Source organism: Canis lupus, chromosome 22 (genome assembly GCF_048164855.1).
Source record: "Canis lupus baileyi chromosome 22, mCanLup2.hap1, whole genome shotgun sequence".
NCBI classification, from domain to species: Eukaryota; Metazoa; Chordata; class Mammalia; order Carnivora; family Canidae; genus Canis; species Canis lupus.
Window position 1 is genome coordinate 18,304,951 of NC_132859.1, and position 72,089 is coordinate 18,377,039.

The 72,089-nt window shown below is 40.9% G+C and overlaps 1 protein-coding gene across 2 annotated transcripts; it reads right to left on the minus strand.

Moving 5' to 3' along the window:
* Positions 1–2,150: 2,150 nt before the first annotated feature.
* CLDN18 (claudin 18) lies at positions 2,151–31,600 on the minus strand. Of its 2 annotated transcripts, none has more exons than XM_072792600.1 (5): positions 31,267–31,600; positions 11,154–11,318; positions 10,208–10,325; positions 5,588–5,698; positions 2,151–4,349 (listed from the first exon to the last, which is right to left on the minus strand). In XM_072792600.1, the coding sequence occupies exons 1-5, from the start codon at positions 31,484–31,486 to the stop codon at positions 4,178–4,180; spliced, it is 786 nt and encodes a 261-aa protein (XP_072648701.1). In that variant the 5' UTR covers positions 31,487–31,600; the 3' UTR covers positions 2,151–4,177. The 2 variants fall into 2 exon arrangements, with proteins under 2 accessions (XP_072648701.1, XP_072648700.1); XM_072792599.1 differs by lacking the exon at positions 31,267–31,600 and adding an exon at positions 21,255–21,612.
* Positions 31,601–72,089: the final 40,489 nt, after the last annotated feature.

A 72,089-nucleotide genomic window follows, 5' to 3' on the forward strand; every position in this document is an offset into this window, starting at 1 on the left:
CTTCATATTAATTTGAGCTATTATAAAGAGAATAATCTCTTTCTTTTTAACCTGTGGATTGGTAGGTATAAAAAATCAGCCTGGCTTCAGCTTGAGGAATGAAATAGTTCAAAAGCAGTTCTGAGGCACCTGCAATGCCTAAGATTTGAAAAATCCAAGAAATTATGGTTCCTGCTGAGGATCCTGAAATATAACTGGATATTTGAGTGTGTGTATCTGTGAGTGTGCATTTGTGTGTGTGTATGTGTGTGTGTGTGTGTGGTTGCTGACGCATGTCTGCAAGATTTGCGCTGCTCACTTTGAAAGGTCGTAGATTGGAGGTTAGTGGAGTGAGATCAAGATTGTTGGAGGATTAGGGATGAAATCAGTAACACCCTAAATGCAGTACTGATGATCACAAGAAGTTAATAAAAAAGTAATGTGAATTATTGTGATTGATCCTTCAAGTTCACATAAGCTGGTTGCCCGTGGAGTCAGGACAAGAATTTCAAGTTTCTGATTCTGAGTCCAGTGTTCTCACCAGTGGAAAGCGTCAGCGTGAGATGCCAGGTCTTTTGGAAAAAACTGTGCCTATTGCTGTGTTTGACCCTGTGTAATGTCCTGTGGAGGCAGGGCAGGGTTGCATATTACTCTAGAAAAATCTACAAGAATTGGCCACCCCATGGAGACATTGATTAAATTTCCTTTCTTTTGGACATCAAGGTGGTGACAGAGGAATACTCAGTAGTCATCAGCTTGAGATCCCCCAGGTGATTTTTATGGATAATGGCGGTGAGTCATAATTTGAGCACATATGCTATGATTTGATTCATTTATGTCTTTGCATGGGAGTCTTCAAAATGCCCCTAATCTTAAGAAATCTAATTTAAATGACTCAAAAGTCTATAACTGAGGATAGTTTTCTACTAGCCGTTTTTGTAATCCCATTTGTTTAAAATTGAATGTAAAGTTTTTGCCATTTTTAGGTTTAATTATCCATTTTCTGTGAGAACTAGAGTAATCTCTCAGATCCTTCCTCTCTGTACTATAAATACTATGCTATTAGAAAGGTTGAGGTTGTGCCTCTGAAGCTTGTTTCGACATCAGGCAACCAAAGGGGTAATAAATGAGGCAAAGCAATGAATTTGCCCAATTTCTAAGGATTCTGGGTCCATTGTGTGTACAACAAATTTCTATATTTTGGCTGTGGGACCCAGGCTTGGCTAAGCTAAATACCACTGCTCTGGTTGTATGAAGATGTTTAGGAGTGGTTATGTGACTCAAAGAACCCAATAAGTTTTATCAGGATTTTTTTTTCTCCTACAGTTATCAGGAAAGAGATACTTCCTTTTGGCAAGGTACCCTAGCTGAAAGATGGCATATGCCTAGAACTATGAGCAGCCATCATTATTATCCTGTGGGGACATCCTGCCTGGGAAGGAAACCAACCGAGAGGAAAGCAGAACTGAGGTGCGGACAGAAAAAAGTAGAATCTCAGTCATATCTCTTGATACAGCTATGCCTGAAGCCAATACCCCAATACATAGGGATGTCCCACTTCCCTAAGTCAATTCCCTGTTTGTCTTAAAGTTATGCAAGTTGAGTGTTTGTCACTTAAATAGGTCCTTTACTTGCATTATTTCATTATGCTTATTATCCCCACTCTGTAGAAACTGAGACTCAGAAAAATTAAATACTTTGCTCAAGCTAACACAGCTGGGAAGTGGTGGCCTGAATTTGAGATTGGGCTGTTCTGACTCTATAGCTCATGTTTTTCCTTAGCTTGATTCATCCTCGGTGAGTACAGCTAATGAAGCCGGTGAAGCCAGACCTTGACAGCCTTAAGAAGACAGGCGTTGGCTCATGGGCAGGCCAATGACATTAAACGCTTCAGGCTGGTACACTGAGGGTCAGACAGGCTAAACATGGTCCTTGGATCCCATGCCCCATGCCTGGCTGCTCTGGAAATCCCCTTTGATTCAGGCTTCCCACCTTGTAGGAACTAAGTGGGTGGGATCAGATCTCCTTGGCCTCCCGGCAAACAGGCTACTGCCGAGTAGACAGATGCTGCAAGCAGAAACATTCCAGATGATGCCCTCAGCTTTGAGGTGCTAAGACCCCCCCCCCCCTATGTCTTGAAGCTTAGGACAAAAGAGCAGGAGCTGTTCAAATGTGAGATAATAGTAATTTTAATATTTAGTTCACAAAACATGCAGGTCAATAGTCAATGCATATACAATAGGATAGAGAAACAACAACAAAAATTAACGAAGCACAATCTAACTACATGGAGGCTTGCAAACAATGAAGTGCTGGTTAGAGAGTGTGCTAATTAAAAACCCAGCTGAGCCATACCTCAGTGCCTCAGATCTGACCAGGGACTTTCTGGTGGTAGGAAAGAGAGCTCCTTGTGTCCATGGCCTTCAAGTCAGATTGTGAGAACTTTTACAGTCTCCATGTCCTGGATTGCTCTGTTTTTATCTTCCCCCATTCCTGCTTTTTCTTTTTTTTCCCTTTTTTTCTTCTTCTTGAATTATATATTCCTCCTTTGTCCCATCTGAGACAATGAGTTCCATGAATACCCTTATCTGATATAGCCTAGAACCATTGCTGTCTCAGTAAGAAGGGTCTCTCTGAATTTGTTTTGGCTGTTGCTGAATAAAATTCTTCTCAGTTTAATGGGCTGTGATCTGGTTTTTCCCAGACAAACTGTCCAAGCTGAAGACCCCTATGAATAGTCCCCCATCTTCCTGGAGGCCACTTTCATACGTGCTATTGGTGTAAGGACTTTTTTCCCCAAATAATAACCTGATGGTGAGATTCCCGCAGTGTCAATGCTGCTCTCTGATTAGATAGTTTTGAGAGACTGCCCTTATTTTAGTTCTCAGGAGACCTATTCTGGCTCTGGTACTGAGATGGAATTCTGGTGGCCTGGAAGGAGTTTAGCCTTTCTGCAGCGTGATGTGAACACGGGGAAGGTGTGTGGCTGCCAAGAGCTTTCAGTTCTTGAACATCCAATGGTCCAACCACGGTAGGTGAATTTAGTGAAGGGAAGAGCTCTCCAAGTAACAAAGCTGGCCACAGTGTCAGGTAAGTGCTACTGTCAACTGACAGTGACCTCTAGCCATGCAAGTGTGCACCGGGGGTCACGTGATATAACATTATATTTAGGCTTATCACTTTGTTGTTGCTGTTTTTTGAAAGAACTGGTTTCAACTCATTCTCTAGGTTTCATCATTTGGTTTTTGCTGTATTTATCATGTATAGTCACAGTCCTGGAGAGCTCAAAGGGAAACAATTAGGATCAGGGAACATTTCATGGAATTTGAACTGAAGTGTGTTTTTACAAAGTCAATATAGACAATATCAAAGCTATTATTTTTTCATTTTCTCCTATTCGTGTGCAGGGGTGAAGCTAATTCAGAGACAGTGTGTCATTTCACTAATCTATTATTTATTTTAACTACATTTAGGATATCAAATATATTCAGATTACCCACAAATATCCTCTTCTCATTCTTGTAGGGATACTTTCTGGCCCGTGACAGAAAGAGGACCTGCAATGGAGAGCCCAGGAGACCCCTGGGGCGTCTTGCTGGAATTAGCAGAGGCCAACAAAAGCAGAAAGCTTTCCTTAAAATGAAATCGCTTCAGTCCAGGTAATGTCAAGATCACAGTGTAAGAAAACTCAGATAATGAGCTGGAGACATTACAAATATCTTTCCCTATCAGCTCTACTTCAATCAGTGTTTATTAGTAGCCAAGTAGGCTGGGGAGGTTAAAATCAAATAGTAGGAAATGATGTCTTTTGATGGACTCTCCTTTTTTACTTTCAGAATTGTTCTGGGGGATGAGTTGGGAAATAGATCATCGATGAGCTATTGTCTGATAGGAATTCAAACCACATTTTATCATCAGATTAGAAAGGTTAAATTAAAAAAAAAAAAAACCAGAGGATTGGAAACTGTGAACTGTAGCATCTAATTCATATCTGATAACTCAGCTGTTTTTGTGATGGAACATTAGAAACACAGAGACAGTGGCCCAGACCATCTGGCCTCCTTCCGGATGAAATCAAGGTTTTTCTTACTTTCAACTGTGAGTCAAAAGCAATAAGGAGTCGAGGTAAAATTTCCTTGTTTTTCAAGTGAGCTCTAATTGGGGGGTTCTTCTGCCCATGCTGAGGTGCCTTGGAATGCTACACATAGTCGTACTTGGAGGGATGAGATTGCATCTCGTCCTCTGTGCGGGCACCCCCATCGTATATCTTCTTGTTTTTGCTGCTGGGCCCAAAGCCAGTGCTGGCCTTGAAGCCTCCTGGCTTGTAGGCGACATTGTGGCCTGAGGCATGATAAGACACGGCTTTGTAGCTGAGAGAAAAAGAAACATTCCATGACCACAGATGTATTTGGTAAGAAGGCAACCCCCTCCATTTACCCTGGGATGTCTCCTTTTTAGCACTGAAAGTCCAGCGTCCCAGTAAACCCTTAGTCCTGGGCAAACTGAGATGGTTGGTCACCTGAGGCTTTGAGACACTGGTTTTTCTGATCCTGCACTGGAGCAGAATTTCTTGCCTTGTATTACAACTGATGATTAGCAACTAGTGAGTTCCCTCTGTTAATCAATTAAAATGAAGCTGAACCCAAAACAATGTCCATTCATATCTGATAACTCAGCTGCTATCTAATTTATATCTGGTAACTCAGCTGTTTTTGTGATGGAACATTAGAAACACAGAGACAGTGGCCCAGACCATCTGGCCTCCTTACTGGTGAAATCAAGGTTTTTCTTACTTTCAACTGTGAGTCAAAAGCAATAAGGAGTCAAGGTAAAATTTCCTTGTTTTTCAAGTGAGCTCTAATGCGGGGGTGGGGGGGGTGGGTGTTCCTCTGCCCATGCTGAGGTACCTACGAGAGCACTATGAGGTACTATGAGAACATAGTTATGCCAAAAAAAAAAAAAAATTCACAGAATTTGTGAGCTGGAAGGTACATACACAGAGCCCATCTCCTCTAACCTGCTCAGTTTATGGATGAGCTAATAGAGGCCCAGAGAAGGGAAATGACTTGCTGGATCAGGATTGGGATTTAGGTCTCCCACCTGCAGGTCCATTTAGGGAGCTATAGTGGGGTTTCTCTGCAGTAGTACTTTGGCATTTTGGAACAGATTCTTTTTTGTTGTGAGGGTCTCTCCTGTGCATTGTGGAAGGTTTAGCAGCATCCCTGGCCCCCACCCACTAGATCCCAGTATCACTTCCCTCCCTGCCCCCACTGCCCCAACCACCCAAAGCTGCAGCAGTCAAGAGCCTTCAGTTGTCAAATATCTCCTGGTGGGCAGACCTGCTTGCAGGTGAGAACCACTGAGTTACAGAATCCTGAAGTCAGAGGGAACCTAGGGGAATATTTTTCTCCTCAAACATGATCATTTCTAAATCTGCTCAGCTAAGATGTTCCTATTCTGTTCTTTAGGTTCCCCCAAAAAGAGAAGGTCCAGGATCCTTTAGTTAATAAATTCTTCCATAAACCTAGACTGATCATTCTGGCTGCAAATTATACTTTAAAATGGACTCGGATGAAATGTCTGATTGCACTGGGATGGGGAGACTCACTTGCTTTCTTCAGGAACCAGGCCCCGGCAGGCGATGCACATCATCACACCCCCAATTAGTGTGAGGCCTCCGGCGACCCAGCCCACGAACAGAGCTGAACCAAAGGTGTACCTGAGAGGGGAAATGAGGCTGTGAATGTGGGCAACTCAACTCTCCAGGCTCCTCCCACGGCACTTAGCCACACCCATCCTCTCTGTCCACTCTTTTGGGTTCCACACCCATTCCCACCGGTACCGTTGAGCACACACTCCTTGGGGTCACAGGAAACTGAATGAGGTGCCCTAGAGAAGAGAATTGGGACTGAAACTAGTCAGCAAAACAGCAGAGGGATTCTCAGGCCCCTAGCATCACTCAGGCATGGAATTAATTATAAGTCTCTAATCTCAGAGAAACATCTCTGGAAATCCACCTTCCTCCCTACTGGCATTGGGGAGTGTCTTAAAGATTTGGCAAGAGGAATTTGAGAGATGTGGAATCAGTCTGGAGTTATTATTTCTGAAGGAATTTGGCCCTTTGAGTTCTTCCTGTGGGCCAATAAGCTTTCATCTTATGTAATTCAAGTACCCTGGTAGGCATCCATGCAGGTAGGAGCATTATCTTCAGAAAGAACTAATGTGAAGTGACCATTCATTCTTTCATTCATTGTTTACACATTTGTTCAACATGTATTTATTGAGCTCCTACTATGTGCCCAACACTGCCCTGACACTGGGACACAAGGGTGAACAAGACAGACACAGACCCTACTTTCCTGATGCTTCTGTTTCAGCCCACAGTGGAATCTGAACCTGTGATCATCGGACTCCAAAGCTGGTGCCCTTCCCCTAAGATGTATGCCTCCGTGGGACTCGTTACTTCTGAGCAAGACTGCCTGAGAACAAAGTGTCCAGAGAATAAAATAATTCTGATTCCAAATGGACTTTTGTGGATGGTGGAGACCATGACCAAAAACTGATAGAATATCAGTGGGTGTTTCCGTGTTAGCTGGTAACTTTCCCTTCATCTCCAAGAGCCCCGCAGAAAAGGAGAGCTCAGCACAGTGGATACCTGCCCTTAGAGGCTTTCCCCTTGTGCTCATCAAGGAGCGTGGGGCTGTTTGTGGAACACCATGAATCACTGGTATGTTAAAAGTCACAAACTAAGAACACTATACCAGTAATTGAAAGACAGAAACATGTGTGCAGACCTATGCAACCTAGGAAAATAAGATACTTTAGATGTGCTTAAAAAGTGCACACATTTTGGTAGGATCAAAGTCAGTGATATAAGCCTGATGACCAGTGTAATGTACAGGGCAAAGCTAGCACACTGAGCTCAGGGCTTGAAAAAGTTCTGGGAGGGCAGCCTGGGTGGCTCAGTGGTTTAGTGCTGCCTTCAGCCCAGGGTGTGATCCTGGAGACCCGGGATCGAGTCCCATGTCAAGCTACCTGCATGGAACCTGCTTCTCCCTCTGTCTGCGTCTCTGCCTCTCTCTCTCTCTTTCTCTCTCTGTGTGTGTCTCTCATGAATAAATAAATGAAATCTTTATTTTATTTTTAAGATTTATTTATTTATTTATTCATGATAGATATAGAGAAAGAGAGAGGCAGAGACGCAGGCAGAGGGGGAAGCAGGCTCCATGCCTGGAGCCCGACGTGGGATTCGATCCTGGAACTCCAGGATCGTGCCCTGGGCCAAAGGCAGGCACCATACCGCTGAGCCACCCAGCGATCCCCTAAATGAAATATTTTAAAAAAGAAAAAGTTCTGGGAGAAAATTTATCTATAGGCTATCTTTATTTCCTTGGACTAGGAAAAGATAAGACATTTGATTTGAGGGCTGTTGGCTTGGGGTGAAGAACCCCATCCCACTCTCTTGGTCCTCCCCAGTGTGGCTAGGGGTTTAACAGCTGACCTCATCCTGGGGCTCCTCCTGAGCGGTCCCTGGGTGAATCTTCTGGGGGGGGAGTCCTGGCCCTTCTGCCCTGGCACAGAACCCCTGTCCTTGATACTCCTCTACATGGTTGAGTGACTGCATAATGTTAATGACAACAATCACTACCATTTATTGAGCCCTTACTGACATTGTGATGGACACTTTTACCACAATTCTATTTAGCTCTTCCATCAGCTCCATTTGGTGGGATTTATCACTCCCATTTTATAGATGAGGAGAGTGAGGCTCAGAGAGGCTAAGGAGCTTTTTCAAAGACCCAGGAAGGAACTGCTGGAATTCAAATACAGATCCCTTTGCCTCCAGAGGCCTCATTGTTAGTCATTAAGCTAATACTATCTTCTGTGCATGGGGAATGAGGTCCCCTCCTTTTACTTAGATCCTTTTGGTCAAAGTTAGCAAACCTAAATACCTAACTGGGACAGTTATGAAATTTAAATGAGTGAAGTGGGCTGGGTATGAGAAAATATTTCACTCTCTTAATTCTATTATATGGGGAAAAAGCCCCACAAGCATAATGATAAATGACCTCAGATTTGGGACATTTGAGTGGTTGGGGCTGTGATGAACTAGAGAGGGTGAGTCCTTGTATCTGTGTCAGCTAGAGACTGTTGCCATAGAGGGCCCATTACTGTCAGATTGGATTTTTTTTTCTTTTTTTACAAGAAGCTGGAAAAACAGATTGTGTACATAGGTGTGCGCACATGCACATGTGTAGTGTGAAATATCCTTGTAGCAAACACTAATGATGTTCCTCCCAGGTTCCCTAGGTTCCTTTACCCATTTCTTCTTCAGCTCCTGAGGTCTTTGCTTTGCCTGCAGTCTCCACATCTCCCCTGGAACTTCTGCTTTGGTATAGCTACTGGAGCCATTTTGCCTGGTGCACAGAAGCTGACTGGTGCTAAAGTGTGAAAGTTTGGAGTCAAGTCATCTCTGAGGTGTGCTTCATGCCCCACAGCTCCCCAGGATTGGGCTGAGTCCCAGCCTTCATTGCACCCGCTTCTCTATCCTGGGTGCCCCACCCCCTTCCCAGTCTCCCCTTCCGTAATAAATCACTTGCACAAGGAGTCTTGGATCTGTTCCTGAGTAATCCAACCTATGACACTTCCTATTTTTAAAAGTTGATGATTAATTCAAGATATAAAATGAAATGTTTAGGCTAATATAAAACACTTCGCAAGCTGTGTATAACCTGAAGGCAGGCAGTTTGTAGCTCAGGTTCTCAGTATCGCAATAGCAGAGGAGGGGATACCAGAAAGTGCCTTCAATTGACTGCCAAGAAATATCTTTCTTGGCAGCTGTGCTGTTCTGTGTGATTTCTGGGTAGAGAGGATGAGAAGACAGAAAGAAAGGAAAAACTGCTGCCCATCCATGGAGGAAGACATTCAGGAGGTCTCTCAGAATCCTATAGTCTTGATCTAAGGACTGAAGTTAGCTGTTCAAGGGACAGGGTAGTTTCTAGGGAGATGATGTGGGATAATGATGCAGGGCATTAGTGCTGGGTGCCAATGGGATGGGTGACTCCTCTGGGCAGGGACAGTGATACTAAGCATCCAGATACTCCAGATAAGATAGCTCTTCTGAGTAGGCTGACCAACCATCCTGATTTGCCTATGAAGCAAGAGTTTCCCAGGATATGGGACTGTCAGTGCTAAAACTGGTAAAGTCCCAAGAGAAGCAAAATGAGTTGGCCAGCATACTTCTAAGTTACCCTAGTAACCAAGAGACCATGGGAACATCACAAAGGAGGATGAGGGGAGATGATGGGAATCACTTCCTTTCATTCTTGAAACAAAGCAAGAACATGGATGGGGACTGGAGTCCCAGGGAGCCAGAGAGTAACGGATTCATTGCATCCTCACCCCCTTTTGTATCCCTCGATGGTGTGGCTGGAGAAATACCAAGTGTATCCACTCCAGAGATGTTGGGTCACTTAGATATTATATTTAGATCATTCACAGAACAAGATTTTTCTTCTTCAAAAACTCACTGCTGTTTCTTACAAATATGTCCTTTTGAAATGGCTAAATGAATATGGATGTTAGAATTGCTCTTCAATCATTTAAAAGTTCTACTCTCCTTCAGATACCAAATTATAGTGTGGTTTCATCTCCCTCAGTTAGACCAAAACCTCCATGAGGATGGGGACTTAGTCTTATTCCAAGTACTCAGAACATTTCCAGACCCACCGCAGGTTCTCCATACATTTGTAGAATGAATGCATGTATGAATGAGAGGAAGAAGCAGTTATACAAGGAAGAAACATAACATCACTCTTCTCACATATATTGCACCTTGCTCAATTCCACTCAACCTTTCACCTATCCCTAGCCAGGGTCCCATCATGGCCTGGAGATGCAGGTTGATGCTCATTTACATGCCTGGCCTAATAGTGCCTGTTTCACTGCCTCCACAATGGGGCCTGTGTAAGCGTGTTAGATAAATACTGTGAACTGTCGCTGTATTTCAATGCAAATGTCAGCTCAGCCTCAAGTCATAGTACCAAGGATATTTCACTGAAATGAAGTTTATGAATTTACGGATCATTGTTGATTTATGATATGGCATGGTTGCCTCTGATAAATTTTTGCTATTTCAGGCACTGACAGTCACATTAGGCATATGTGTTTAATAGGATTTTTACAACAATATTCACTACAGAATACTAAGATTAGATTAGGAGGTTACCTGGTCTGAACGGTCTGCACCATCCCACCCAGGCCAGTGTACATGTTAGCTGTAGACATCCAGAAGTTAGTAACCAGCATGTTGGCAAATACAGATACTCCAACGATTGCACAGAGACCTGTTGGCCAAGAACAAGAAAGCTCCATAGTCAACTTTAAAGGGATCACGATGTTTGAGGCAATGTGTGCTTAAATGAGTTTAGATGAGCAAGCTGAAGAATATTCCCTTTCTTTTTTTTTTTTTTAAGATTTTATTTATTTATTCATGAGAAACACAGAGAGGAGAGAGAGAGAGGCAGAGACATAGGCAGAGGGAGAAGTAGGCTCCGTGCAGGGAGCCTGACGTGGGACTCGATCCCGGGTCCCCAGGATCACGCCCTGGGCCGAAGGCAGTGCTAAACTGCTGAGCCACCGGGGCTGCCTGAATATTCCTTTTCTATAACAGAATGGCTAATCCAAGCACTGATTATTGAATTCCCACTATGTGCTAGACATTATGTTAAGTGCTTAGACTCTCTTATCTTTCTAATTGTGGAAGGATTTGTATGTGTGCAGAAAGAGATTTTCCAGCATCTTGGGACAAGGGATTAATAATACAAATATTTTGGGCCTGGTCCTTTGATGGTGTCAAGTGCTCTTCCCTTAAAATCATTTTCTAGAGTCTTACCAAAATAATGCCTTTAGAGACTGAGTCACATGACTACCTTAGGATTGAGAATCTCTTCTAATAAAGTGGTGTGGCAGCTGAGGGGGACCTTAACACTCATGGTAATTTTGTAGAGCACAATTGGGCCCTAATCTCAGATCTTGAATCCTAGTGTATAAAGCTCTGATCCATGTTCAAACTATGCTCAGTAGGGAGAAGCCATATTTTCTTTGCCAGAATGATTTTGCTTTGACATTCCCACAAGCACATTTGAGAGAGGGAACCCGGGCTCCTTGTTTACCTGAGATGATGAACATGATCCCAGAGGTCAGTGTCATGTTGGCTTTGGCGGAGTCCTCCATGCTGCCAATGCGGATGCACTTCAGGGCAAAGATGGATACTAGGAGGCCGATGGCACCCAGAACAATGCCCACGATCATCAGGGCTCGCACTGCCTGCAGCATGGCTGTGGGACAATGGACAAGACACAGGCTGACAGATAAGACCATCTCCACATGACTGATTAAGTTTTGGTTTAATGAAATAAAGCAACCATAATCAACCAGAACCAAATTGCTGAGAAATAGCAAGTCCATAAACTATGAACCTTGTCACTGCTAGGGGATGTGGAATTGTGAGAAATGCAAAACCACCATGTATAATCCTCTGATTGTTGAAGGACCTGCACACAGTTGTCTGTAGAATAAGAAAATTGTGGTGCTGGGACAGCCAATGAAATTTAGCTATTTCATTTCCTCATATTAAAGCTTGATAATCTGAGGTCTAGGTAGAGGAAATGGCTTGACAAAGGAGACATGAAAAATTATTGATAGAACTTACAGTAAAACTGTGTGGCTTTGACTTCTAACCCAAACATCTTTCTCCTCCAGTCTTTTCATATAGGCTTAATGCTTCATATCATTGTGTCCACTTTAGGAAAACCCAGTATTCATTTATAGCATGTGATGGAGCAAGGTTACTAGGGGATATAAGAAGGACACCATATTTTTGCCTCTTTCCAAAGGGACTACTAGGGTCAGGGTGAGCTGTAGGTTTTGGGTGTGTATAAAAGGACTGCTAGATCAATCAGAGGCCTTTCAACACAATCAGTTTATCAGCTGTTCCTATTTCAGGAAGCAATGGAGACTGTAGGTCCAGCTAGGACTCTCCAGCCATGACCTCCCTTCCAGATATATCCAAAGTGGTTTTAGTGTATCCTTAATATGCAGTGACTCATTTCAACACTTTTTCTAAGCCCCTATGACTATTGCACAGGGATCACAGTAATTAATAGGTTAAACATGGTCTTTGCACTCATGGATCATGTGCCAAAGTAGGAAAAGACAGTCATTAAACATGCCCATAATGCATTTTTCAAAAGAAAGGCAAATGAATCCTTGGTGTTCTCCAGAGGGAAAGACCCCAAGCATGGGTATTTCTGGTAGAGAAGAACTGAAGAATTATGTGAAGTAAAGCAGAAAGCTCTGTCCTACCCTAGTTATCATGGCCAATTGCTACTTTTTGACTGAAAACTATTAGTGGCTTTTCAGGCGTGAGAAAATTTAATCCACAGAAAAAAACCCCTGCAATGTAGGTGATATGATTACCTCCATTTTATAGTTGAAGAAACTGAGAAAGTTAAGGATCTTGCCCAAGGACACATATCAAGTGACAAGTAAGAGCCAGGGGTCAAACCTAGAACTATCTCAAAATGGGGTTACTTTTTCCATTACAGTACATTGCTGAGGTACCTAATCCTGGAAAAAACAAGCTGCCATCAATGTAAGGGGATCTGTAAGCACCTAAGAGAATGTATCCTCCAAACTTGGAGACTCAGCCATGAAATACCATCCTTTAAAATGGATGCTAAAAATGTATAAAGACATATTCTCTAAATATCATCTCAGGAATAGCCTGTCCCAGGAGATTATTTCTAAATGTGACTCTCAAGACAAGGAATCTCCTGGGAGGAATTTCTCTCTAATCTCTTCAGGAAGATTTCCATCTCAAATATGGCCAATATCACTGGAGCTGCCAGCTTATTCACTCTAAGGTGTGTGTCACAAAGCAACTAGTCATGATGGAAGAATTGGCAATCAATGAAGCATATTGAAAAAGGAGCAGTAGATCATGCAGACCTCATTTAAGAGCCTTCTGTGTTGTCTGAGAAATGGAGGCCCTGGCAACTCTCTCCCTGTGTGGAGATGATGGTATCCAGCCACTCTAGTTCTATGCCACTTGATTCCAATTCTCTTCTCCCTGAAGAAACTTCTCTAGTGAAAAAAGAATTCTACATGCAGCCATCATCAGTCTTGGTCTTACTGCAACTATATTGGCAGGGTTAATATGTTGGCTTATGGTGTGGATCAATCTTCCATTCTTTCCTGGGATAATTGAACTGATTAACATTGATATGTTGGGTTGCAGTTAAGTTTTCACGCTAGAGCCATGGTGTCCCCATTAGAGTGAAGAGAACTCAGGAAGGCCTTGGAGTGGCCCTTGGATCCACTCCTAAAATAGGAGGGCTCTGGAGGGTCACCTACATTCCCTAAAGCTTTGCCCAGTGGCTTTGCTGGCCCTACAGGATACAGGGAGCAAACACTCTGTTCAGTCTCTTATTAACAAATGCAAGTGTACAACATCTAGTTGTATATTCATTTACATTTTTGTGTTTACATCCAGCACATTTTGGCATATGCTCATAATCATATGTTACATAACCATACAACTCATCCATGAAGTCAGTCATTCATTCGTCAATACTTTAAAGCTCAAATTCTCTGCAAAACCCTTTGTCAGATGCTGTAGGAGGTATAAAGTTTCATGAAAAATAATCACTGCCTTCAAGGAGTTTACAACCTGAGAAGATCATATTTCTACTGGAAATTCTGAACCTCAAATTTCTTTTCACTTTGGGAGTACTTGGCTAAGTAATAATAGAACCACTTTCTCATAGTTGCTCATGATGTGGCTTTAATTCTCTTTAACACATATAATTACACTACAAACCTGGTTCAGGACTGCTATGGAAAGGACATTTGTGGGGCAGTCCCAGACTTCAGGAAATATCCTCCAGGCTATACTAATATGTATGTTACTATCAGAAAACTGGACATATGGGAAAAGGAAGGAACTTGACTTTCTCTCTATCTTGTCCCCATGGGCCTCTTGCGAACTTCAAATCCACCCAGAAGCCCACTGGAGGTTTTAAACATTGCTCTCATTCTGACATTTTAAGCCTTAAGCTATTTAGAGAACAAAATCATTTATCCCTTTTGAGAAGCACCTGGCAAGGCATCTGGTTAAAACAACCAAAAACCAATCAACCAACCAGCCAACCAAACAAACAAAAACCAAATAAACAATATTAATTAAGCAGGATAAAGGATGTCCCTTCCTCATTATACAAAAACATTACATTTCTCCTGGACTCTTGGCGAGGATGGGGTTATTGACTTTTCTGACTGAGTAGTTTTAATGTTTATTCCTGAAAACATATCACCAGGTGGCTGTGGCTGAGGCACATGGTCTTGCCTGACATTGCTGGATTAGAAAGGCTGTGGGCAGTTGCTGCTGCTGTGCCACGGCAGCCCCTGGGTATGGGAGCCCCTGCCAGCCTATCTTAGTCAGCCTTCGCCTCAGGCTCTCAGAGGCCTTCTTGCCTCTGCTGGGTCAGGTTTGCATGACAAGGCCCATTTTTTCCTGCTCTTTCTTGATCTCTGGATTTCTGATAAACACTGGCACCTACTTGGAACCAGGGGTCCACCTTCACCCTGAGTAGCTTTTTATTTCTTAGAATCTGTTTCTAGCTTACTCCTGCCCCTTTCTTTTAGCCTGTGGTTGGAAAAGACACAATACTGTTTTATATCTTGTGGGACCACTGTCCAAGTCCCAACCCTGAGCCTGGATGGATGGATCAAAGTCTTCCTTGCTCTGGAGATTCCTTGAGGGGTTCTTTTGAGAGTGGGAGCTATGATGGGGGCAAGTTCCAGGAAGTGGGAGGAAATATTATCCACCACTCATTGCCAGAAACTCCCTATGTCTAGTAATGACCATGGAGATACATGGAGGTGATCTCAACTTCCTTTCCAGCTGGAAGATTCTATCATATGGATTTCTAATCCTTCATAGATGGGTATCCAGAGAAACTGCTCCCAAAGGAAGTAGGTTTCTCTTTTAGCCACTTTGTCCCTTATTTGCTATTCCAAGCAAGAGGCGTATAGGCTTATCAGCTGATAACAGGTGAGTCAACGGCTTTTTAGACTGATTCCCCCCACCAAAGGTGTGACTACCGCATTCTTTCCAATGAACAATGAGGCATTATCGGGCTTGGAAGGGTGGGCAGGATTCAGGGCTGGCAGAAGCAAACAGAAAAAAGGGGAACTCCGTGTTCCCTCCCTATTGCAAAATAGCGAATTCCCCCAAAGCAGCTATGCACTGACAGGCAAGGTGCCTTTGGATCTGGTTCCCACCCCTGGTTATACCTTAGCATCTCCTGGGGGAACTGTAAAGAAATGTTAGATTTTGCCTCCACCCTTAGAGATTTTCATTTAATTGTTTAATAACATAAAATTTCAAGGAATAATCTGGGAAAACTGCCCTCAAGAGGGCTCAGGAGGAGGTACTTAGAGTGACTCCACTCTTAGAGATTTTCATTTAATTGTTTAATAACATAAAATTTCAAGGAATAATCTGAGAAAACTGCCCTCAAGAGGGCTCAGGAGGAGGTACTTAGAGTGACGTGTTGAGAGGAAAGAGTTCCCAGTGGCTGACATCCCTGAGCTAGATGGGGTGCGGGGATGGGACTTACGAGACAAGGGCCTGGACTTGGGGCTTTGTTGGTGGGGTTAGAGAGGACCCATACCTCAAGGTACAGTGTGACTTCAGATTGGAGGCAGGGAGGGCTGATGGAAAAGCGTGATGGGGTCAGTTTCTTCCACCAGACATTGGGAAAAGACAAAAGCTGGTCTCACAAGATCATGAACATTGGATTTAATGTGATACACTTAGCCACTAGTAAGGGAAAATAAACCAGCTGGCTCCTTTAGAAAAGATGCTGAAAAGCAATTTCATATTTTTTCCTTTATGGTTTTTTGTTTTAGATTTTGTAGAATTGTTTTCTGGGTTAAATATCATTTTGTTAAAACTCCCCATTTCCATGTATGTAAATATGATCGACAGGTTGATGGGAAACTCCTAGCTCTCCAGGAGCTGTTGTTTTTTCACATTGCAATCAAAAGGGGCAATGTGGCCAGTTGTATTAAAAAAGAAAAAGCAAGACCCTCAGTGCCTGCAAAGAGGTTGGAAACCAATGATGTGTCCAGAACACAGGTGGAATGGCGGATTGAAAGGAGAAAAAAGAGGGCCCTAAATAATCCTTACCTTGGGTATTTGGATTCATAAAAGATGCTTGATTTTGGAGAGGAAAAAAACCCTGGAGGATCAAATTTCCTGTTTGGGAGCTTTGGATGGTGTAGACAGGGCAGTAATGATTTATTGACAAGAGTCAGATCTTGTAAATGGGTTGCCGAGAATTTTCATACAGATACCTTATTGAGGCGCATTTCACAGATGGGGAAAGCAAGGTCAAGAGGTATAGCTAGCCAAGCTATGCTTTTGGTCCCAACTCACTTGCCTCTAACCGTTAACAGGGCCTTGCCATGGCACCAAATTCAATCCAAATATTTGCAAACACGTTAGAAAAAAAATATTACTTGGGGTGCCTGCATGGCTCAGTCCGTTGGGTGTCTGACTTTTGATTTTGGCTCAGGTCATGATCTCGATCTGCTTGGGATGCTCTCTCCCTCTCCCTCTGCCCTTCCCTCTGCTCTTTCTTTATCTCAAATAGACAAATAAATAAATCTTAAAAAAATTACTTGACTATGATGTCATCATGGGACCAGGGACATGGGCTTTGCCAGATCTTTGCCTCTTCTCCACTCTGTTCATTAATTGCCCTTCCCCTCCCCCAACTCCACTGTCTCTAGGTTAGGGGAAAGGGAATGACATACAAGTCATCCACTTTTTAAACTTGGTACTCTGAATTGTTCATTGTGATCATATGGCTATAAATGGGTCAAGGTACTTGTACCTTCTACTTTTATTGTGCTCAAGTGCAGACAAATCTCTTCAATTCTAAAGGCGGCCCCTTCTAGCTGGAATGCAGAAGCAGGGACTGAGCACCAGGAGGAGAAGACACAGACCTGGAAGCTTTATGGCCTCATGTTCGTTTCTCTCTTTTGCCATCTTCTGTCCATGGGAGCTGGGGCACCTACTTTGTCTCCCTCTCTGAACCTCAGTTTCCACTTTTGTAAACAAAGCTAATACATATTTCCCCGTATTGCTGTGAAGATTAAACTGGAATGTCTATGTGCAGTTCAATAAATGGTAGCTGTTTTTATTTCTGGGCACTGTCCTTGGAGGACTGCATGCTGCATTAACTGTTTGGAAGACAATGAGAGGAAATCTTGGACTATTCATTGTACAGAGCTGGTCGTATACAGGTAAACAGTCCTGCTACTACCACCATTTACGTCATTAATCCATCTGTAGGTTACATAATACAGCTAGTTGAATGGAATTAAATTATTCTATGGCTGTAAGTTCCAACTAAATGTGATACATTTTTATCTGATGAATGAAAGGTTATGTGAGATTTTGCAAGAAAAGAGCTTATCCTTAGGAAGAATTGAATAATTGGTAGTGATATTATGATTGTTAACAGAAGTATTACAATGATATCTGCCTCATGCTTTTATAGTACTTTAAAGCTTATTTCTCTGCTGGCGGGTGGTACTCCCCTGAGTTCTAGGTCAAAATGAAACCCTCTGCAATCTTCCATTTCTGTTTTTAGGCATTTCACCCCGATCCTCTGCTTCAAGTCTCTCTTCCCTACGTCCCTTGACATGCTCAAGAAGATGCTCTCAGCAGTGGTTCTTTCCTTTTTTTTTTTTTTTTAAAAAGATTTTATTTATTTATTCATGAGAGACATAGAGAGAGAGGCAGAGACATAGACAGAGGGAGAAGCCGGCTCCAGGCAGGGAGCCTGATGTGGGACTCGATCCTGGGACTCCAGGATCATGCCCTGAGCTGAAGGCAGATGCTCAACCGCTGAGCCACCCACGCGTTCCTCAGCAGTTGTTCCTGATGGCCAAGTCTCTGCTAGGTGCTAGGTCCTGGGTGGTTAATGTGTGACCCCTTTCTGCTTCCTCAGGAGCCCCACAAATATCCACCAGCCACCCACTGGCCCCTTCTCTGGCTGCTCCATCTTCTCATATGTCTGCCTTTAGTTTTGGAGTGTATTTTTAGCCTTTTCTTTCTGGAAATCATCCCACCCATCCCTTACTTTAGTCAGTCAAATCTTTTATTTATTTTATTTTATTTTTGAGAGAAAGAGAGTATGCCTATGGGAGGCAGAGAGAGGCAGAGGGAGAGAGAGAATCTTAAGCAGGCTCCACCCCCAGTGGGGAGCCCAACACCAGGCTCCTGATCTCACCACCCCGAAATCATGACCTGAGCCAAAATTAAGAGTCAGATACTTAACTGACTGAGCTGCCCAGGTGCCCCAAGTCAGCCAAATCTTAAGTCACCAAACAAATATTTGCATTTTGGGATGCCAATTTACACTGTAGTCACTTTTGCTGCACAAGGCCTGGCTATTCTTAAATCCGCACTGTTCTCCATAGCCTTACATTATCAGTGATTTAAAGTATCTCCTTTTTGGCAATTCAAGTCCAAGAAATGTCTTTCCTGGATTTTGGTGGAATCCTATTCCCCTGACCCAGACAGGCAGGACTGGGATATGCCTCTGTGATGACTGCCTGAAACTTTTCAGCTTTTCAAACTTGTGAGCAGTGTAATGAGGGTGGGTATGTTCAATGCTATCAGAGCGCTCTGGGTTTGGCACAGAGATCCATGGGATCCTATTCAATTTAGGGATGTGAAGAGGCCTCACAGAGGAGGTCATATTTGAGCTGGACCTTGCACATGAGAAGATTTGTGGAGATGGCAGTGAGGTGGTGGAGGGGGCATTGGGCACTGGGGGCAATGGGTATCCAGGACCAAGCTCAGGGTATAGGAAATGGACAGGGAGAAGCATAGGCTGGGGACAGAGGAATACTGAAAGATAAACCAGGCAAGGTGAGGGATATAGGAGGGCGTGGGTATCAGGTGTCATGTCTCCACCTAATTAAGCTGTGAGTGGGGGAACCATGAGGGGGTTTGAGTTTTAAAATATCTAAGGAGGGGCAGTCTGGGTGGCTCAGTGGTTCAGCACCTGCCTTCAGCCCAGGGCCTGATCCTGGAGACCCGGGATCAAGTCCCACGTCGGGCTCCCTGCATGGAGCCTGCTTCTCCCTCTGCCTGTGTCTTTGCTTCTCTCTCTCTGTGTCTCTCATGAATAAATAAATAAAATATTAAAAAAAATATCTAAGGAGATGAGAGCTGAGAACTAGGAGTTGGTGACTGAAAGATTCTACTCGACCTTCTGCCACAGTCCAAGGAGTCAATACTCTAAAGAGATGAAGGATGAAAACCAGACCGAGAAAGCCTAAGAGTGAGAGGCGGTAGTAAAATTAGTTCTTTTAATTTGGTTGTCAGTGACCCACGGAGGGACAGAACTTGACAATGATCAGAATCAGGAGACCTTCTAAGAAAGGAGAATATAAGCCTAATTGAGGAAGGGAGATGAAAGAGGCAAGAAGGACAGGGGCTGATCAGCAGTTTTGACCAGAGAGGACGGCATGGGGGCCCATGTGTGGAAAGAGACAGGATGAGCCAGAGACTGGTAATGCATGGTGGGGCCCTGGGTATGACGTCATGGGCTGTTATCCCTTAATTTCGAATATGAGGTCAATCTTTTCCCTTCATTTAATAGTTAAAATGTAGTGCAGCAAGCAGCTCCACACTCCATGCTTGCACCTCCGGCCTTCTGACCACTCCCTCACCCCAGAACCCCTCCTCGCTGGCTGTCTTCCCTGAGGCCAGGTCCCAGCCGCCTTGTTTCTCTAAGCAGCGTCTCAGTCAGCGATCCTGCAGGGCCTGCAATACAAGTGGCTTCCAAAAAATACAGTAAATACCCCGATTCTACTCTGTCACCCATCTTCTACTTCTTCCCCAAAAATGAAGATATATTAGTTGAATTACTTTCCATAATTCAATTTCAAGTACAAGGCTCTTAACAGTGCTGTGCACATTTATTTCCATCTTCTATTCACAAGGTGCTTGTTTCAGAGTGGCAAACCCAACACTATTCCCTTCCTCACCAAACTCAATATCTTGGCCACTCCTTGGAGCCACTAATAAGACTGGCCTTTTGTTTTCTTTTTTGCCCACCCTTGTTCTTTAAATACAAGTAGCTCCCGTAATATCTAGAATGCAAAGTTTGTATATGTATGTTTGAAATAATCTGCGTTAAAAGCAGGAGCTTGGGCAGCCCGGGTGGCTCAGCGGCTTAGCGCTGCCTTCAGCCCAGGGTGTGACCCTGGAGACCCAGACCCAGGATCGAGTCCCACATGGGGCTCCCTGCTAGGAGCCTGCTTCTCCCTCTGCCTGTGTCTCTGCCTCTCTTTCTCTCTGTGTCTCTCATGAATAAATAAATAAAGTCTTAAAAAAAATAAAAAAAGCAGGGGCTTAACCTACTTCATCTTCAGGGGTGCAAAGATGTCAGAGTTATAATTATATTTATATTATGAGATTATTATAAATTATATTTATGAGTATGACTTTATAATATCCTGGCATACATTGTTTTTTAGGAGTGCATACTAGAACTTCTCAATGCAAAGCAAGAAAAGGAATAGTTCTAATTTAATGGCAATATATATCTTCTGGCGCTTACAGAGACTCCAACTTTTCAAAGAAAAATCTAATTGAATCGAAAATGCAATGAAACGAGCTCTCCTTAAACGTTTCTGGCTGGACGAAGACATTCACCATCCTGCTTCCTCACTCCCATGGATGCACAGGCAAGTCACACGCACATGCATGCACACGACTACTCCAAGTATCCCGAGCATGCAGGCTCTGACAATAGAGCCCTTCTTTTCATGACCCCGCGCTTCCTTTGACTGGAGTAGGAATTCTCCGATTTTCTCAGGTACGACTCTAGCCCTCTTTGTCACGGGGCCAACGTCTCTAATTCACACCTTTTCTTCAGAGCCAACACTGCAAGGGTCACACGCAGAGGTGGGGGGCGCGGCCGGCCCCTCCCGGGGCCTCACCTGCGCGGCTCCCGAGGCCTCACCTGCACGGCTCCCGGGGCCTCACCTGCGCGGCTCCCGCGGCCTCACCTGCGCAGCTGCCAGGGCCTCACCTGCGCAGCTCCCGCGGCCTCACCTGCGCGGCTCCCGCGGCCTCACCTGCGGGCTCCCGCGGCCTCACCTGCGCGGCTCCCGCGGCCTACCTGGAAGGCCCAGGATGGTGAAGTAGGGCCGGCACTCGGTGAACCCTGAGCTCTGCCTCACGCAGCTCCGCCAGAGCCCCTCGTACTGGAACACGGCGGTAACGGGGTTGTCGTACAGGTCCTGGGTGCTCCACATGTCCATCCCGGTGGCGGCGATGCAGCCCGCCAGGCCCAGGAGGGACAGGAGGAAGCCCACCACCTGGCACGTGGTGGTGGACATGGCCTTGGCCTGCGCGCCTCCGGCCGCGGGCCCAGGGAGCAGCGGCGCCTTCCTCCCGGCGGCGTGTGGGTGGCTGCCCCGATCAGATGGTTTCCCTCAGCCCCGGGTGTTTGCTCACACTGTTTTCCTTAGATAGTTCAGTTTCACTCTTGGTTCAAGGGCATTATTTTTTCATTTGTTAGGGTAGTGGCCCCAAGAGGCACTTGTCCTGCCCAGCTGCGCAGGCTGCGCCGGCTTGAGAGCACAGAGATCTGAAGGGACACCCTTCCCAAAGGCCACGACGACGAGTCCGGTACCTCTGACAACCCCCGCAAGCTTTTCTTTTAGGCTCTGCTCATCCCAGGAAACCCCTTGGGCTGACCTCACTTACAGACCCCAGGAGTCCGTGTCTTAACCCAGACCGTCCCATTTTTATCCTCACAACTCATACACTCACTATTTTTCATGTACATCTTTCCATTTTGCTCTTACAGAAATGGGTAGAGTAGGTATTAGTATCCCACACCCATATATTTTGAGGCAAATGAGGGGGGAATTGATTCAGGAACTTGTCCAAGTGCTATGAATCACAGATGCAATAGAGTCAGCGAAGGTGGAGCTCCAGTCCCTGCTTCTCTAAGGTCCGGTGCTCCTTCCCTATTTCCCTGTGGAGTGGGAGAGGCAGGCAATGTGTTCTCACTTTTGAGAACAGGAAGTCAAATCCTAGAGATTTGCTTTTGTTTTACAGTATTGGAGATAGGATGAGAAGAAGGGAGATATCCTGCTGACCTCCACCTCACCCTTTCACTCATGCCATGAGAACCACATGGAGACCACATGGCAGACGCAGAAGGTTCTGGAAAGGCCAGAGAAGGGATCAGGGCTGGCTGAGCCTAAGCCCCTAATCTGGTTGTTGAGCATCCTGGGATCTGCTCCTGACACCGTCACTAACACACTGGGTGCTGGGTGATTTTTAACAAACTGTTCGGCCCCTGTAGGTCACAGTTTCTTCATCTGTAACATTTGCAGACTAAAGTAGAATACTTCGGGGCCCTTTTAGATCTCACACACTGTCTTTCACATTTCGCAGAAAAGTTTTCACTATAATTGGTCAAAATATCAGGAATTATGTAATGACAAAAAAGAGAAACTTGGCCAGAAATTAACCATTGCATTTTGCCTAACCTGTTCAATTTTGTTAGAGAATTGGTTGACCTGCCACTTCCTGGGGGTCATGTGTATCTGGCCTTTGAATTCAGAACCATCTTTTTTTTTTTTTTTTTTTAAAGTAGGCTCCATGCCCAGTGTGGACCCCATAGTAGAGCTTGAACTCCCAACTCTGAGGTTGAGATTGAACTGAAATCAAGAGTTGGACACCTAACAGCCTGAGCCACTCAGGTGCCCCCAGAGCCATTTTAATTATAGTTTCCCCACCTCTAGATTTCCAGGCCTGGAAACACACCCAACATACAACTTTCTAACCCACACAGGTTCTCCAGGAAACAAGCTTTTGCATCGGACATTTCAATGTTATCTTGAGTGCACCCGGCCACTGCTCCTATTCCTTTTTTCCCAGCAAACACAGAAAGCAAATATGGAAGGTCTCCCCCTAGTTTGAATGGAGGCCACACTCCCCTCAAGTGCTTATCTTGCTTTGGGTTCTGTGATCACTGTAGAGAGTGAATCATGAGCCAGAAAACTAAAAAAAAAAAAAAAAAGTAAGCAAGAGTTCTATCACTTATGATGCAACAGCGTTGGTGTCTGTTTTCCCTGAACTGAGTTACAAGGCCAAGCCCAAAGGGTGAAGAAGAAGCAACTAGAAAAAGCACCTCTGGTCTCTGCTGCTGGATGGGGATTGATTTATGAGACTGGAAAATATTGGAATAGTTCAAGAGTGATTCATTGTTTCATTTTGCTTTTGCTTCAACTAAGACACAGGATTTTTATTTATAAAGAGTTTGGTTTCCAGTTGTTCATTTTATGACATTTGTCTAATACCCACCTTGTACCTTGACTATGATACTATGGATTGAAAATGGAAAAAAGAAAAGAAATAGGTTATTACAAGTTATCTATTCTCACTCATGGCAGTTTCCCTCTCCTTTCCCTATGCAAATGTTCTTATGCAAAATTTCAAGATCAGGGAAAAATAGTTATTCAGGCAATAATGAATTAGCTTCCTTTTTTGTTGGAAATGGTGCCAGTGACTTTATTTTTTGGAAGAAGGTAACGTTAATTTTAAAGGATAAACTAAAGCTACTTCTCCCTAGCAGAATGCTAAATGAATAAAGGGAAAATGTGAGTCCACATATTTTTTAAAAAAATGTAAGTCTATGTACTTTTTTTTGATTTTTAAGTTTGTTTTAGATTTTATTTATTTTTTTATGAGAGACACAGAAAGAGAGGCAGAGACACAGGCAGAGGGAGAAGCAGGCTCCATGCAGGGAGCCTGATGTGGGACTCCCTGCAATCCTGGGGCTCTGGGATCATGCTGTGAGCTGAAGGCAGATGCTCAACTACTGAGCCACCCAGGCGTTCCTATGTATTTTTTAAATGTGAAATACATATTGATAGGTTTTAAAACATCTGGAAGATGGAATTTGTCACTTCTTGGGTGGGTTTTCTGTGTCATAAAATGAATGACCACTGCTTTAAGTTTACTGCCAAAGAGTGAATGGGTGTTCACAGAGGAAAATCCAACTTCCTTGTTCATGCAAGAGGCTTTGTTAAAATACATTACATGTATCTCTAATAATAACAATTCATGGCCTGATTTTCATAATATATAATAATAATTCATGGTTAGATTCTATTTAACAATAATGGGGTTGGTATAACTTTGCTTAAAAATCTTTAAAATGGGGGATCCCTGGGTGGCGCAGCGGTTTGGCGCCTGCCTTTGGCCCAGGGCGCGATCCTGGAGACCCGGGATCGAGTCCCACATCAGGCTCCCTGCATGGAGCCTGCTTCTCCCTCTGCCTGTGTCTCTGCCTCTCTCTCTCTCTGTGACTATCATAAATAAATAAAAATTAAAAAAAAATCTTTAAAATGAAGCAAAATCTCTTGCTGATTTCTTCAGGGAAATCATACCCTTATTCAGGTTTAAATATGGTATGGTAGTGCCATTCAAGTTATAAATGTTCAGTGGTTTATATTATTTTATGATATTGGAGAAAAATTTCTCCCATCTTTTCCTTATGTCTTCTTAGGAATATTAATATGCATAATGTCTTCTATGGTAATTAGACAAAAATGGTGGTCAAATAGCAATATAAAATATCATAGCTAGAAATACGAGGAGTAAAATGAGTATTCTAGCAAGACAAATCATTGATACATCTGTTAATTTTTTTCTTTTAAAAAATTACCACACTGTATATCTCTAATTTCTGATTTCACTTTTGGGTGCTCATAATAGGAAATTTGAAGTAGAGAAAATTTTAACAAATCACTTATAATTTTAAATCCTGAACAAAATATTTGACATATTTCCTTTTCATCTTTTCTCCATATCTATATTTTCACATGATTAAGAAATTATATAACTTGATCTTTTGCTCTTTTTACCTAATTGCATATATAGACAATTAAAGCTTCTTGTAAACATCATTTAATATGTTTACTATTAAAAATTTAATTTGATATGAGCAAATTAGTATTTTAATACTAACAGATTAATATTCCATTAGATAGAGATGCTGTTATTCAGCTAAACAGCACCTATTCTTATACAGTTGGATTACACCTTCCCCCAGTTTTTTTTTTTTCTGTGTGTGTGTGTGTATGTGTGTGTAAAAAACAATGTTATGATGAACATTTTTGCATAACTATTTGCTGGAACTTCTGATTAGTTAAAATAGATTCCGAAGAATCTAGAATTAAGATGTCAAAGGGTGTGAAGTTTAAAAAAAATCTTTTTGGGATCCCTGGGTGGCACAGCGGTTTGGCGCCTGCCTTTGGCCCAGGGCGCGATCCTGGAGACCCGGGATGGAATCCCACGTCGGGCTCCCGGTGCATGGAGCCTGCTTCTCCCTCTGCCTGTGTCTCTGCCCGCCCCCCGCCTCTCTCTGTGACTATCATAAAAAAAAAAAACTTTTTTACATGGAATCAGATTTTTTTTCTATGAATTTTATTCCAACGGCAGTATTTGAGAGATCTTGTCTCACTGCATGCTCATCTCATTTGTGAATTTGGTAAGTTATACATGATCATTTGTTTTAATTTGCATCATTTTGATTACTGAGTTTGAAGCTTTGTTTTAAAAACAAATATTTATGATGATCTATTTTTTCCCTTTTCCTACATTGTCAGTTTGTGCTTCTTTCTATTTACTGTAATTTTAGCACTTTGCCTATTGATTTATTGAATAGATTATTTGTTTAAGATCTTAATATACTGTTATAATTACTAAAAAGATCTTCTCTCATCGATTATTTGTTTTTTAAATTTTTCATGGTTTTACATATTCCATTTATTGCTTCATAGTACCTGGTGCATAATACATACTTAATAAATACTTGAATGATGTAGTCATTCAAAAAGCAAATGAGTTTGCTTTTGAGTTTCTTTCATCATTTCTGTGCTTAGGAATTTATTTTCTATTTAAGGGAAGAAAACATTATTAGAATCATTTTAGAATTTTAGAAGATTTAAAAGTATTTTGTGTATTTTTACATTACCTAATCTGGAACCTATTTTGGTATACATGTTGATTGCTACTATAATCCTTTTTTCTCTTGAAAAATCTAATCAATAATTTCTGCAGTTTCTGCAATTTCTTATTGAATAACCTTTCCTTTCCCCATTGCTTTGTAAATCCTCCTCTATCTACATGAAATTCACAATATGTACTTCTAATTTTAGATTTTGTTCCATTGACCAGTCTGTCCATCTTTGGGCCAAAGTGCACTTTTAATTACTACACCTTTAGAATGTGGTTAAGTATCTGGTGGAGTTAGCTCACTATTTATATTTTATTCTGAAAAAAACTATGAAAGGTTAATTTCATCTGCTTCTTCTTACAGATTAATGACTTTGTCAAGTTCCCAAAGGAAAACTCTTGCTGATATTTTGATTAGAATTCTTGGTATGCAGCTTAGGCTCTGGAGAAAGTCTGCCTGAGTTTGAATCTTCCCCTTGCCACTTACTATTAAAATGTCATCAGGCAAATTCTTTAATCTTTCTGTGCTTCAGTTTCTTCATCTATAAAATGGAGATACTATTACTACTTACTTCATAGGGTTGTTGTGACAATTACAGTATGCATAGGTAATTTATGTAAACGTATATAATTATGTAATTTATGCAATTAATATATGCTAATTTATTAAACAAATACCTAGCACACAGTAAGGTCTCAATAAATTTTATTAATAATAATAAAATAATATTTATTATTATACATTAATTAGGGACAAATCCACATCTTCATAAATTCATATCTTTATAATATTATTATCTAGGAACCTTAATTAAGACTTAACTTTTCCTTAGTAGAGCTTGTTTTTCATTTTGATTCTTGCAAAATATTTAAAATTATCATTCCTAAGTGTTTAACGCATGTCGTTGTACTATATCACCCCCTCCTCCAGCTCATATCACATAAAACTAAGTTATTTTATTTCTATTAATACACTATGCTCTCTCATGCTTTTCCAGATGATATTCTCTCTTTCTGGAAAACCCTTTACCTTTTTACTTCCTTGAGTAACTCATATGCTTCCCTAGTAATTTGGCCTCACTGGCATTTCCTTTAGAAAGCCTTCTTTTCCTCATGTCTGTACCCCATACCATACAAGACACTTACTATACTTTCTTGCACTGATTCTTAACGGGGTCTGATTTTGCCCTCCAGGGACAGGGCACAATGTTTGGAGATGTTTGGTTATCACAACTGGGTAGAGGGTGCTGCTACTCCTGTCTAGTGGGTAGAGACTAGGGATGCTGCTAACTATCCTATAAGGCACAGAACAGAAAAAAGAATTATATGGTCCAGAATGTAAATAATGCTGAGGCTGAGAACACTTGCATTACAATGGTCTGTTTACTCTTTGTCTCCTTCTAGATTTGTGATACCTATGTTCCTTAGGTGTAGACAGCCTGGGACATAATAGGTGTTCAACAAATATTTGTTGAATAATTAAGGATTCCTTCTAATGCCACAATTTCTGTGTTATTTATTTTCCTATTATTTCTGTGTGTGGGAGAGGCCCTTGCTTTTTCTTCCTTATCCCTGCCAAGACGGGCACTTGTCCAAATCTGGCCAGCCCAGACAAGTTGGCTGCTAGTTATGGGCCTAGTGAAATGATTTTACCTAGGAAGGTGACTGCCAGTCCTATGCCTAGAGTTCCTCTGGAAGGTTTGGTTGTGCCTGACTTCTTCCCTCTGAGCCTGAGAGTCTTCTGGGAAGTGTATAGCTTCTCAATAGAAATTTTAGAATTCTGTACTTTCATTTCAATGACAATGGAAGGGAAATTAAGACAAGTACATTCCAGATCCTCAGGCTGGCCTCTTATGGTTCAGGTTTTTTTTTTTTTAATTTTTATTTATTTATGATAGTCACACACAGAGAGAGAGAGGCAGAGACATAGGCAGAGGGAGAAGCAAGCTCCATGCACCGGGAGCCTGACGTGGGATTCGATTCCGGGTCTCCAGGATCGCGCCCTGGGCCAAAGGCAGGCGCCAAACCGCTGTGCCACCCAGGGATCCCCCCCTTTTTTTTTTTAAATGTGTTTTTGTTAATGATCATGTTTATACCAGAGGACAGTGAAGTAATCTCAACTCCTACATGAAGACAAGGTTCATTCTTCCTCAAACCGAAGTTGCAATCAGGGCAATTTCTCTCTACTTTGTGGTGCTGACACTCTAAGCTAGGGCACCAATGCCTTGTGGTCAACACCACACTAGCTTCACCAGCAGCATTGCACTGTCCTGTCTTTCCACATACTTGATTGCAACAATCAGTGGTGGTAAATGTATGGCAGAGAACTTTCCCTTCCAAGTTCCAGAAATAATTGGGTTGATAACCTTAGAGCCACATTTCAATACAACTTAAACCTAAATGAACAAGACCACTGCAAAGAGCTATCAAGTCACAGACACCTTATTACCACAAGAAAGATGAGGCTGGTGTGAGATGTAAGTACCTTGAACTTATTAACACCATTTTGTAAAACAAACCTATGCAAATAAAGAATCTGCATTAATAATATTGAAGTCAAAACACTGAAACAGGGAAAATGCAAAATTGGATTTGAGGTTATATCTTTGTCTGTTAAACTCCCAATGCACATGAACACTATCCCCAACACCAACCTAATTTTGAAATTTAGATTAATTAGTTTTTCAGCGTTACTTACATTACATTTGCAAATGTGCTTTTTGTACTTGTATAAAACTTATATGCATTAAGAATTTTTTTTTTTGCATTAAGAATTTAAATCTACTGTTATACTTGAATAAATTCAAGTAACATTAAAATAAGTATAAGTTAAGTGAACATTGAGGGTCTGTAAGATTTTTTTTTCCTTTAAAAGGGATTCCTACAAAACTCTTTAAAAAAATAGTTCTCTAAACTAGTGACAGGATTTACACATGCGTGTGCACACACACACACACACATAACACTTGAAGGTTCTGAGAGAAGTCCTAAGGGGCAGTTTCAATCTGGCCCAATGTTAACTCTGTAAGCTTGGGCAAGTTGCTGGGCCCCTCTCAGGCTCCATCTGTAAGATAAATATGGGGTGTGTTGACAGATGTTGTTAATCCAGGATAGCTGCCCAAGGAGAAGTCTGTGTGGGGTTGGGGCACCAGGCTTAGCCAGGAGGTGAGGCTAGGAAGGTCCCTCCACCTTGGCGATTTTTGCTTTGGGTCGGTAGAGATTTCTGTTTGGAGCCGGAGAGTCTCAGGGCTCCATGTTAGGACAACCAGCTGGGTATCCATGAAGGCAGAACAGGGTCTGAGCCCTGACTCCATCTGTATATGACTTTGGGGAAGTTACTCCTTGTTTCTAAAAGGGTGTTAATAATAACCCCAAGCCTACAGGGCGGTTTGCAGAGGTTACATAAAGTGTTGCAAGCCAAGTGTTTACTCAAGTCCTAGTCCATGATCCGCCATTGTTATCCTCCCTTTGTGGAGCAGCACAAACTCCTCAGCAGTCACATGGGTGCTCTGTGCAGCAAGAGGTCAGCTCCAGGCTGATTTCCTCCACTAACGCCTCTAGCTCTGCATTGACCCAGGTCCTAGTCTCTGGAGAGATCTTGAGTTTTTGTATTTGAGGTGGAGGAGAATCCCAAGGACAACTGGTTAGATCAGAGCCAAGGCTGGGTCAGCAAGATACCCGGATGTGGGAGTGGCTCATCTTTGCTCCAGTAGCGGAGGGAGGCCCCACTGAATCCGCAGCTGGTCACTCACTGATCTGATTCATGTCCTATTGTTTATACCCAGTCCTGACCTCTTTAACAATGGCAATCAATGCCCTCCATTATCGTGCCTACACAAACCCTCTCCTTCAGCAAAGGTCATTCTTTGATTTTGCCCCAAGTAAGACCCAAGTGGTAGCACCCTTCTGCCCTTGCTTGTGCTGCTGCCCTTTTCAAACTCTACCTGCCTTTTGAGGGTTACTTGTGGTTTTTCCTCCTCATTGGAACCTTTCCTGAGCAGTTCCATCCTCATCTCATCTCTATAGCACTGGCCCTCTGGCCTCACTTGGTACCTTGTCATACCCAGACTGGGGTGCACTTTCATATTTTTGAGGGTACTAGCCCCAGTAATCCTGAGAGTGCAGTGAGCTCTCCATCAGTAGGTGTGGAGTGTATTAAAGAATGATTCACTCTGTGACTTAAATCTTTACTTGTCACCTTCTGTGTGTGTCTGAATCTTAACCCTACAGTCAGATGGCAAAGTTCCTGGAGGGGAGAGCCCCACTTTTTTATTTCCTGTGCTCCCTACAATGCCCATCTTGTATCAGTGTCCTTCTCAAGATTTTGATGTATATTTATGGAAGGAATGAAGAACTAAAAAATAAAAAATGACAAGTTTATTCATTGTCTTACTCTGTTACATGGGTGAAAGACACTTTTAACATCTACTCCTTTAAAAAAAAAAAAAACACTTTTAATACCTACTCTTGAAACCTGATTTTTTTTTCAAGTTAAAATGACAATCACACAATCCTTGTGTGGTTAATACCAGTCTGGGGCAGTGGGCATCACAGCCCACACACCTTGCCTGTGGGGCAGATATCACTTGCCACAAAAGGCCTCTGTGCGAGAGCACCCTGAATCTGATTCCACATGGCCAATATTATCTGGAGTTCAGGAGCGTAGAGCCACAGAGAAGGGGCCCATCTGGCGCACCCCAAAGAAACACAGCAGTCAGTTGTTTTTCTGCATGCCTTTCCTCTGCCCCTTCCTGTTGCAGCTGCCACATGCTTAGGCTTCCCTGGAAGTCCGGCCCAGGCACAAGAGGTCCTGGGATGAAACTGTTTATGAGATTCACAGACTCCATTTCAGGGAGGGGGAATCTGGGGGCTAAAGTTGGTCCCTTGAGTCCTGTTCCTGTGTGTGACTGGATCTCAATGACATTGCTCACATAGGAGTTGTTTAAACGATGTGCCCCTTGGGAGAAATTGGGCACCATCACTAGGGGAACGGGAGCCCTGACAGCTCAGAAAGCTCCTCTCCCTAAGGCTCCTGCATTCCTGTTCTGACTCTGGTGGTGGGAGCTGGGGCTTCTCATTCCCCAGCAGCCCCTCTCCGGTGCCCCAAGCAGCGGCCTCCATCTCCCTGCCAGCCCGCTGCACCCGGCCCTTACCTGGCAGCCCCAGCAGGGTGAAGTAGCCCCGGCACTCGGTGAAGCCAGAGCTCTCGCGGACACAGGAGCGCCACAGGCCTTGGTAGTTGAACACAGCTGTCACCGGGTTGTTGTACAAGTCCTGGGTGCTCCACTGGTCCATGCAGGTGGCGGCAATGATGCCTGCAATCCCGATCAGTGAAACTATGAACCCCAAGCCCTGGCAGGCAGTGACAGCCATGGTGGGGTGCAGTGTTGACACAGAGCACCACACAACAGAGGGATAGCCCAGTTTTGAGCGTGCAGAGTGTAGCGATAGAGTTTTCTCCGAGAGGTTGGTGCACACGTCACAAATGGGCCGTGTATTGGAGGAGGGGACTCAACGGTGCCACCTGAGCGTGTCCTCCTCCTTTATCTGCCCAAGTGAGATAATTTCCACAACATGGTACCAAGAGCCATTTGTTTTCTACCATATGTACACTCTACTCACTGTTTACCTTTGGAGGGAGTTTCTTCCCTGATTAGCCAGGTTCCCCTCTAAAGGGTAAAGCAGGTGCAGAGGGCACTGCCTGGAAGGGCCCACAGGTTGGTCATACCTCAAAAATACTTGGAGATGAAAGGGCTGCATCTGTGAGACCCTGCCGAAGTATCGCTGCTGCTTTAGTTCAATAAATTAAATAGAACGAAAGCATAGAACTATGAAAATTATGCAAAATGTAGACCGAAATAAAGAGATAGAAAACATGACACTGCCAATAAGAAGCATGGAGGATAGAATGAGAAGCTCCCACATATATCTACTAGGAGTTCCAGAACAAGAGAATAAAGAGACTGAGAGAAAGACACTATTTGGTAAGTGATTGCCTAAGAATTCTCTAGGATTGATGAAAAGCATTATCCCTTATTAAAGATGTCCAATAGTTCCACCAAAATAATAAATCAACATGTGGGTACATTATAGTATTGTAAGGTACAAAAGATAAAGGGGAAAAACCTTGAGAAAACCCAAAAGAAGGGAATTATAGTCAGTAATCGATTATAGTAGTAGAAACAAAAAGAGGACAGGATTCTATCTTCAAAAATTATGAATAAAAATAACTATCAACCTCAAAACAATGAGAAAACAAGCCACAGATAGAAAATGTTTGCAAAAGGAAAATATTTTCAAAGAAATATTTTGTATCCAAAAAACATGCTTGGATAAAGGACTCCTATCCAAAATCTACAAAGACCTTAAAACTCAGCAATAGGAAAATGAAGAGCCTGATTAAAAAATAAGCAAAATACCTGAACAGTACCTCCTCAAAGAAGATATACAGATGACAGATAAGCGTAGGAAAAGATGCTAAACATCATATGTCATTAGGGAATTACAAATTAAAACAATAAGATACTACTACATACCTATTAGAATGGCCAATTCTGAACACCAAATTCTGATGAGGATGTGGAACAACAGGAACTCTCACTCACTACTGGTGGAAATGCAAAGGTACAGCCACTTTGGAAGACAGTTGGGCAGTTTCTAACAAAAATACATTCTCTTAGCATATGATCCAACAGTTGTGCTCCTTAGTGTTTACTCAGATGAATTGAAAACTTACATCCTTACAAAAACCTGCAACAGATGTTTATAAAGACTTTATTCATAATTGCCCAAACTCTAAAATAACAAGATATTTTTCAGTAGGTGAATGGTTAAATAAATTGGTATATCCAGACAATGGAATATTATCCAAAGCTCAAAGAAAGGATCTATCAAGCCATGAAAAGACATGGAGGAACCTTTTTTTTTTTCTGTTTAAAGATTTTATTTATTTACTTATGAGAGACACAGAGAGAGAGGCAGAGGGAGAAGCAGGCTCCATGCAGGGAGCCCAATGTGGGACCCGATCCTGGGTCTCCAGGATCATACCGTGGGCCAAAGGGGGTGCTAAAGCGCTGAGCCACCCAGGCTACCCAACATGGAAGAAACTTAAATGCGTATTACTAAGTGAAAGAAGCCAATCTGAAAAGGTTTCTGTATGATTCCAACTATATGATATTCTGGAAATGGCAAAACTATGGAGGCAATAAAGAAAGATCAGTGATTATAAGGGGCTCAGAGCTCTGGGAGGATTAATCAAAGGAGCATAGAAGATTCTTAAGGCAGTGAAGCTATTTTGTATGATACTACAATGGGTGGACATATGTCATTATATACTTATCAAAATCCATGAATATGCAACACCAAGAGCATATGCTAATGTAAACTATGGACTTTGGGTGATGATGAGGTAGTGTCAGTTCACCGACTGTGACAGATGTAGAACTCCAGTGCTGGACATTGATAGTCGGGGGGAGACTATGCGTGTGTGGGGGCTGGAGTATGTGGAACTCTCTGTGCTTTCCATTCAATATTGCTGTGAACTTGAAACCACTCTAACAAATAACATCTGAAGGCTGAGTTCCATATTTGGGTTGATACTGAAGTGGAGAGGGAAGAAGAGCTCTGGAAGGGCACACCAGAGAACAAGCCTTCAGTGTGGGCCGGGAGTTGGAATCAGCAGTGGGAATGAAATGTAAAATTCTGAGAAATCACGGAGTGGGCAGTAGACTTTCCCAAAGTGGAATGAGGGCTCAAAGCAATCTCATTTAGATCTTCAGGAGGAGGGGAACCACCTAGGAGAAATTTCAGGCCTAGTAGAAAAAGTGGAGACTGTATCTCGGTGATGTACTCAGTAATTGGGCAATTGTGAGGCCTTCACTGGGGAGAGAGAATTCTGACGGAATATGCCCTTCAGTGATTGTGAGGCTTGTTCCTTATAGCTGCCTTCCTGGATGCTGGATGTTCACATTAGTCCTGCAGCCAAGAGAACATTTCTTATATCTAACCTTCTTTCCAGATGATCAGAGGTCAAGGATTCTTGGAAACTTGTAGGATTGTTTTAAAATGTTCTTTTTTTTTTTTTTTTTTTTTATCAAATCTGGGACTCAGAAGCAAAGCTATCTTGGTATGAATGATAATGTGTGAAGAAGTTCATGTCTTAACTCCAACATTGTTTTACCATTTCACCAAAACTGGGCCTCTGTTTCTCAGAGAAATAAGGAATATTTTTTACCTACTGTATAGGAATATTTTGAAAATAACTGGCTGAATGCCACTATGTCCAGAGGTCCCTAGCATTGAGTGTGGGCTCTGAAAAAACAAATTAAAATTTCCAGAAGTGAGAGAGTCAACCTACTATTTCCAGGTGAAATGTCCATTCCAGAATCTGGCAGGAGAAACTCAGCATGTTCTTGCCATGAGCTCATGCTGCCAAGTCAGATATGACTCAGAAAAATGACCCCTAAGCGCTGAGTTTCAGCCTAATGTGAGTGTTCCGAGGACAGGATTCAGTCACTTAGTGACTCATTTACATTTGGTTTGGCTTGTGGGAGTAGCAAGATAATAATTCCCAGATTGTGGATAGGGGGTATAAATGACCTAAGTGCCCCATGCCATTTCAGTTTTGAGACTTAATTCTAAAGCCTATAAGCATGGCTATCTAATACTGCTCAGTGTTCATTGGTTCTCTAGATCTGGCCATATTTTTGAGTCTCAGTTTGAGTGACTAATAGTACCTGAATTTTTAGTAAAAATATACCTAGCATATTTGGAAAAGAATTTGAATATTCTGCATCTTTTCAGGCTAGACAAGAATTAGGTCCCTATTTGTTTGCTGGAGTTTCAGTTGGGAAACCCAAACACTGCCCCCTTTGGTGATAAAGCAAGATGCAGCAGGAATGCACAGGATTGGACAGGATCCACAATATTTGGGTTTTTACTGTTGCCAGTACCTGTAAATATCAAGGAATACCTGAAATATAGGAGGCCCCTTTAGGGCAAAAGTTTTAAGACAGAATCAGCCCTTGGCACTAGTGCAATGATATCACAGATGAGCCTGACTGCCCTCACCAGTTTATCTTTCTTTGAGAGCATCCCTTCCTCACTGCTGCTCAGTGTTCCAGGTGCCTCATGTTCCCCAATCCCCCAGCTCTAAACTCTGCTATTAGGAAAGAGATGTGCTAAGACCTGATGAACTCCGAATAGCCCGGGGAATATTAAAAAAGAAAACCATAGTTGGGGGCATCACAATGCCAGATTTCAAGTTGTACTACAAAGCTGTGGTCATCAAGACAGTGTGGTACTGGCACAAAAACAGACACATAGATCAATGGAACAGAATAGAGAACCCAGAAGTGGACCCTGAACTTTATGGTCAACTAATATTCGACAAAGCAGGAAATACTATCCACTGGAAAAAGGACAGTCTCTTTAATAAATGGTGTGGGGAAAATTGGGCATCCACATGCAGAAGAATGAAACTAGACCATTCTCTTATGCCATACACAAAGATAAACTCAAAATGGATGAAATATCTAAATGTGAGACAAGAATCCATCAGAATCCTAGAGGAGAACACAGGCATCACTCTTTTTGAACTTGACCACAGCAACTTCTTACAAGATACATCCATAAAGGCAAGGGAAACAAAAGCAAAAATGAATTATTGGGACTTGATCAAGATAGAAAGCTTCTGCACAGCAAAAGAAACAGTCAACAAAACTAAAAGACAACCTACAGAATGGGAGAAGTTATTTGCAAATGACGTATCAGATAAAGGGCTAGTATCCAAGATCTATAAAGAACTTATTAAATTCAACAGCCAAGAAACAAACAATCCAATCATGAAATGGGCAAAAGACATGAACAGCAATTTCACAGAGGAAGACATAAACATGGCCAACAAGCACATGAGAAAATGCTCTGCATCTCTGGCCATCAGGGAAATACAAATCAAAACACAGTGAGATACCACCTCCCACCAGTGAGAATGGTGAAAATTAATAAGACAGGAAACAACAAGTGTTGGAGAGGATGTGGAGAAAGGGGAACCCTCTTGCACTGTTGCTGGGAATGTGAACTGTGGCAGCCACTCTGGAAAACTGTGTGGAGGTTCCTCAAAGAGTTAAAAATAGACCTGCCCTACGACCCAGCAACTGCACTGCTGGGGATTTACCCGAAAGATACAGATGCAGTGAAAGACCGAGACACCTGCACCCCAATGTTTATAGCAGCAATGTCCACAATAGCCAAACTGTGGAAGGAGCTTCAGTGTCCATTGAAGGATGAAAAGATAAAGAAGATGTGGTCTATGTATACAATGGAATATGACTCAGCCATTAGAAATGATAAATACCCACCATTTGCTTCAACATGGATGGAACTGGAGGGTATTATGCTGAGTGAAATAAGTCAATCAGAGAAGGACAAACATTATATGGTCTCATTCATTTGGAGAATATAAGAATTAGTGAAAGGGAATAAAGGGGAAAGGGGAGAAAATTAGTGAAAATATCAGTGAGGGTGACAAAACATGAGAGACACCCAACTCTGGGAAACGAACAAGGGGTAGTGGAAAGGGAGGTGGGTGGGAGGTTGGGGTGACTGGGTGATGGGCACTGAGGGCGGCACTTGGTGGGATGAGCACTGGGTGTTATGCTATATGTTGGCAAATTGAACTCCAATAAAAATAAATAAACAAAACAAAACAAAAATAAAAAAATAATAAAATAAGACCTGATGATTGAATGTCATTGCTTAGTTTGTAACCTCTTCTGAACTATTTGGATTTCACCCTATGAATCAACTTCTTTTCTCTCTATCTTAAAAACAAATCAAACAAAACCTTTTCTGTTTACTGATGGTGTGGTAATCTCCAGACTTTTGAATTGTATGAATAAGAAAATTTTTGTATAAAAGATTCCAGAACCCAAGATGACACCAAATTTTGATTTTGCCCAGCAAGGTGATAATTAATTATAACAATCACTCTCATTTACAAGAAAAAGAATATTTTAATAGAAAAATGTAGAAAAACCACAATCTGAGAATAAAGCATAGTCATGGATAGCTAGGACATATATATTTGTATTTATGTTCCATAGTATCCTCATCTTTTCCCTCATTTATTTTCAGATGGGAAAACCATTACCAGAGCTGGAGTCTTATAGCCAGTCAGATGCTCACCACTAAGATTGTTGAAGGGGAACAATGCCAAGATACAGGGGTAGAGACATGGCTCTTGAGCTGAAGGTGACTGGAAATTTTGGTGATCCTGAGGGTGGGGGGTGGTGCTCATTTTGGGAGGAGATTAGATGGACAAAGATAGGAGATCTTGAAGCCTCAGGATGATCTGGTTGAGAGGCAGAGGCTGAGGTGGGTGGAAGAGGGTTGGTGTGTTTGGTGAAAAACATGGAAGATATGCAAGACAGGGTGAGCAATGAAAAGTCCCTATGGACAGAGACTATGACTTTATAAGGGACTCATCTAGAATGTTTTAGGGACAGAGACTAAGAAACATCACTGATTGATTGTACTCATTAATGAATGCATTTGTCTAAAAAAGCTGTTATTGAGGCAGGCAGTACATGGAAATGAAAGGAAGATAATACAAAAGTGATTGTAAATAGAAGTTCTGAAATTATCTTTCTGTACCCTAGTGGGTTGTTTGGCCCATCCCTGAGCTGCGTACATTCCCTGTTTGAAAATTATTGGCCAAGGCAGTTGTAAGTAAGTTGAGAGAGACTGGCAAATATGAGTGAGGTGAGAGAACCATTACTATAAGCCTGAGGAATAGACATGGGCTCAAAGGGACAGTGACCTTCATTCTTTAGGGTCAAGGAGAAAAGAGGGAAAAAGTGAAGAGGGAATGCCTGGGTGGCTCAGCCGTTGAGCTCCTGCCTTCGGCCCAGGGCATGATCCCGGAGTCCCAGGATGGAGTCCCACATCGGGCTTCCTGCATGGAGCCTGATTCTCTCTCTGCCTATGTCTCTGCCTCTCTCTCTGTGTCTCTCATAAATAAATAAATAAAATCTTAAACAAATGAAGAGAAGTGAAATGAATCAGGAGAAGAGAGAGGAATTTAGACATGGGCCTGGGGGAAGTACAGTAATCAAGAAACTAGTGAGTGACCCTCAAGGCAGAGCTTACCAACAGAAAGGGCACTGGAAACTCTGGTTGGAGTGGTTCAGGCTCATTTGGATCTAGCTAAGTGAGCAGCTTGAGACTGAGTCTGCAATTCACCTATCTATCCCACACTGTAGTACACTGATGACTGACAGTGAGTGCCCAACCACAGAGGACAGGGCAGGAAGGACTTACATAAGACCTGAAAGAGGGAAAAACCATAGATTTCTAGGGAGAATCTTGTACTGCTTCAGCTATTAGGTCACAGGGCATTGGGTCTCAGTGTTAGCTTTTTGAATCATTTGATACCAGCACTAGGTGACCAGTCATCCTGGTTTGCTCAGGATCATCCCTGTTATATCACCGAAAGTCATAAGACCTGGGAAACCCCTCAGTTTCAGGCAGACTGGGTTAGTTATCGCCTAAGTTATAGCACTTTGCCTGCTCTTTTGAGTTATCACCTAAGTTATAGCACTTTTGCCTGCTCTTGTATCCTTCTCAATCTACTAGGTTCCAGTGGACTGGTTTCCTCTCTAGAGGCAGACATGTGACTGAGTGCTGGCCAACCAGCAACTTTCACCTCCTTGGTCATAGTGGTTGGATCACAGATGGGCACATGAGGCAAACCAGGTCATTGAGACTCAAGTCTGGACATTTTGACAGGACTGTTGGGAAAGAAGAGGGGATTGATTGTTTGCTAGGACTTCTGGCATCGAGTCTGATGAATGCTTATAGATTCTGGAGCCTCCTATTGGAATCTGGAATAAAGCCAATTTTAGAGAAAAAGAGAAAGGAGAGATAAAAAGATACTAATTCTTGATGGTGTCTGAGTCCCTCTACTAGACCTTGCCTAAAGAGAGCTTTACTCTTAAATGTTTTCAGTTATGTGAGCCAACAAATCTCTTTCTAGCTCCACTGTCCCACTTCACCCTTTGCTTGAGCCATTTTGGATTTTTTTTTTCTAACTTTAACTGATAGAGTCCCGACAAATGTAGCTGTGCTGATCACATAGAGGCAAGGAAATACGTGTTATCCTACCCAGAAGCCATCTTTCATCGATGCATCTTTCTGCTTCTTGATGCCTGGGTATAGTGTTCCTAAGATAAAGGAAATAATCAGTAGTTGCATGGAGTTTAATGGTCAAGAATAAAAGTAAAGAACTGATATCTAATGGCACTTGGTTATTATTTCAGAAAGTAGTAAGGAGTGGTAATGTAGGACTAATGGTATAAGAGGGTTGGAAAATTTCAGAGTTTTTACTTCTATTCCTTTATTTTTATAAAGGAACTCTAGTTCCTTTGCCTAGAGTGATTAGCAGCAAAATTTTGAAAAACTACATTAAAAGCGAATTTGTGAGTATCTTTTGGGGATCACCTAAGCTAGGGGAAGACAAAATCAAGAAACATTTAGGTGAACTGACAATTTAGAGCTCTCTGTCCAATGTAAAATCTTTACATATTTGTTCAACATTTATTTAGAAGTGGCAAGAACAACTTATTTTTATGAATAATTCACTTCCATTGATTAAAGCTGCCCTAAAAATATTCCATAAAATGTTCTCACTTTTTTGGGGATCCCTGGGTGGCGCAGCGGTTTGGCGCCTGCCTTTGGCCCAGGGCGCGATCCTGGAGACCCGGGATCGAGTCCCACGTCGGGCTCCCGGTGCATGGAGCCTGCTTCTTCCTCTGCCTGTGTCTCTGCCTCTCTCTCTCTCTCTCTCTGTGACTATCATAAATAAATAAAAATTAAAAAAAATGTTCTCACTTTTTTGTAGTTCTCATTCTCCCCTATAATTTTATTATTTTCTGAAGTAGACATTTCCTTGGTAGCCTTATTAAAAAGTTTAAAAATTTAAAAATAAATATCAGAAAATGGCCTATGCCATGCATGATTCATTTTTGTAATTTCAATTCTCTGTAACAGAGTTTCAGCAACCATTAGCAGGCTGACTCTGAGTTGGAGAAGTTCAGAGAAAAGTATAGCTACTGAAGAGATGTTTTAAAATTTTTACCACAGGGCATATTCTACTTTGGAGGGAGTGGGTCTATTTAACGTTCCACAAACGGGGTAAGGCATTGTATAAGGAAACCTCAGTTAATTGACATATTTCCAATGTATTCAGTGATGGTTTAATATCCTATATGGACTGTCACACAGTCTGTTGCCTAGTTAGCCTGGCCCTAACCCAGTTCTGGAAAGAAAAAGTGGTAGCACTGACAACCACTGTACAGGAGAAGAAGCTGGATCTCTGAATCTTCAGGAATGGATGCTTTGAAAAGTATAGGGAACACCAATCTATTATCTTTAGGATGAGCAGTAGAAATGGTAGAAATGTCAGCCAGGTGGAGAGGTTTCCTATTTTTAGGAATGGTGGGCTAGGTAATTTGATCAAACCTTCTAGTAGGAACTATTTAAAAAGCTGGAAAAAATTAAGAAAAAGCTTCTTGAAAACATAATTAAATAACAAGATAATAAAGAATTACCAGGCCAAAGTGAAGGAAAAATAGAACCCTGAGATATAGTGAGCATGGAAATCACTTTTAATTGAGGACATTTGCTGACACTTCAAAATTAGGACCTTTGTTTTGACAGCTTGGTAGGATATGTGCGGAAGATAAAAATCAAAGTTCCAAAAAAAAAAAAAAAAAAAAACCCAAACAAAAAAACAAAGTTCCATGAGAACTAAATGTGGACAGATAAGACAGTATCTCACATTAAACTGGTACCCAAAAGTGTAAATGCTCAAGATAAGGATTATTCAGAAGTTTAGAATTAGAACTTCTAAAAAATCCCTAGTATTATGGATAATTTGATTTATACAAAGCAACAACACTGAGCACTTGACATAAAGGAAATTAAAATTCTCCTTTGAACACTGTCTCTTTATTGTGGACCTCAAATTATTCCTTCAAATAATTAAAAAAAACCATAATATATAACATAGGCAAAGATAACCAGGCATACACATAAATAAGACTCTATGAGGGATGCTTGGGTGGCTCAGTGGTTGAGTGTCTGCCTTCAGCTCAGGGAGTGATCCTAGGGTCCAGAATCGAGTCCCACAACCGGCTTCCTGCAGGGAGCCTACTTCTCCTTCTGCCTATGTCTCTGCCTCTCTCTGTGTCTCTCAAGAATAAATAAATAAAATTGAAAAAAAAAAAAGACTCCTTGAAGAAAAGCCAGCAAAAGTAAAACCTAACACAATAGCAGCTTAGACAAACTCAAAGAAGGAATTAATGAACTGATAGATCCTTCAGAAGAAATTATCTAGAATATGGTATGGGGTTAAATGAGAGAGGAGGTGAGAGGAAGAAAAGAAGGAAGGGACTAGGGGAGGGAGGGAGAAAGGGAGGAAGGGAGAAAGGTAGGAAAGAAAGAAGGAAGGAAGAAAGGAGATAAGAGTCATAGAAGACACAGTGATAAGATACAAACACATATTTAACACAATCCACAAAGAAGGAGTGGGAAAGAAAGCAGCAGATGCTGTATTTGAAGACATAATCACTGAAAAATTTTCAGAACTGATGAAAGACACCAATGTACATATTTAAGAAGCCCCAATTTCCCAAGCAATATAAATCAAAAGAACTATACTCCTAGACATATCATGACATTGCTGAAAATCAAAGATAAGGAGAATTTTTAATAGCAGCCAGTGAAAAAGAGATTACTTTCATGTTTTTTTTTTTAAGATTTTATTGATTTATTCATAGAGACACAGCTAAAGAGAGAGGCAGAGACACAGGCAGAGGGAGAAGCAGGCTCCATGCACCGGGAGCCCGACGTGGGATTCGATCCCAGGTCTCCAGGACCGCGCCCTGGGCCAAAGGCAGGCGAAGAGATTACTTTCAAAGGAGCAGCAGCTGAATTGTCAGCAACAATGGAAAGCAGGAGAAAGTGGGATGATATCTTCAAGGTGTAGCAAGGAAATAGCTCTGGGCCTATAATTTTACATATTTGGCAAATGTGTCTTCCAAGAAAGAAGTTAAAAAAAAAGAAACATTAAAAAAGATGAGTGAGTTCTCCATCAGCAGATGTATAAAAAAGAAAATTCTAAAGGAATTTTTTGGGGGAAGTAAAAATATGACTCTGAAAGTCCTAGGTCTGATATGGGCATTCACGAAAACCCTACAAATAACATTCTATGTAATGGTGAATGACTGAATAGTTTCACCCTAAGATCAGGAACTCGACAAGGATTTCTACCTACTTTCATCATTCCTTCAACATTTTACTGGAGGTCTAGGCAGAACAGTTAGTCAAGAACATGAAATAAAAGTCATCCAGATTGAAAAGGAAGAAGTAAAACTATTGCTATTTGCAGATGGCACAATCATTTATAGAAAATATTAATAATACTAAATCCATGAAAAAACGAATAGAGTTAATAATGAGTTGGGCAGGTTGCAGAATACAAGATCAATATACAAAAATTAATTGCATTTCTATATTCTTGCAATGAAAAATCTGAAAATGACGTTAAGAAAATAATTCCATCTAAAGTAGCATCCAGGGCAGCCCAGGTGTCTCAGTGGTTTAGCGCTGCCTTCAGCCCAGGGCTGATCCTGGAGACCGGGGATGGAGTCCCATGCCGGGCTCCCTGCATGGAGCCTGCTTCTCCCTCTGCCTGTGTCTCTGCCTCTCTCTCTCTGTGTATCTCTCATGAATAAATAAATAAAATCTTTAAAAAAAAAGGCATCCAAAAGAACAAAACACTTAGGAATAAATTTAATGAAAGAATTAGAAAAATTATTTCCTAAAAACGATAAGACATTATTGAAATAAATTAAAGGGACTGAAATAAATGGAAAAATATCTCCTGCTTATAGATTGGAAGACTTAATATTGTTAAGATGGCAATATTCCTCAAATTGACCTTCAGAATCAGTGCAATATCCATAAAAGTTCCAGCAAACTGCTTTGTAGAAATGATAAGCTTATCCTAAAATTCATATGGAAATTCAAAAGACCCAAACTAGCCAAAACAATCCTGAAAAAGAACAAAAGGGACAGCTCATTTTCCAATTTCAAGACTTATTAGAATCTTCATACAATGTGAGACAGGCAGAAGAATAGACATATAGATCAATAGAATGGAACTGAGTCCAGAAATAAATGCGCACATTATGGTCAACGGATTTTTGACAGAGGTATCGGAACAATTCAACAGGAGAAAGAATAGTGGTGCTGGACAACTGTATATCCATACCCAAGAGCATGAGATTGGAATTCTAACTTCCACCACTTACAGAAACTAACTCAGAGTCAACCCAAGATCTAAATGTAAGAGCTGAAAGTATGAAATTCTTAGAATAAAACACGGAAATACATCTTTATGATCTTGAAGTCAGGTAACAGTTTCTTAGATAAGATACCAAAAGCACAAGCAACAAAAAGAAAATGAGGAAATTAGATTTTATCAGAATTAAAATTTTTATGTGTCAAAACATATCTTGAAGGAAGTGAAAAGACATCGGAGAGAATGTGGTGTTGTGAGAAATCATCTTTTTAAAAAAAGATTTTACTTATTTATTTGAGAGAGAGAGATAGAACATGCACAACTGGGGGGAGGGATAGAGGGAGGGGGAAAAGCAGGCTCCCCTCTGAGCAGGGAGCCAGACATGGGGCTGGATCCCAGGATGCCTGAGAGCAGGACCTGAGCTGAAAGCAGACACTTGACTGAGTCACCCAGGCACCCCAAGAAATCATTTTATTTAAGGATTTGAAATCAAAATATCACTTTGGTCAAAACCACAATGAGACACCACCTCACACCAGTGAGAATGGCGAAAATTAACAAGGCAGGAAACCACAAATGTTGGAGAGGATGCGGAGAAAAGGGAACCCTCTTACACTGTTGGTGGGAATGTGAACTGGTGCAGCCACTCTGGAAAACTGTGTGGAGGTTCCTCAAAGAGTTAAAAATAGACCTGCCCTACGACCCAGCAACTGCACTGCTGGGGATTTACCCCAAAGATACAGATGCAGTGAAAAACCGAGACACCTGCACCCCGATGTTTCTAGCAGCAATGTCCACAATAGCCAGCCTGTGGAAGGAGCCTCGGTGTCCATCGAAAGATGAATGGATAAAGAAGATGTGGTTTATGTATACAATGGAATATTCCTCAGCCATTAGAAATGACAAATACCCACCATTTGCTTCGACGTGGATGGAACTGGAGGGTATTATGCTGAGTGAAGTAAGTCAATCGGAGAAGGACAAATCATCATAACACTCATATGAGGAATATAAGAAATAGTGAAAGTGATTATAAGAGAAAAGAGGGGAACTGAGTGGGGAAAAATTAGAGAGGGAGACAAACCATGAGAGACTCCTAACTCTGGGAAACAAAGAGTTATGGAAGGGGAGGTGGGCCGGGGGATGGGTAACTGGGTGATGGGTGCTGAGGAGGGCACTTGATGGGATGAGCACAGGGTGTTATATGTTGGCAAATGGACTTCAATACAAACAAATAAAAAAACAAAACAAAACAAAAATCGCACTTTGGAGAGTGGAGGTATGCTGAAAGAAAATACGCTGCCAGTCCTCCTGGGCTGATTAAAGGGAGTTCAGTGCTTCACAACATTCCTGAAAGGTCCTTTGTAGTGATAGTTTTCCTAAAGAGTTTGTGTGCATAAACCAGGGAGGATTGTTTTCTTCCAGACTTTTGGTTAATGGAAATAAAAAATACTAAAATATAAAATTAAATCATCTTTAGTTAATGTACGCAACAATCCCCTATTTGGGAAGTGGTTGGGGTAAGGATCACTGAAGTTTGCATTTACCCACCAGCACGTTCCTTATCTGACCCGCCACTCAGAATCAGAAAGCAGTAGTACTTTATGTCTCCTGGTCTCAGGAGAGAATGAGGCAAGAGAGTAAACAAGGTGTGGACTGGCTGGTTTCTGTTTGCCTAATTCTAAGTCCTCAAGCCTCCCTGCCTCCTCCTGATACTCAACACACAAACTGCAGGTTCACCTTTGGGTGCTTTTGTTCAGGGTAGCTGAACAGACACCCAGAGCTTCTGAGTCACGGGGAAACAGAGCTTCAATTTGTATTTACCTTCACAAAAGGATTTCTTTCAATGTCTGTTCGTGTTTTTTTTTTTTCTTATCATAACAGTAATATAAAATGGTAAAAAATGTTAAAGGATAAAAAAAGTTTAAAGGTCCTAAAGATGGGGCAGCCCGGGTGGCTCAGCGGTTTAGCGCCGCCTTCAGCCCAGGGCGTGATCCTGGAGACCCGGGATAGAGTCCCACATCAGGCTCCTTGCATGGAGCCTGCTTCTCCCTCTGCCTGTGTCTCTGCCTCTCTCTCTCTCTCTCTCTCTCTCTGTGTGTGTGTGTCTTATGAATAAATAAATAAAATCCTTAAAAAAAGTCCTAAAGATGGTTAAATAGGTAGAGCATAGGATTTTTAGGGCAGTGAAACTACTCTGTATGGTACTATAATGGTGGGTACATATTATTATATCTTTTCTAAACCCATAGAGTATACAACACCATGTGTCAATGTAGGTTCGTCATCTGTAACAAATGCACCACTCTGGTGGGAATGTTGATAGCTCGAGGGGCGGGGAAGAGGCTGTGCACCTGTGGGGGCAGGAGATACACGGGGAAATCTCTGTATTTTCCCCTCAGTTTTGCTGCGAACCTATAATTTCTTTTTAAAAAGTCCAATAAAAATCTTTTAAAATAATAAAAGTTTTTTATTATTTTTTTATTTTTTTAAGTTTTTTTTTTTTTAATCTGAGGAACAAAAGCATAGAGAATAAAATGATAAACTGTGATTCTACCTCTAAGAAGTAGCATGACTAATATTTTGGCTTTATTTCTTTCTCGTCTTCTTTCTTTAAATACATATCCTTTTTTACATAGTTGCGATCATACTACAAACACAGTTTTCATCATGCTTTTTCATTTAATTTAATATTTATCAAAAATACTTATTTCATCAAAAATTCACCACAAGCATAAATTTTAACATTTGACTATATGTAGACGTATCATGTCTGTTTAATCTTTCCTTCACTGTTGAATATTTAGGCTATTTGCAAGATCTACTTTTATGTGTAGTATGACTTTTGAGAAACCAGAACTTCTGAATTTTGGAAACTTGAGAAGTTGAAAAAATTGGCATCTAGGCTATAAGCGGTTTTCTATTTCATTAGAGATAAGGGCTATACTACTTCTTCAAGACACGCTGTGCCTGGAATGAACACTAAGTTACATCCATGTAGATTACTTACCTACTTACTATTCTTGGGGAAAGTGTGGTGTCACCACCAACCATAATAGAGATGTTTGTAGATTGAGAATCCAAGTATCCTGATGGCTAAGGTACATTGTTTGGTGTTTGCTTGAGTAGGAATTGGGTCTGCAGATTTTTTTTTTTTTTTTGTAAGGAGAAGTGAATAGAATAAAAAATAAAGAAAAAGAAAAAGTTTTTTTTTTTCTCAGTTTGAAATGAAACCTTTTGCCCAAAGGCTTGTTCTCCTGGTTATGGATATACATGTCCCCTGGGTATGGATATACATGATTACCCAGGACACGCAGCCTCTTGAGATCTAAATAAGACTAGTTTTATTACTCATTCTGTAGCTCATGGGTCTCCAAAGCCCGGCTCAAGAGTTCTGCGATTTTCTAAGGGTCTTATGATCTCATTGCTTTTGCCTCTGGGATCCTGTGTCCCTGTAGCTGTTTCTGTTCTGTACCCTCTACATCCAGTGTCAAACAGAGCTGCTTCCTCAATTTCCATAATACTAACTCACAGAGAGTATCCCTATATGGAGAAAACCACTGACATTTATTGAGCATGTACAGTGTACCAGGCATTATTATAATAACTTTAGAAATACTGCCCAATTTATCTTTGTAACAACTCTATGAGATAGGAACTTAAATATCCTAACTTTACAGAAGCAAGAACTGAAGCACTGAGAGATTAGGTACAATATATGTTCAAGTATGTTCATTAAAGCATTTAATTATTTAAAAAATTATTAAGCATCCTAATAATTCTGTGAAATGCTGGGGATTCATTCAATGGTGAATGACACAGAAATAATCTTGGTCCTCAGGGACCTCATAGTCTAGAGGCAGGAAACAGACAGTTAAGAAGTTACCAAAAACACAAAGTAAATGAACTACAGAGTGATACTCTAGAGAATTTTTTTTACCTCTGTAGTTATGGAAATTCCCAGAAAAAAGTGACAACTAATAAACACCTGCAGGATGATTGGAAGTGAGCCACAAAAAGGTGGGAAGAATCATGTAAAGAATATTCCAGGTAGAGAGCAGTTTGTGCAAAGCCTGGGAATAAAGAGTAAGCATGGTGGGGTACTAAGGGGGGTTTGGAATGGCTGCAGGACAGAGTGAGGAAGGGTGGACGATGAGAGAGGGCTGGGGACTTGGGCAGAAGCCAGGACATGGAGGCTTGTAGGCCATAGAGGGTCTTGAAGGCTCATTAGGAATTTTAGACTCCAACCCAATGGTAAATAAAGGCAAGCCAGTGAAAGGTTTAAGCAGAAGAGGAACATGATCATATCTACATCTTAGAGGGTTACTTTGGTTCATTATGGAGAATGTAATTGACTGGTGCATGATGACTAAGAGCAGGAAATCCAGCAGGCTTTGGAGTGGGCCATTCAAGAACTCATGATGGCCTGGACCCAAGGAGTGGCAATACCAGTGGAGAGAAGCAAATGGATTTGAGATTTACTTATAAGATTGTATTAGTCTGGGCTCTTAGTTGCAGAAAATAGGATATAATCCAGATGATATAAACACAAAGGGATTTATTATTGGATATTTAGGATATTGTAATATGTTTATAATGGTAAGGAAAAAATCAAGAAAGAAATTTTCATTTTGGAAAAAGAAATAATTAATTAAAATCTGACCCGCTTTACAAAATTAAAGGAAATCTAAAACATTTCCTGTGATTTTTGGCTGTGCTCTTAGGGGACACCAGTTTGGTCAGTTAGATCAGAGAGGTCCCCCTGGGTGAGCAAGGGGTTATGTGTTTAGGTCCCACAAAAGTTCCAAGTGGCTAGCTTGGAGAGAAAAGGAAATGCTTCCCACCCTTCTTAGGCTGCAGATGGTGGGTCTTGAGCCAGGAAGATTGCACTTCCTTTCATGGAGTCATCTTGGGTCAGGGAAGGGATAGCCCTTTGGGTAGGTTTTCTTTCTAAGCCAATCTACCTCCATTTGCCTCAAAAGTCCAGAGTCCACAGTTTACTATGTATTTTGCCATTCAACCATCCTAGTTGCTCTGGAATTTATTCATTATCTCAAACATACACTCACTATTTACCCACTCAGCCACTCATTCATTCATTCATTCATTCATTCATGTGAATATGTGTTCATTTTGAATATGTATTCACACTTACCATGTTTACTCAACAGACCTTTTTTTAAAAAAATATTTTATTTATTTATTTATTTGAGAGAGCGTGAGAGAGAGAGAGAGAGAGAGAGAGTGCACAGAGGGAGAGGTAGAAGCAGAGCAGGGAGCCTGATGCAGGGCTCAGTTCTAGGACCCTGAGATCATGACCTGAGCCAAAGGCAGATGCTTAACTGACTAAGCCACCCAGGTGCCCCAATTCAACAGAACTTTTATATGTTAGATATTGTGGGGATAGAGGAGAGAGATGGGTCGGTTCAGAGTTTGAAATCCAGGACTGTCCTGCCTTGGCTGAGGGCTGGGCAGACCCACCTTCCTTTTCCTGTACCCCTCCACTTCACTGGTGGCTCTTAAGCTCAGTGCTTTTAAAACACTGATGTCCTCATGAATCACTTGTGATCTTGTTAAATTGGAGATTCTGGTTCAGTAGCTATGGGTGACACCCAGGATGCTGCATTTCTGACAGGTAAGACCAATGCTGCTGGTCCTCAGACCACATTCTGAGTAGCAGGAGTCTAGACTGGTGCTGTCCAATAGACATACTAGGGAGCCACATATATATAAGACACCCAGTTAAATCTGAAGTTCAGATGAACAATGAATTTGATTTATTGCATGTTCCAATATTTGTCCCAAATATTGCATGGAACATATTTTTTTTTTAATTTTTATTTATTTATGATAGTCATACAGAGAGAGAGAGAGAGAGGCAGAGACATAGGCAGAGGGAGAAGCAGGCTCCATGCACCGGGAGCCCGACGTGGGATTCGATCCCGGGTATCCAGGATCGCGCCCTGGGCCAAAGGCAGGCGCTAAACCGCTGCGCCACCCAGGGATCCCGCATGGAACATATTTAAACTAAAAATTTACTAAATATATACAAAAAAACTTTATTTGTGTTTATATGAAATTCAAACTTAACTGGGCATCCAGTATTTTTATTTGTTAAATTTGGCGATCTTACATATGCTCTGAGCCACAAATGTGAGCCACATATGTAATTTTACATTTTCTTGTAGCTACATTTTAAAGTAAAAAGCAGGTGAATTAAGTAACATACTTTATTTAGCCCAGTATATCCAAAATACCATTTTAGTTTACAATTAATGTAAAATTATTAATGAGATATTTCACATTGTCTTTTTTGTTCTAAGTGTGTGAAATCCAGTGTGTATTTTACACTCAAATCTCAATTCGAACTAGCTGCATTTCAGGTGCTCAGTAGCTGCACATGGGTAGTGGCTACTATGTTGGACAGGGTAGGTCTAGATCTCCCCCAATATTCTCACTTCATTGGCCTGGGCCATAGGTATATTTTAATAGCTTCCTGGTGATTCGAATGTGTAGTCAGGTCACCACCGGTGCTACCAGGTTGTCTGGTCCCAGATCATTCAGTGATGAGCGACAGCTGCCACAAGAGGGAGCCAGCTTCTTGGAATAAAGACTTCTCAAAGCCACCTGGTCCTCACTAGGCAGGGGCTGGGGAGATGCTGGGCGAATCCACAGGCACAGCACCTGGACCTGTTCTTGTTTCCTTCCCACTTGCTTTCCCGGCCAAGGTCTCTCTCAGTCTGGCTCTCTACAGCAGATCCCTCTGTTAAGTTGCTCTGTAATTATCCCTTTCATCTGCAGTGTCTCTCCTCCCTCCTTCCCCACCACAGCAGAGTGGAAAGGCACCAAGACTGGGAAGCAGGGGTCCACAGATTGAGGTCTGAGCCCCAGCTCTGCAACTTATGGGTTAAGGGCTCTTTCAACCTTAACATAAGGTCACATAACCTCTACTGGCCTCCTCACTGTTGTGAGATCGTACCAATCTCATCACCACATCAAGGAAAGACAATGTGTGATCATATACTTAAAGCAGTACCCAGGAAATGCTCATAAGTAGGTAAAGAAGCAGGTGCTCAGGAAATCATGGATCATTCCCCCTGCTCCCTGCCTTACAGATATATATTGGAGGTAATGCGGTACACCTAATATATTAGTTCCCCAACTCGGCAGCACCGCTGGGTCTCCCAAGGAGCTTATGAATATATCCTATTTCTTGATCCTCTCTCCAAGAGATTCTGATTCTGTAGGTCTGGGATGAGGCCAGGGTTATGGATTGTGAATTTTAAAGAAGTTCTCCAGGTGATTCTGAGCAGCCAGCCTGATACTGGTTTTGTGGGTTGTTTGGGAACCATTGACATATAGAAGGAACAGAGGATTTGGAATCAGGAGTCCTGGGCATAACTTCTTGCTTTGCTGTTGGCTCAACTTCTCTGAGCCTCAATGATACCATTTGTTATAGGACAAATAAGACAGCCTACCCAGGAGGTGGTCATACATATAAGACAGAGTAAGGGCTGGGTGGTTATGGTCTTTTTCTTCCTCACTCTCTCTCTATGTTCCCTCTTTCCTAATTCCCTGAGCTACCTACTGTTTCTAGCACAGGCCATTCATTCTCACCTCCTGACGGTTGTTCGTTCTTTGCTTGCCCACTTGGGCTCTCCTCTGCTTGGTCTGTTCCTCTATCAGAGCTGGGCCAGCTATACCAATAGCCCCACACTTCCCTTGGACTTCAGATTAGATTCTCTTTGGTGTTGCATTGCTCTGTTGTTTCTGATTCAATGTCTTTGAGCAATGAGTTTACCATTGGACCAGTTCAAATAAGGCTTTCTCTATCCCCTTACCACTCCTCCCATCTTACCCTAAGGAGCCAGACTTAGCTGACAGTTCTTCCTGGGAGCGGATAGGTGCTGGAGGGGCAGGCAGAGGAGAAGTTCTGTGGGGGGTAGGGGGAACAAAGAAGACTACCCCATCTGCCTTTGCAATCATAGGCTTCTGACCTGAAACAAACTTACTTTATAGCAAAACAAGAGCGAAGCTAAAAGACAAATGGCTAATAGGTATTATACATGAATGATATTAAATCAAATTTGGAGTTTTGATTGATATCATGGATGCCTATTTAAAGTACTGTTCACATCCAGTATTCTGTAACCTATTTTTAATTTAATATATCATGGAATAGTTTTTTATGCCATGACATAAAAATTTTCCTCAATGTTTTAAAAGACTGCATAGGATTCCAGCATGTGACTATATTATAATTTATTTCATCAATTCCATGTCAATATATGTTCAGTTTCCAATGCTTTTTATTATAAAGAACAATGATATCTTAGAACATCAATCTTTTACCACTTTGCATTATTTCCTTAGGACAAACTCTCTGAAGTGAAATATGTAGTATAAATATAAAAAATGTACATCTAAAATTTTGATATATTGTTCTCTCAAAAAGTTAAATCGGCTTATACATTTGTTAAAAAACATTATGTTTGCATGACAATTTTCCATATCCTTGAAAACTGAGGATTATCAATATTCTTATTACTTTCAAGAAAGAATAGATGGATGTGATGTACCATTTTAACCTGTAGTGCTTTGATTATCTCCCAATGAGTAACTTTTCCCGTGTTTGTGAATATTTTTTTCTTCTCCTTTGATTTGCTTATTCATGGTGGTGAGTAAGATTTTTATCAGATTAATAATTCCATTACAAGGTTGTGTTTTAATATCTTCTTTTCATGAAATTAGTGTCAGTTTGGTGAGCAGAGGTCTTTACCCTCCAATTATATATAAGATTAACGCCTCCAATTAGAGTACTCAGATTAGAGTACCCTTCAGATTCTTATCTTCTGTGTAACTCAAGGTTTTATGGTGTTTCTGTTTTTTAAGAAGAGTTTGAGTATAACATGAGAGTATCTCACTCAGATAGAAATAAGTTTATTAACACAGCCTTTAACCTAGGGGCAGGTACTGCTTACCTAGTTTACCTCTCGGCAGGACCCACTCATTAATTCTGGAAGTCAGGCAGTTCGGATCTACTTGAAACAATCTTGAAAATGTTTAGAAAGACTAAAAGGGGGTTTGTGAGACTGAACACAATTTTTTATTGGACTGTTAAATTTAAATACAGATGGGTTCAATGATCAATTTCAATGTTCTCTTCACTAAGGGGCTCTTTGAAAGTCTTCACCTGGGATAATGACAGCTATTTCTGGCCTGTTGGGAGTGACCAGGTTTCTGGGGACCAGCTCTCTGTGTCTCAATAGCTCTTGTTATGTCCAGGCACATCCCTACAGGAGGTGCAATAGTGCTAGAACGGCAGGTAGGCCAGTGACTGCCAAAGTCTTCTTTCTGAAAAAGCACTGATCTGAGTATCTGTGACAGAGAGGGAGGGCCTGCAACTGTAGAGAAGGAACATTTTCTCTCTCTCTCTTTTTTTAAGATTTTATTTATTTATTTATTTATTTATTTATTTATTTATTTATTTATTTATTTATGAGAGACACACAGAGACATAGGCAGAGGGAGAAGCAGGCCCCCCACGGGGAGCCGGATGTGGGACTGGATCTCAGGACCCCGGGATCAGAACCTGAGCCAAAGGCAGACTCTCAACCACTGAGCCACCCAGGTGCCCCAAGAAGGGGCTCTCTTGTAGAGCACAGAAATGTCTCTGAATAGCGAGACCCAATGTGGCTTTACTAATGACCACTGACTGGTGAGTGAGTCTTCAATCAGGATGCTTCTTCCATGGTGTTTCAACTAGCAATTATCTCCAGAGTCCTCAGGGGGAAGCGCAATTAGTGTGGTCCCTCATCAGGCCTGATAACTCTCCAAAGCCTCCCTGGGGGTGTGATGCCCATGCCAAGAAGGCGCTGCAGCAATTAAAGAAGGCTTTCTCCCTGAGCTCTGAGGTATATTTATCTTCAAGCTAATGGTACAGTTGGTGCTTTCTTTTGCCAAGCTTCATAGCAACTGGGCCTCCTACCCTTTCACAGCCTCAGTGTGAGAGGAGGGTTCAAAACAGCAAACCATCTTCCTTCTAGAGAGTGAGGCAGAGCGCTAGTTGAATATCCATTAGCTTCAGTGAGTCAGCTTCATTTCAAAGGCATCTTGCTGACCCATCTCTGGTCCTGCTGAAAGCTGTGACCTAGAAGAGGCGTTGGGCCTTTTGTCCCCAAGGGCTGCTGGGAGGGAGGCTGGGCAGCCCAGGACGATGCCCTGCCGGACAATGGGGAGCATTGACGAAGTGCTCGCATTTATTGGTTGAGCGGCCATATCAGTCATTCATTCACAGGCACAAGGTCTAAATTGCAGAACCAATTAACAGCACTAATAGCCCTTGCCTGAATTAATCTTTGAGACAAAAGGGAGGAGAAGTGGAAGTGCTATTAGCAAATCAAGCTGTACCATCCCTGCTTTATTGCGGAAATCTCAATGTCTGTATGTGGCTATTGTGCGCTGACTGCAATTACAGCCCTCATTTAAAAATGATTAAGTGGTTATAATTATTTTTCAATTAAAACTTGTATCTTCCATTTATGCAACATTTCAGACTTCAATTAAACTTCTTTTTAAAAGTGCCACCAAACCAAAAGATTCCTGTTTCCTCTTTTACCAGGAAGCCCTAAACTCAACCCAGACAAGATTTTGATTTCCAGCCTTCAGAAATGGTTTCGTGAAATTTAGACATCGTGTTGAGGATTACCAAGCAACACAATAATGTGTGGTGCCTGCTGGCAGTGACCAGCATGACCATGGGTATAGGGGAGAGAGTAAGCTCCTGGATATTTGGGACTGCTGGGAAGAGAAGTGTTCTTGCCAGGGGAAGGTGATGCTACTAGAAGAGCTGACTCCGAGGCTATATATTTAGATCAGCCCTCAGCTTTGCTCTTATGACTGTAATGATTACCATAAGAAAAGTGTGAAGTCTTTAACAATTTAATTCATTTAAAAATTAGAGTGGTTTCAGGGTTTTCCCTTCAAAATCTACCTTGTTTGCCTATAATGTGCTTTTTTTGAGGGCGGAGGAAGGAATTGCTAGAGGTTACACATAAACCATAGCCTGTTTCATCTTGCTGCTGCTTCTGATTATAGAAACAGAGCATATTCTTGGAGTATGACCCTCATGTGTGTGGTGGTGGAAAAAAGCGTTCAGGACCTCTGGGGTCTAGAGGTTCCAACCTGGATGGTTTTGTAGAGCCCTGCTTACCACCGTTGGTGAGACCCAGAGCTAGAAAAAGCAATCTTGGCCTCAGAGAGGCAGTGGAAAATGTTAGTTGTTGCCCAAATACTGGCCGATATTGGCCTCCAATTTTAACTGATATTCTGAATTAATAACCTCAGTTTTATTCTGTGCTTTTGAAGGCATGCATGCCCCATGTAATAAGTTTTCTACTCACACAATTTTAAAAAATCCTTTATAATTCTTGTTCCTTAGTAATAAAGTCTTGGGTTCTCTGAAGTAATTCTAACTCTGGTGAGGAAAATTATGTCTCAAGAACTGAAAGGCAATGGCAGTAATGAAATCTGGAGCCTGGGCTGTGGACCAGACCCTGCCCACAAAACTCAGACAAAACTGATGGCCTCTTCCTGCAAGGAAGACATGTACTACTGCATTATATTTTTCCCTTAAAATATATATATATACATATATAAATATGTACAAATATGTATATGTCTATAAATAGGTATATGTATATAATCTGATATTGTTGATACCTCCAAAGTATCTTAGGTTTTTATGCTTTTGAAATAAGATGTTAACTGTAACAAATAGGAGATTTGGGAAACACATGTAGGCCCCCCCCAAAAAAAATGAAATCAAATAACCTCTTATCACTGTTGAGTTTTATGCAATATCTTGTAATGTTACAAAAGTTATTTCTATTTAAAGTTAAATAGCAATATCCATATTAACCTGAGCATTTTATTGACCCATAGCTGGGGAAAGATGGGTTTTGTGATTCCCCCTCTGTGACAGCTTTATCTCCAGGGTCCTGGGAAAGGAGCAAGGATTTTACTGAGCCCTCTGTTTTTGTGCCCAGGGCAAAGAAACCTCTGAGAATTTCTTGATTCAGAGGAGAATGAAGAGTTGTGCTTGGTGCAGACCAGCATCAGAAATAAAATGGTGGTTAAGACCTTGTAGCAAGTGAGTAGCTGGCTCAGGAATGTTTAATTTTTTTTTTTTTTAATATAGGACACCCAGGGCTTAACAGTAGAGCAAAGAGGGACCATGAAGACTAGATGAAGCTAAAACATGTGGAAGTATAATTTTCCTAATTAATGTTTTGTTAAGCTGAATTACTATTTTTGGGTTTTGGATGTTTTTCTAATTACCCTTTAGTATGTCCTACTGAACTGACCATTTCACATCAGTTCCTTATAGTTTATATAACCAACCTATGATGCAGATGTTCTAAAACTAAATTTCCAGATGGGATTAAATAATTTATTCAAAGATGGTAAGAATTTTGCACCTGAAAGACACTTATCATATGGTTTCACTCATATGTGGAATATAAGAAAAGGTGCAGAGGATCATAGGGTAAGGGAGGGAAAATTGAATGCGAAGTTATCTTATCAGAGAGGATGAAAATCCATGAGAGATTTGGTTTTTTTTTTGAGTGATTCTTAACTACAGGAAACAAGCTGAGGGTTGAAGGTGGGGGTTGGGGTGATTTGGTGATGGGCATTAAGGAGGGAATGTGATGTGATGAGTACTGGGTGTTATATGCAACTGATAAATCATTGAACACTACATCTTAAACTATGTTCTGTATGTTGACTAATTGAAAATTAAAAAAAAGAATTTTGCTCCTGGTCACATAGCTAATAAGTGGCAGAGTTGGATTTACTTGTCCATCTTGGCACAGTACCACTCTTTCTTAATTACAATGGCATTATGGAAAATCTGATATCTGGCAGGGCAAGAGCCTGCCTCCTTTGCCCCTCTGTTATCCTATAGTCCTACCTTCTCCCTTCCTACCCACCTTGTTCCTCTTCTTCAAAAGAGACATTGATTTTCTTGGCCCTTTACTCTTCCAAGTGAATTTAAGGATGAGCTTGTCACATTCCATAAATAAGGCCCCTGTTGGGATATTGATTGGAATTACATTAAATTTATAGGTTACTTTGGGGGAAGACTTGACATCTTTATGAGATTAAGTCGTCCTATCTATGAACGTGGAGTATCTCTGTTTATTCAGGTCTCCTTTCACCTACTTCAATAATATTTTATAATTGTTTTTTCCATAAAGCACATCTACTTATTTCAAGATTCCTTACAGAGTTTAATACTTTGGTATCATGAATGGAATCTTTTCCTATTATCTTTTCTATTTGATTATTACTATTGTATGGGATTTCAATTGATTTTTTATATATAAATCTTGTCTCTAGCAAGCTTACTGAATTCTTTTATTTGCAAATAAAGACAGTTTTGTTTCTTCTTAATTCTTATGTTTGTGTTAGAACTGAATTGCTTATATTCAATACAATGTGGATAGATGAGGTAACTGTTCGTGCCTTGATCTTGATTTTAAAGGGACAACCTCTAATGTTTCACTATGTTTTAGGTTTTGATAAGTGGTCTGTCTCAGGTTAAAGGAATTATTTTCTGTTTCAATTTTATCAGAAGTTATTTTTAACCTGACTACCACCCAATCTTTTTTGCATGTATTGAGATTATCACATAGTTTTTCATTTAATCTGTATTGTGGTATGTATATCATATTAACAGACTTCCTTGCATTCCTGGGGTATACCCTATCTTATTGTAATATACTGTTGTATTCAATTTAGTGCTATTTTGCATAAGAATTTTCCATCTGGTTTTATAAGTGAGATTGATCTATAATCTCCTTCCTTCCTTCATACCGAGAGTATTCTTACCCTGCTCCATAAGTTAACTTATATCATTCTATGTTTTTTCCATTCTTTGAGACAGTTTATGTTTGAGGAAGGTTGTTTACATAGCACATAGTGCCAGACCCTCTTCTAGTCCTAGGGACTATAGGCAACTTAAAGTCTTGTTTCACACATTCCTTAACGTTTGGGCCAAATGCCCCTGGCTCTGGGTCCTTGGGAGTAAGTAGGGGGTTTTTCAACTTCCAATTCAATTTCTTTCATGGGTTTTGGTTTATTCAGGTTCCCTATTCTTCATTTTTTTTTTTTTTTTTTAGATTTTTCCTAGGAACTTTTCTAATATATCTGTTTACCAATACATTGAGTTGAATTATTTATAATACTAAATTATAATTTTTAGCTGATTGTCGATGCAGCTTTGTCTTTTTCTTTCCTCCACAATATTGCTTATTTCTGCCCTTTCATTCTTGCTCAGTCTGGTTAAGGTTCTGGTTAAAAGTGTGTTTATTTTATTATTATTATTACACTAATTTGATTAGATTTTGCAAGTAGCCATCTTTTAGTTCCTAATTTCTGCCCTTAACTTTACTATTTTCTCCCATTTCTTTCTAAAGCAATTTTTACTTCTAGCTTCTTGAAATAACCACATAACTAATTTATTTCCAATCTGTCCATTAAAAAATGCATTTCTCTAAATATCATTCCCTCTGAAAGGAATCAGGGCTTCTTGAAGAATGGCTGAATCCAGATCTGGGGCAGAAAATGTACAAAATTAGCCTGGAACATCTGTCACAATAGATAACAAAGAAGCTATCAAAGACTACCAGGGTCATAACAATAGGACCCTGAAGCCTAATTAAAGGGGTTCATTCCTACTGGCCAAAGATGGGACAATATGACCATCAAAAAGAATAATATCTGCAGTGGATTGAAATACATCATGTATATTAAAATCCATGAACTCATGATGATGCTAAAAATATCCTTCATGGTAACCTTTGATGTTAGGATATCAACTCATTATTCTGAAAACCCTTTAAAAAGGGAAGGTATCAGTGTTTATCCTGCCTTTCCTATACAAATTATTCCTCAGGGTAATGAAATAGTTGATGAGGGAAAGCTCTTTTTAGAATAATTTTAGTTAATAAATAAAGGATATCAACCACCACTTTGCAGAACTTAATGATCAAATAGAGGTGGGCAATGATGCTCAGTGCCTTCTAAAGTCTCCTGAATTGAAGTTTGGGAGTACACACCTCCATCGATGATGTATTTTTGCCCCAAATCCAAACCTTGATTGAATTAGATCTCAACATGTAACTAATAGCTTATAGGAAGCACAGGGAAACAAGGAATGTGGTAAATGATCTCATGGAGAGAGAATTAAAATCTAGACTGTGGGAAATTCTGCATGAAAAATACCAGGATTCATTGTGAAATAACTAGCAAAGAGAGAGAGAGAGAGAGAGAAAATTGAATTTATAGAACAAGATACCTAAGAGACACGTAATTTTAATGTAACATATGGACAAAATATAAGGACCTTGCTTAGAATTGTGTTTCAACCTAATTAACTATATAAAAGATTATTAAGGGGTTGTTATTAGTTTTCAGTGTGATAATGGAATTGTGGTTTGCTTAAAAAAGAGAGATGCGGGCAGCCAGGGTGGCTCAGCAGTTTAGCGCCTGCCTTTGGCCCAGGGTGTGATCCTGGAGTCCCGGGATCAAGTCCCATGTCGGGCTCCCTTTGTGGAGCCTGCTTCTCCCTCTGCCTGTGTCTCTGCCTCTCTCTCTTTCTGTGTCTCTCATGAATAAATAAATAAAATCTTAAAAAAAAAAAAAGAGAGAGATGCTTATCTTTTAGAGATACAGACTGAAGGATTTATGGATGGAATGAGATGATATATTTTTCTCCAAAATAATCAAGATGGCCAAATGCTAATAATGGTTGAATCTGGAGAATGGGCACATAGAGGTTCATTATACTCCTCTCTCCTTGTGTTTGAATTTTTCCATAATTAAAAAGAATGCATCTCAAGTTTTAAATTTGCTGTCAAGTAGTACTTCAGTTTCTTCCTACAAGTTCTCTAGGTAGCACTTTCATTATGATTAGTTTCTAAACATTTCATAGTTTCCATTGTCCTTTCCTCTTTAAGCAATGAATTACTTATGAACATATTTCCTTTTTTTATAATAAATTTATTTTTTATTTGTTTTCAATTTGCCAACATACAGAAAAACACCCAGTGCTCATCCCGTCAAGTGCCCCCCTCAGTGCCTGTCACCCATTCACCCCCACCCGCCCTCCTCCCCTTCCACCACCCCTAGTTCATTTCCCAGAGTTAGGAGTCTTTATGTTCTGTCTCCCTTTCTGATATTTCCCACACATTTCTTCTCCCTTCCCTTATATTCCCTTTCACTATTATTTATATTCCCCACATGAATGAGAACATATAATGTTTGTCCTTCTCTGATTGACTTATTTCACTCAGCATAATACCCTCCAGTTCCATCCACGTTGAAGCAAATGGTGGGTATTTGTCATTTCTAATGGCTGAGTAATATTTATAGACATATTTCCATATATATAAACATACATATGCATTTTATAGATATAATATTTATTTTATATTTTATCAACTTGTTATTATTCCTAATTTAATGGTATTATATCAAGAAATTTTGTATTATATCGGTTTTATTCTTTGAGATTATTTGAGACTTCTCTTGTGACCTAATACAAGGTTAGAGTCAATTTTTATTTAATTTTTTATTTTTTAAAAAAGATTTTATTTATTTATTTATTCTTGAGAGACAGAGACATAGGCAGAGGCAGAGGGAGAAGTAGGCTCCAGGCAGGGAGCCTGACGTGGGACTCGATCCCAGGTCCCCAGGATCACGCTCTGGGCTGAAGGCAGGCGCTAAGCCGCTGAGCCACCCGGGCTGCCCCTAGGGTCAATTTTTAAAAAGTAATTTAAAAAATAAAGATTGCATTTGGATTTGTAAAAAGAATGTATTATTTCTTTTGTGGATTCAGAATTTTCCTTTTCTCTGTTAGATCAACTTGCTAATTGGGTTGTTCTTTATTTTTACAGTTTTTAAAATTTATTTTATCTATTTTTTTAAAAGATTTTATTTATTTATTCATGAGAGATACACACACACAGAGGCAGAGACACAGGAAGAGGGAGCAGGCTCTATGCCGGGAGCCCAATGTGGGACTTGATCCCCGGTCTCTAGGATCATGCCCTGAGGCAAAGTAGACGCTCAACTGCTGAGCCACCCAGGAGTCCCTGATCTATTGTTTTTTATTGTTTTTTTTATTTTTCTTTAAGATTTATTATTTATTTATTCAGAGAGAGCGAGAGACACAGGCAGAGGGAGAAGCAGGCTCCATGCAGGGAGCCGGATGTGGGACTCGATCCTTAGTCTCTAGGATCACACCCTGGGCTGAAGGCAGAGCTAAATCGCCGAGCCACCTGGGCTGCCCTCTATTGTTTTTTAATAGTTATTTTAACATTTCCTACTGTGATTAGAAATTCTTTAATTTTCTTTGTACTTCTGTAACTTTTTACTTTATACATATTGAGCCTATGTAGTTTATTTTTACTTGATTTAATCTTTGAGCTTATTCTGGTTATCGATCACTAAAACAGAGCATGCTTAGTGGCATAACATAATAACCTTTTTTATTATGCTCATGGGTTCTACATCAGGGATCTGAGCAGGGAACATTAGGGATGGCTTGTCTTTGCTCTACAACCTGTGGAGCATCAGTAGGGAGGATGCAAGTGGATGCAGGTGACTTCATTGGCTGAGTGTTGGAATCACCTGGAGACTTCTTCACTTGAATGTCTAGGGCCTGAGTGGTGGTGACTCAAAAGCTGTGTGCGGTTTCTGTCTGGGGCACTTACTCATGGCCCCTCCATGAGCTTGGCTTTCTCATAGCATGGCCTTCAGCTGGGTTCTGAGAGGGAGCTCCCCAAGGAGGAGTGTTTGGAGAACCAAATTCCAGGAGATCAAGGTGAAAGCTGCAAGGCTTCTTCTGACCTTGACCCTTAAAAATCTCATAGAGTCACTTCTGTTGAGTCTTACTTGTTTCAACCCAATGACTAAAGCCAACTTAGATTTAAGGGCACGGAAATCAGCCTCTACCTTTTGATAAGGGTCACACTGCAAAAGAGCTTGTGGAGTGGGAGGGATTTCTGTAACCAGTTTTGGAAAATATATTCTGCCTCAGAGCCCATGTTGTTAGGTGCATATTTGAGGCCTTTATTATCATTTATTTTTTTGTTTGAATGTTTCTTTTATTATTATGTTGTTCCTCTTTACTTTTGTTAATCTTAAAATCTTTTTTGATGCAATTAATATTGCTTGCCTTTTTTTCTTTTGGTAATATTTTCATGCTATATCTTTTTTGATTCCTTTATTTTCCATTTTTCTTGTGGTTTTACTTTATGTTGGTCTTTAAAAAAATTATAATCTCCATCAGTTAATTGATAAATGTAATGATATAATTTGTTTACATGAATTGTGATTCCTAATATACTGGCATTAATTTCACTATCTTAGGAGAATGCCTGGCATATAATAAGTCCTCATTGTTAATTCCTACTACCTACTTCTGTGATGTTGTTTCTGAGTTCCATTCTAGAGCTCTCAGTCATGAAACCAAAGAGAAACACTTCCTTACCTTCTACTTACTCATTTTCCAAACTGTTTTTTTTTTTTTTTTTATGATAGTCACACAGAGAGAGAGAGCGAGGCAGAGACATAGGCAGAGGGAGAAGCAGGGTCCATGCACCAGGAGCCCGACATGGGATTTGATCCTGGGTCTCCAAGATCACGCCCTGGGCCAAAGGCAGGCGCCAAACCGCTGCGCCACCCAGGGATCCCTCATTTTCCAAACTTTTCTACTGAAAAATGCTCTGTCTGCATCTCTGTAAGGTAAGGGTGTTCTTCCAAAACTTTCAGAGCTTCCTAGCATTTGTCTGGGGAAAGACCGTTTCTTTTCTGGACCCATAACTACGGGGAATTTTCAGCACAGGCTCAATTTCAGATACTATTAAATACATTAGTTTAGAATCACTTTCCCACTCACTAGCTGTTTGATTTGGACAAGTTACTTAACCTTTTAGAAGCTCAGTTTTTACATCTGGAAGATGACCATGCCAAGTGCAGTGAGAATTAAATGGTGTAATGCAAAGTGCTGAGCACAGTGATTTTAAATGAAGACATGGTTATTATTCTCATTTCCAAGGATACTCTCTGAAGGCCAATTCTAAGTCAGGACCAAAGCTGAGCCCTGGGGGTACTATATCTAAGCACTTGTTAGTGGGCAGGGGAGCAAGCCTCTGATCCCATCTTCTGCACGGGGACACACACCTTGGCAGAGTTCCTCCTCACCTGGCCTGCAAGTAGACATTACTATCTTAGTTTCATGGCATGAAGTTGATCCAAACAGCTTTTTCCAGCAATGGATTTAGGGTGTGAGCTACTCAGTGTGAGGTCTCTAATCACCTTTTTTGAAAGTGGGGATGGTGGTCAGATGTGTGTAAGGACCTCTATAGATAACAGAAGAGCCAACATATTTACTTTAAAATTGAATTTTGTGTTGCCACTTGTTCTTTCTGCCTTCAGATGCTAGTGAGTTTCTTCTCCTGGACTGGGGGCACTGAGTTACCACCTCCCAGGACCCCTTCTTAATAGGACTTAATGGAAGTCCTATTATGTGCTGGGGGCATTGCAGGTAGTCAGAAATTCTTTGTCAGATGAATGAATAATTGAATAAAATCCTCCCCCAGACACTCATGTCCCATACTTTTTGGACTTTGTCCTGCCTGATTTTATCTGCTGTTCCATTTCAACTTGAACCTTATGCTGTAGCCAGCCTGGTCTTTTTCCCTACCAGAAGGCTCTTTGTTCCTCCCATTATCCGTGTTTCTTATGCTGTTAGCTATGCTTGATAAACCCTTTCCATGATCCACTAACGTAAATATATTTTCTCCACCAGTGCTGATTGCTCCTCCAGCCCTCCCATAAAGTCTTCTTTGAATAATCAGGCCATCACAGACCACCAGCTTCCCTTTTTTATGGCTATTTACTTTTATTTACCTTTTCAAGTAAAATGGCAGCCTCCTTGATTAATAACATGTAGTATTAGTTTTGTGCATTCCTCTCCAACCCATGCAGAGAATGGCTAATAACAGGCAAGTGATAAATGATGATTGAATGTACTTTGCATGTTCTACAACTCAGCAGCTGGGGGACTAAGTCAGGTTGTGCGGTGTCCCCAAGGCTACATACCCAACTATAAAACAGGGATAATAATATCTACCTTGCAATATTTTGACAATTTTAAGTGAGATAACCTATGTAAAGAACTTAGCACCTTGATTGCATTTGTTACATTGTTTACTCAGGGACAAGGCTGACAGAGGTTCATCTTGACATGTGTTTCCTTGATCACCTGGGAAGGGGGAAGACTGCTGTAAATTATACATTGATTCTTAGAGCTTATGCCTGGAAGTGACGTGTCACTTCCACTCACATTTCATTGGGCTAAGCAAGTCATGAGGTCATACCTAACTTCAGGAGTAAGTGCAATCCTACTTGAAGCCTGCACAGGTTCCCTTATTTGCATAAAGTAATGATAATCATTGTATCTATGTCATACAATTGTCATGAAAACTGAATAAGGAATGCATGTTAAGTGCTTACAAATGTGCCCAGCACACAGCTAAGTGCTTGTTGAATATTGGTGGTTAATGTTCTGCTTATGGGATGAGGCATTTAATATATGTAATTATGTGGACTCATTTACCCATTTCAAAAAACTTGACTGAGTGCCTCCTAAATATTAGAATATGTGCTAGGTGGTGGGGATAGTGGAAATGGATAACAGGCACTGCTATAGAGTAAGGATATGTTGAAAACTATTTTAGTTCTGATCCAAATCTTGACTTATGCTAAGATATACTAAAGAGGATTCTGAAATATTGCAAAGAACATAGGGTCTATCTACTAATTGGGCTTATTTTATGTCACTAATGTATTTGAGGTATTACCAAGTTTTGATGGCAGTTATGAGATTTATTTGTTCTGTTTTAAATTATCCAGGTATTTGTCTCACATTTTACCCACTGTCTGCACTTTTCCTCCGGCATTCTAGCAGTATGTGACAATAAAGCTCACTGGTTATGTGGTTGAGAGACCTAAGGACTGCTCTTTTTTTGGAGGAAAACTAATCATCTTGTAACCACCAGAGGGCAGTAGTAAATCATTGATGCAACAGGACAATCCTCCCATGATCAAGTGGGATTTATCCCTGAGATGCAAGGAGAGTTTACATTTGCAAATCAATATACATGATACACCGCATTACCAGAATGGGAGATAGAATCATGTGATCATCTCATAGATACAGAAAATGCATTTGACGAAATTCAACATCCTTTCATAATGGAAACTCTCAAAAAATTAGGTATAGAAGGAATGTACCTCAACATAGTAAAGACCGTATTTGATAAACTAACAGCTAACATCACACTCAATGGTAAAACGCTAACAGTTTTTACTTTAAGATCAAGAATAAGACAAAGGTGCCCACCCTCACCACCCCTACTCATTGTAGTACTGGAAGTCTTAGCCAGAGCAATCAGGCAAGAAAAAGAAATAAGTCACCCAAATCATAAAGGAAGAAGTAAATTTCTCTTGCTAGAGAGCCATGTTGTCTTGGGTCAAAACTTTATGGGACACCCTGACCCTGATGACTGAGCAAAGCCAGGATATAAAACTTTGACCTGACGTGGGCAATAATGACCAGCATTATTTATTCTAGATCTCTTCATTGAATTGGCTAAGATTTTTTTAGAGCTGCATTTCAGGTTGATTTCTGCCAAATCCTACTTCCTCCCTTTGAATCCTTTTATGTGGATTCAAAAACATTTTGTACCTCTACTCCATCTCAGATGTCTGTGACATCTGGACAACCCAACTAGTAATATTTTGCCTCTCATCTTTACATGTACCAGTTGTATTACAATTCCAGGTCTTACCACCATTGCAAGAAAAATTATTTTAGCAAATATCAAAATAATTAAAGATTTACAAAAAGTAAAAGTAAGTATAGTGACCTTCTTGGCTTATTGCTTCTGCTCTTCTTTAAGCCTGTCAACTAGCACCATTAATTTGGTCCCAGTTAGGAGTCTGGGCCCAGTCCTTGTACTCCAGATCTAAGTAGCTAGGTTCTCATATTCATTTATGACTAACTCCCCCCCCCCCCCACTTTGTATCTTATATCCAGTAACTACTCAGTTTTGTGCCTCATACGGGTTGTTTACCCCAAGTGGTTTGGGCTGCTGTGCTAAATCACTAAGCACAGAGAAGAATCCACCTGTTTCATATAGGTTTTTTGTTTGTTTGTTTGCTGTCCCTGTTCTCTTCTATCTCTGCCTATATTGGCACATACTTTTCTATAATGTGATACTCTATTTTCAGATAACCTGAAATTGGTTCTGCTTTTTCTTTGTGTGAACTCTTCTTTCCTTCTCCTCCTCTCCCACCACTTCCTCCTCCTCTCTTCTCTTCCTGCAATTATGGACTCCTTCTCCATGTCAAGAGTGCAGGTTTAGGCAAAGAGATAAAAGACATGGTCCTTCTTTTTCAGAGAGTTCTCAGTTCCCTACTGGGAATCCAGGAAAATAAGCATCTGATCTCCAAGGGAATAAGTTCTCAGCACATGTTAGGATGGGCCAATGGCTCTCTGGGAGGAGAGTGTACAGCTTCTGGGAGAAGGTGAGGCTTGGTCTGGAGGATGGGAGGGGTGTGGTCATGTTCACTTCTAGATTCTTGGCTACATTTGTGCTTGAAGTTTTGGGGAGTTTAACCTTCAGATAAGTGACATGCAAACATAATTAGCTAATTGTTTCTTTTATATAAATGACTGCTTCTGATGTGTTTGAAGAGTATTTTTAAATAGTTACTAAAAAATTAAATAAATGTTACTCAGTATGAAATTTTCATCTGAAATCTTATATTGTGTTGTTAATTTGCCTTACAATTTCATTCCAGGTGACATAAAAACTAACTTCATCCTAAGTTTGAGAACTCCCCAAAAGAGCTATGGCAATCAAGGAAGCTTAGTAGTACATTGAGTGTCTCCATATTTCCTTCTGGCTTTTAATTACATACAGGCAGATTTACTCATCATACATGAAACCTGCATTTTATTTATTCCTTTTTAAAAGATTTTATTTATTCATGAGAGAGAGAGAGAGAGAGAGAGGCAGAGACATAGGCAGAGGGAGAAGCAGGCTCCATGGAGGGAGCCTGATGTGGGACTTGATCCCGGGACTCCGGGAGCCAAAGACAGATGCTCAACCACTGAGCCACCCAGGCATCTCAAAACCCTGCATTTTAAAAGAGGACTGATATTTCTCAGTCAGAGCACAGGTCATTAAAAGGGGCCATTTTTCAAACCTAGGATTTCATGGCTTGAGGTATATTCTGAGGATGCCTCAGTATGCCAGCATTCTTGCTTCCTCTAAACATTTGTGTGTTTTCCACTCTCCAGGCTGTGGTTGTGATGTTACCGTGCCATTCCCAGAAAACTCTGGATCATGATAATATCAGACCTTTGCCATGTATCAGATATTTAGCTTAATTTCTCCGTTTTTCAGGGGAAATAAGAAAAAAACCAGTATGCTGATTGCTAACCTGTCCCAAGTGTTTTACAAATGTCTAATATAGTAACACTTGAATGATTGATTCCTTGATAATGTATGCTTAAATCACTTTTAAAGCTATATTATTACTGATTTATTATTTCATCAATAATTTTGTTGACACAAACTAACCTTTACTGTTTAGAGTTAAGTAGAATTTATAAGTAGAAATAACATAAATTTTGTCACAGTGGAAGGTCCTAGGATTAACTAGAGTTCATACTCAAGATCAGCAATGGAAAAAAATCTAAACAGTAGACAGCATCTGAAAAACTAGTTCTAGCTGACTTAAAAGAGGCTATGAATTATTTAGATTTGCTCAAAGTTTCACATCCCCCATTCCTCACTTACATTAAAACCAAATCAAATTAATGTTAGCTTCTGAAAAATAACACATCATCTAAAGTAAAGTCAGTCAATCCTTCAGAAATTATGGAGCATTGAATACTTGTCTTGATTAGTTCTACGTCCATTCCCTTGGTCATTGGCATTACCTACAAATGAGAACCTTTGCCATCCTGAATCTTATGTGGAGAAGTAGATGGAACTTGGTTAGCTCCTGGCCAGTCCATGGATCACTTCTCAGTTTGCAATGGACTGATGTTCTGAAGCAAGCTCCTTGCTCAAATCATCAGCAAAAGTGCTCTTCATAGCCAGACTGCCAGGCCACAGTCCTGCTTGCCTCACAGACACACTGGGGTCAAAGCTTCAGCCCAAGGGTTTGGCATAGATTGTCCAACTGCTGTCCACATATTCAGAGAAAGCCTAAAGGATGAAGACATGCCTTCAAAAACAGCATGTACTCAATGGTCTCTTGATCTGCAGTGCCTCAGAGAAGAGAGCCCTCAGGTGTCTCCACAGAGAAACCTATCTTCCAGAAATGCATCAAGACCCCATAAATGACTCTCCTGGTGAGCACTCCCACTTATTAGTTTTCCCTCATCACAAACACATATCCAAAACCTTGAGAAATTATGCTATTTCCCCACAAAGCCAAAACAAATCAAATACTCATCACATCCTCTGTTAATGTATTTGACATAAATTGCATTTAAGCGGAACTAGGGTGTGATCACATAGCTGTTTGATAGCAGCCGTTTGTGCACACTGCTCACTTATGCTCTGGGTTTATTACTGATATTATTCTGCACCGAAAAAATGAATCTTCCCATGTTGAGAAATTAACTTGGTTTTAATGGAGAAAGTCTAGAGGTCACAAAAATGGTACAATTAATTTAGCACTTCTGTCTCCAAGTGACTGTATTACAACAAATTATGAAGTGTAATTATAGTTATAGAACATCAGAGCATTTGGCAAATTCAGTTAATTCTGTCAAGACAAGTCACTGAGAATTGGCTTTGGCTTTAGATTGAATTATTTGCACCTTCATTTGGTGCTTTTCCATCACATATACTCACGTGAGGAGGCTTTAGGGGCAGGGTTTCGGTGGGAGTGCCAAATCCAAGATAGAGAGAGAATGATCATGGATTTATAGGCTCTGTTTCTTGAACTCACTTGAGAAATTAATGCTTTGGAGATAACTCTGCTGAAACCCGGTATATTGCATCTCTGCTTCAGTTTATAGCTCAGATTAGCAAATGTGATTGGTTTGAGAATTGGGAACAAACAAGATGAAACACAGATACAGAAGGGACCCAGTGCTGGGTAAAGAACAGGAGTCTAATAGGAACTTTCTTGCTCCTTGCTCCTCTGGCTAAAAGTTAACTTGTTTTCTTTCTGTGTCATTTTCTAAAGGGTAGAGCTAACTGTAGAAATCACAGAACAGAACTGAGATAAGATAAAATACTTTGGGGAAGAACACTCAGTACTTACTGAAAGTATGTCAACCAACGGATCTGCTTCCTTTCTGTGAGGAGAAATACCACAAAGCACCTGCTGGGAGGGATTAGATAGCTCAGTCAATGGGAACTCATTATTCCCTTTTTTCTTTCTTCCATCTTCTCTCCCTCTCTACCTTTGTCCTCTCTTTCCCTTCGTCATCCATCCTTCCTTCCTTTCCTTCCTATCCAAATGGTAGGGACAGTCTAACTAAAGATGAAGAGGAGGAAAGAAGTTTTTTTTTTTTTTTCTCCCCCAGAAAGAAACATTTCTGGAGCAGAGACAAGTCAGGCAATAGATTTGGCTGAAACAAAAAGATGAGGTTGGGAGTAAGTAAAAGGAAAATTTGGACATGTACACGTGGAGATGGCATTGAAACTTGGATTACTTTAGTCCCGAAGGACAGAGTGAGTCTGGTTAATTCTTGAGCAGAAAATTGATACAATAAAAATAATTTTGAGAAGGACATCTCAATAGTGAGTGGAGCTAACTGTGGCATAAGCTATTTATCAAGGGATAGAGCCATCCATGTGTTCCAGTGCTAGTTCATAGAATCAGCAGGAATTTACTCTGGAAAACTCGAAGTTGCTTCTAAAGATACGTATGGCCATTTCCTATCTGTATTTGGGCTTAAGGTATTCTGCAGAAGACCTGGGCTTTCCTTCCAGGCTCAGCTGGAGCATCTCCTCCCTGGGAAAGTCCTCCCTGTCCGGCTCCATCCAGGTGCTTTCCTCGGCCATTGTTTGCATCACACTGCCCTTTCCTCTGCCACCTTGAATTCTGTCTCCCCCATGGTCCTCCATTCCTATTGCCCCTTAGACTTTAACTCTTCAACTGTCTGCTCTACGGCCTCAGCCTAGTGTAGCACATAGCAGGTGACTATGGACTGGCTGAGCCTCCCTACCTCTGGGCAATCATGTAGGATGTGCAGATATCATTCTATAATCTTATTGGAAGACAATATTTTTCAAATATGCCTTCAAATATATCTTGTCCTAAGATGAGGCCAGAGGAACTTTCTTGCTCCTTGCACCTCTGGCTAAAAGTTAACTTGTTTTCTTTCTGTGTCATTTTCTAAAGGGTAGAGCCAACCCTTTAGCCCTTTTCAGCCAAACTGAAAGATCAGTTTCAATGGGACTGGATTTAGGGTGTTCACAGCTCTGACATCCTGTGACCTAAGGGCTAAACTCCTGGAAGGAGGCTAAACTCCTGGAAGGGTCCAAGAAGCTGTTTGCTAGGCTTATTGAAGGGAGTTGGAGCTGGAGGGAATCTCCTACTCCATTATCCCTAACCCATCCACATGTCCCAGTGTAATCAAGCACTCCTAATATCAGAACCTTTGAACAAAACCAAACCAAATAAGCTCTTTTTGTTGGTATGGCAAACACAGAAAGAAGTGAAGACACTGATTTGTACTCTCCCTAATCTCTGTGGATCTTGTCTAGGATGGATGTGGCTGCTGACAGACATGCTGGTGATGGCCTCTCAGATTGGGTCTTGGCATTGCTAGACTCTCCACCTTCAGAAACATCAGCATGCCTTCTAATGAAGCAGGATGCAAGATGCAGGAAATAAGGATGCCACTTTAGGACCAATGCTCACTTGTTTTATAATATTTTCCTTCCCCAAGTAGTTATTCTAGGAGTTGGCACTCTTCTCATTGATTGTTATATACCCAAGGCCCACCTAGTAGAAGCAGGAGTCTAAATCTCATCGGCTCTATTATTTTATCTTCCTTAGTAAGTTTGGTAAAACACTGGAACTAAATTATTCCTATGCAAGGTCTTGATGCCCAATATAAAGTTGTTACTTTTGCTTCTTGTTCACAATTCTTGACCAACATAAACTAACAGACCCTTGTTCTTTATTTAAAAGGCATAATGAAAAAAAAATAAAATAAAAGGCATAATGATAATCACAAACACCATTCTAACAAATTCATTCTATACTTGGTGAGAAGGAAATCAGAAGAGTGACCTCTTTTTTTTTTTTTTTTTTTGTGACCTCTTTTTGAATTGGCCAGCCCCTGGGACTTCAGGTGTGAAGTTACTAGAAAGAGAAAGATTTTCAAATGACTGGAGAACATGAGCAAAGTGTGAATGAAGGAGCTGTTACAGGAAACAGGAAAGAATCTAGTTGTTTGGGGATTGACTGCATAGGAGATAAAGCTGTAAAGGCATGTTGAGGTAATATTCTGTACAATCCTGAATTGGTGGGTGAACTGTTGGATGCAGTCCATATGTAGACCCATCTCACCTCCAACAATAGAATGCTGAGCCCTGTTGGAGAAGTTTTTATAACTTTGGAGTTAGCACTAAAAATGCATTATCTTTTATCTCAGCAGCTTGGCTATCCCATCTTAACAGTCCTTCTATGTGATGTCAGTCTGTTCCTAATGTATCCCCAATTGTAAACTATCTGTACCCCTATTAAAAACTGTTTCCTTATGACCTTGAAAATTTCTTATTTAGTAGGTCTAATTAAAGCTATATATATATATATAAATGGTAAGAAAACATTTTAAGAAATCATAACCAAAAAAAGCCTCTGATTTGCATTTGTGGATGTTCTCCTAAGGTATAGAATGGAGAAAGAATTGGCAGTAAAAGTTGGGGGCAATATTTGAGGGAAAAAGAGGCAGGGGGTGTAGAGTCAGGTACTACAATGGAGATGAAGCAGAGAGCATCAATGCATGAAAGGCTTAAAGATGAAATTCACAAGACTTGGATTATAGGTTGGATGTGAAATTTGGGAAAACAAGTACAGCCTTCCAGGTTTTCTGACCTGAGACTGGTGGATGATCATAGTGTTAGGGAACCTAAGATGAGGTACAGTTTGGAAGGAAGGTGATAAATTATTTCTGAAATATTTAGAAAGAATTGTCTTTAGACTCTATAAGCATTTTATGATATCCTTAATTTTGAAGACAAACTTCTACAGTTGCCAAAGTTGTTTTTAATATGAAACTTTCTTGTTTCATTAAGCTGTCTCTGCTTAGGCATTTCTTGTGACAGATATGTTTCATCTCAATTATTTTTCCCCCAAAGTGGGCAAGCCTTAACGATTTTATTTTAAAACCTTCTAAATGCACCACCTCAACTTGGAAGCTTTCTGGATTGATTTGGAAAGCATCAAGAGAATTAGAACTAGAATAAGAAATTCCAGTCATTAGTTGTGCACTTG

What these genes read in the sequence shown, in the direction of transcription:
- CLDN18 (XM_072792600.1), bottom strand. Translation starts at nt 31,486, where the DNA reads ATGGCTGTCACTGCCTGCCAGGGCTTGGGGTTCATAGTTTCACTGATC. An exon ending in GTGCAGACCGTTCAGACCAG is followed by an intron (nt 5,699 to 10,207) that starts GTAACCTCCTAA and finishes TTCCCCTCTCAG; the next exon opens with GTACACCTTTGGTTCAGCTC. An exon ending in CTGGTTCCTGAAGAAAGCAA is followed by an intron (nt 4,350 to 5,587) that starts GTGAGTCTCCCC and finishes TTTTTCTCTCAG; the next exon opens with CTACAAAGCCGTGTCTTATC.